The 60,663-nt window shown below is 44.8% G+C and overlaps 2 protein-coding genes across 2 annotated transcripts in view; both read right to left on the reverse strand.

Annotated features, from left to right (window-relative positions):
• SYT6 (synaptotagmin VI) overlaps nt 1–12,865 on the reverse strand; it is a gene marked incomplete at its 3' end in the record, with an annotated part of 29,239 nt that extends 16,374 nt beyond the window's left edge. Inside the window, exon 1 of the mRNA XM_010014238.1 lies at nt 12,712–12,865. Within this exon, the coding sequence (XP_010012540.1) occupies nt 12,712–12,865 (154 nt within the window). The remainder of the gene's footprint in view (nt 1–12,711) is intronic.
• Nucleotides 12,866–28,457: 15,592 nt separating this feature from the next.
• TRIM33 (tripartite motif containing 33) lies at nt 28,458–50,474 on the reverse strand (the record flags this gene model as incomplete). The annotated part of the gene is made up of 19 exons (XM_010014239.1): nt 28,458–29,121; nt 29,204–29,254; nt 31,004–31,156; nt 31,913–31,987; nt 32,704–32,827; nt 33,325–33,671; nt 34,067–34,226; nt 34,514–34,577; nt 35,610–35,742; nt 37,160–37,360; nt 38,170–38,334; nt 38,577–38,821; nt 39,842–39,959; nt 40,508–40,654; nt 41,734–41,848; nt 44,625–44,741; nt 47,662–47,794; nt 50,107–50,254; nt 50,356–50,474. Coding segments are annotated over 19 exons (2,828 nt in total), but the record flags the coding sequence as incomplete, so codon positions are not given.
• Nucleotides 50,475–60,663: the final 10,189 nt, after the last annotated feature.

Below are 60,663 nucleotides of genomic sequence, written 5' to 3' on the forward strand. Positions count from 1 at the left end.
GCAACCTGCTCTAGTGGAAGGTGTCCCTGCCCGTGGCAGGGGTTGGAGCTGGATGAGCTTTAAGGTCCCTTCCATATAAACCATTCCATGATTCTGTGATCCTACCAAGAGCAAATGAGCATCTTCCCTGTGAGAGGTGCTTACTGGTGAGTTTCCCAGTGGCCAATGGAAATCTCAGCTTCAGGGAGAACTCGGGGTTTGTTCCCACCAGGTTTCTTTCAGCTGAAAAAGCAGCTCCCACTATTCTGAGCTATGACTTGGAGCTTGTCATTTCTTGCCACAGCAAATGCTCGTGGAAGAGCAGTGACAGGAGATGGCAGAGCCCAGAGGCAGGAGTGGCAGAGGCGTACCTTAACTCCCTGGCACTGGCTGCGCAACTGGTTTTCCGGTGTGTGCATCAACCCTTGCTCATGCCACATCAGGGGACATTTCCAGGCTTCTCTGCCCAGTTTTTGCTACATTTTCCTATTGCAACAGTGCTTGTGAGAACGTTGTTCTATTTCTGTAGGTCTTTGTAGAGAGCATGCATTCAAATGATGGATTACTGCAAGAGTTGTTGCTGGAGCATAAGACGGGCAGCTCTGGGGCTACAAAAGACCACGTGAGACACCCACTAACTGCTGATCTAATTTTCTCCCGGTTGAGGAACATCAGCAATGGAAGCCTGATTAGCTGATGGCTGCAAATTGGCCATGAGAAACTGTGGTGGATCTCAGCTGCCTGAGGCAGGGGCAGAGGCGAGCGCAGGACAACAGCAGGGGGAAAGGAAGAGGTTCCCATTAAACCCTGGCTTTATTTAGCAGCATCATTCCGTGCTGAAGCTTTCCAGAGGAAGGAGCAGGGATTAGACGGAGCAGAAACCGAATGTTAAACCAATGCAGCAGCACCACCACTAGAACACGAACCACAGCAAAGCAAGGGGTCTGCCCCTTTGGGAACGCAGCTTGGAACAAGCTCTGCAAGGCACCACGGAGCAGCAGCAAACACAGCACCTTGCAACAGCAATTCTGAGCAGGAAATCTGCTGTCTGATCCACCGTGAAGGGCTGCACTGGATGCGAGGTGAGCTGCAGTGCAGCAGCGTGCAGGGCTCAGCCAGCTCCTTCTCCTCTCCCCGGGCGTGCCACGGCCATGGGAATGGTGACAGAGCAAATCACAGCACCGAGTCACAGACTGGTTTGGGCTGGGAAGGACCTTAAGATCATCCAGTTCCAACCTCCTGCCATGGAACAGGGACACCTTCCACTAGACCACCTTGCCCAGGGCTCTGTTCAACCTGGCCTCGAACACTGCCAGGGATGGGGCAGCCACAGCTCCTCTGGGCACCCTGTGCCAGCACCTCAGCACCCTCACAGGGAAGAGCTTCTGCCTCAGAGCTCATCTCAGTCTCCCCTCTGGCAGGTTCAATCCCTCCCCCCCCCCCAACCCTGGGGCACTTTACAGTATCTCTAGGTGGAGGCAAGCAGTGTTTCCAGCTGCTTTTTGCTGCGGGGCATGCCCAAATCTTGTTTTGTTACTCTAAGTAATTCCACAGAAGACAGAGCAATGCCAGTGAACGGAAAACAACGTGGAAGCAGGAAGAGTTTGCACCGATTGCTTTACACTGTCTCACTCGCTTCATCACAGGTAGCTCAAAGGCAAACTCCCCTCTCACACCAGCAGAGGGGTGGGAATCCTCGGGAGACGAAAGCTGCAGATGTCCTGAGAGGGGACAGAGTCTCTGAAATATCCCTGTGGAATCTCTGCCAACTCAGCCTTCCCCTTGCACAAAGCTAAAAGGAGATTTACCCCAGTCCCACACTTCCTCCATGCTTGGACACAGAGTCTTGTACTATCAGCTCCCACCAGCTTCCTCCTGGCAGCGTGGGCTCTGCAGGAACCCAGACAGAGCCTCCTCATCTCCTGTGCACAGCCAGCTATGCGATGGGTGATAGGCATGGAGAGACAGGGACGCTCACGCTGGTTATGCCAAAGTTTCAGTTAGCATAAAACTTCTTAAACATTAATTTGCTGCTACCACGGGGTTCCTGCCATGCAGGAGCTCATTGGAATGCAAACTATAAGCTTCAAAGGAAAGGATGAATCAGAAGCTATTTTGAGAGTAATTATATAAGATGATAAAATTCAAACCATCTCATTATTGCACGTTAAGGATGAAGACAACCTGCTTCACGAGGACACCTTGCAGGGATCCTCCTATGTTTCGAGCATCTATGAGCTATGGACCAAGCACAAGCAGCAACCTCACAATTTCCATCCAGACGAAACTTCCTGCGTAAGCAATGCGAGAGCTTTCTTCACTAGTCACTGTAATTCTTTAGGGAATGAGATTCTTACACCTGGGAGAATAAATAGAACATAAGACATGGAACACTTGGTGGGAAGTTTTGTACCTTTAGCAGTTTTGTCACTTGCTGTCCTGGAATCCCTGTGCAAAGTCCACTTCAAATTATAAATAAGGAGAAAACATATGAATAATAAATTTGCACATGGAATAAAGTGACTGTTGCAGCAACTCCAGCCAGAGCCACAAGGAGCAGCTTGGGTGTGGGTGCAGCAGGAAACCTCAGTTTCCCCATGGTGCGATGGAGACTGTGGCAGCTCATTGCTGCAGGACAGGGCCATGGGACAGGCCCCCGCACTGTGCCCTGCCTGCAAGCAGCACAGGGAGTGGGTTTTATTCCTGCCTACGTATCCAGGCTGCAGCTGAAGCTCCTGCTGTGTCCTGGCTCGGAGGAAGCGGGCGCAGGCGGGAGGGCTGCGAGCTGCGTGCTCCCACGGGGAGGGCACTGTCCTTGCTGCACCTCAGCCCCTCGGTAGGGACCCTCACACCTGATGGGCTGGGAGAGCTGGTGAGACAAATACATTAAACAGGGAGGAGGTGGGGAAATCGAGGCTATCATCCCCTTTGCTGCCCGGCCGTTTCAGCTTGGTGCTTCCACCACCCAGGGAACAGACAGTAACTGCACTCAGACACACAGAGGGAGATGCACCAGTTCTGCAGGCTGAGGTTAGAAGAGCAGAAGAAAAGCTGAACAGAGTAAGTCAGAGGGAAACATTAAAGGTGATTTTCAAGTGCGGAGCCAGCAATGAGGTGATTGACACACGGGTACTTATAGATCATTGAAAAGCTAGATGCATACACATGGAAATGCGCAGTACACCGAACAAAGGAATGCAGTGGAAGAGGAGACCTCAGGAACCTGGAACTACTTGTGCTTTGCTCACTGGAACAGAATGGAGAAAGCAAAAGTAAAACCAAAATCAAAGGATCATGAAGACCTGACAAGCAAAAGACTTCTGCATGGAGGAGAAGCCCCCACGCTATCAGGTGCTGGACAGCCAAAACGCAATACCGTGAGACCTTACCAAAAGCTCAGCAAAATCTCTGCTAAGCAATAATAGCAAATAGGTGTGAGAGAGGGATTGCTGCAGGAACTGCTGAATTCCCGTGGGAAGACAGGCTCACTTCTTTGCACATTTAGACATTTGACAATCACAATGTGAAGCAGGTTGGAAAAGTCTTTAGTCCGCAGCCAGCTGCAGCTCAGAGCATGGTGCCAGGTAGAACGGGCTGTACATCGCGCACACTGGACGTGCAGAGTGCAGGGCTATGGATGGCTCACTGACCACCACAAGTCAGACACTCCTGTGCTGACATCCTTTTCCTCGTCTATGTAGTTAGAGACAGGCCAAACAAGAGTTCTGTCCAGCCACAGGGCTTTACGCATTTAGAGCCGTCTTGAACAGAGGAAAGAAAACCAGACTTTTGAGCTTAGAAAACAACAGCCTGTTCCTTTCCCTTAGTCACCTTCCTTCAGACTGAAGGTGATGGGTTAGCTCAGTGAAAGCCCACATAAGCTGAATGTCTTTAAAACCCAGATCAAACCGTGGCTGAAAAGGATTAGAATCAGAAAAGAAATCTCAAATCTGGGTGGGAAGATCCAGCCAGAAGGTATTAAAACACCAAGGTCAGTGCTGGAGACATTTAACTTGCCACCTACCACCTTGGCTGTGGGGCCTTTAGGATAACGACAGGCCCCAGTCACACTTGCTGTGCAGAGCAAGTCACTGTAACATCTGGAAGAGCTCTTTGCAAAGGGGTGTCAGCACAGCTGGCAGAGCCCCTCTGCCTCCTCCTCGTGTCTCTGCATGGCAAGGGACCCAAGCCCAGCGCGGCTGCGGAGGATGCCCAGGGACAAAAGGCAGAGGAGGTCCCCAATGCCATGAGTCCCTGGGGCTGAGGTGCTGCCGATGGACAATCCTTAGCCCATCCTCAGCCTGGGACTTGGAGAGGAAACTCCCTTCTTCCACTATTGCCTTGCTCACGAGTGACTACAGGCTTCGTATACAACACTGCGAGACCTGTACCAATATCCAGAGAAAATAATACACATTGCACTGGCCATGCCCCAGTAGAAGAGCTCGAATGGAGGATTCTGATGGAAGGCTTCTGAAGACCAAATGTGCCGGTATTCAGTGGTTATCGACCCTCCAGGCTGCATCAGGCACATTTTGTTACCCAGACTCTTGCAGGCAGAAGGGAACTGGGAGCTGTCAGCAATGCAGCATTTCTGTTATCAAAAGTGGCAAAAAACCAAAGAAAAAGACAATGTTCCAAAGCAAAGGAAATATTCCCCAGGGATATGGGTCACTTTGTGTCTTAATCAGCTGCTCTCTAGAGTGTTATAAATGAGCTAGTAAGAGCTGTCATTGCTTTATGCCTAACTGATGGCAACCTAATGAACTATTATAAGCCACACTACATACAATTATAGTACATAGCTGTGTGCTAATCCCATGACATTTTAGCACAATATGCTGGAGCAACATCTGTAAACGACTCGGCAGCCATTGAACGCACACAGTGTCCCTGGGCTGAGGCTAAACTGAGCATCATCTTCCTGCCATGATGTGACCACAAACACGCAGGAGCTGAGCCGAGCCCTGAGGATGTGCCATGGAAGCCTGCATGGGGGGGAAGTCTCTATCCAGAGCTGCTGACGCTGAGCAGAGCTGGACAGAAAGCACAGCACCAGGACACATCTGGGAAGCAGAAATACAGCTGTGGCTCACGATGCGATGCAAACAAAACAAGCCAAAGCTTTTGGCTGTGACTCTGTTTCCCTTAAGTGACCACAGAGCCTGGACCTTAAAACTTCCCTTCAAAACCTCGGCCAAAGCTGTGAGCGCTGTGAGGCCCCAGAGCCCAGGGGCAGCAGCAGCACTTCAGCGGTGGCTGCGCCGTTGCTGCCGCTCTCTGCCCTTCACTTCCCACAGTGAGGTTCAGTTCTGGGGAGCAGCTTCACTGTGACTCTCTCCTTGACTCCACCTTGGTTCCAAACCCACCCTCAGATAAGGTTGCCCTGAAGAGATCTCATGATAAACGAAGCCTGGGCGGGAGCAGAGTGAGGGTCTCTGCCCATCCCCACCTGCAGCCACTGACCCTCATTCCAGCACAGGCACTGGGCAGCCTCCAGCCCCGTAGCCCGAAAAGGCTCAGCCTGGGGAGGGCAGAAGGCCCCACGTGTGGGACAAGGTGGCTCAGAAAGCTTTCCACAGGGTTTCCTTCGGCTGAGTGACCCCTGCCCATGGACACGGCGCCTCTCCAGTGCAAGGGGGCTCCTCGGCCATAGCAAACCATGCCGGAGGAGCTCTACTGCCCTGAAGAAACTCATCCAGACCCAGTACGACCACATAAGCCCATGTCATGCCCTGTTTCTCTCCCTCGCTTGCCATGCTGAGACTACCTGGCACACAAAGGACAGTCTGATCTGCACGGCAAAACAGCGCTGGCTTGTTTGAAGCAGGATACAGAGCAGCTGAGAAGGATCCTCAGCCACCAACCAACCTGCATGGGGCCAGCTGCTTGGTGCAGAGACCCCGCACTAAAATGCAGCAGTTATGGAAAGAGCATTTCTTTGTTCAAGTCCTGCTGAATGATCAGGGAACTTCCTCCCTGAATGGCTCTGCTCCTGTCATTAGCTGCTGATGCTGCTTCCATTACCTTCTAACAAAGAGAGATCTTTAACCCCTGAAATGTACTACTCAGCAGCCACGCAGGAGGCTGGAGTGCCTGATCCTACAGATCAATTCAATAGATTCCAGTACATTCCAGGATCCTTTCTCCCTTTCCCAATGACCCTTATCACTCCGTACTGTGCAGCTCAGAATCCTTTTAGCGTGAACAGCTGAACCAGAGACCAGATCCAGAACTGAGCTCAAATAACTTGGAGCAAATGCTCACAGATGTCCAAGAGATGAAGTACTGCACACGGGAAGAACCTATTTAAGGAGGTGCTCGCTGTACTCACCTAACACTGATTTCTTACACGAGCACATGCAGCAGTTACAAACATGCATAGAAAAACAGAGTAATAAATTACCAAAGACACTGATGTGCTAGAATTATTATTCCATGGAAGCAAATAGTCTAGGGCTGTCTGGCTTAATGATGGTTCTGAAAGGGCTTGTATGAACTGAGCTTCTGACATCCTGCCTTTAGTCTTTACTGCACAGTTTGTCAAACACTAACCTGCTACAGCATAACCGGCTGAACTAAACATAAAGACAGCCTCAATCAGTATCTGCAGGTTCACTGTGGACTGGTTCACCTGCAGGATAACTTTCTTGCTTTCCCACTGGCATGGAAAACACACAGTTAATGTATAGTGACTCCAAAGATCCCTTCTCTGTCCCTCCAGGATGCCATTTTGCAGTATATAAGTATAATTAAAGGCAATGCGTGGCAGAGGTACAAATCACATCTCTCGCAAACAACTGCCAACGTGTCTGTTGTGTTAGTGAGTCCACTGGCTTGAAACAACAAGGGCTGTTACAGACAAGCTTCCTGATTTCACAATATACAGAGAGGAAGGAAGAAGATATATTAGCATCTTTGACAAAGAAATAACAAACATTAAAGCTAGAAAAAGCTGCCTAACCAACAAGAGATGGAAACCTGGGGTCCTAAGGAATGAATATGCGATTGCACCTAGAAATGAGAACAGTAAGAAGCAAACCAGGCAAGATAAACAAGGATAGCTGAAACTCCAGTTAAATGAATACATGTATCAGACATGAGACCCAGTTCTAGTTCTGCTTTTCTCTCTGAGCAATGACTGCACACATGTGAGGCTCTATGACTGTCAGTGGATGCCTGGTACGTGCAGCAGGCAGCACTTCAGCAAGCAAAGATGTCAAGCAACAAACACCTGCAAACACAAAACGCCAGCTTCTTAGAGTCATCCCACAAAATAACGGGGAAGATCAGAGTCAGGCTGTGCCCTGGTTTGAACCAGCTCCAAGCACATGCTGCCTTTCAGTGAAACGCAGGGAGAATACTAAAAGCAGAAGAAAATGTTTCACCGGCAAAGCCCGAAACCGCTGAAGCCAAATGTTTGTGGAGGAAAAGAGGCTCTGAATGATGAAAAAAAGGCAAAAAACGAGCAAAGTAACTCCAGACTTACCCCCGAGGTGTCTGCTCCTCAGCTCGGTCCCTGGTCACTGTCCTCAGCCTGCTCACATACTCAATTAACACCAGCAGCAATCTGGCTGCCTGTTTCTATGGAGTTTTAGATGCTGATCCCTGACTATGCATGAGGCTACTGCAGCTGCAATGGAACAGGCTTCGAGGTCCGCAAAAATCCCTCCAAACATCATCAGCCTCCCTGTTCTACTTCAGGAATGAATCAACCAACAGCAATTAGGCAGATGCAGACCTGAATCTATGCAGAGAGGTCCTCACAGAGCTCCTAAACACACACAGCTCCAGAGGTGCGTTTTATTTACCAGGACCATCACAGTGCATAGCCAGAGGCAGCTGTAGAGTCACAGATCCACACACAGTACATAAGCAGAGACACATGCTCACAGGCAGCCTATAAAATCCATTTTCCCTTCATTTACACTGCTGGTTTTAACCTTATTTTAATACAGTTTTGCAAACCTTCCTCTGGTAGCAAGGTTTGAACCTGACACCTTCAGGATCAGAGCCCAGACCTGCTTTACTCGAGCTAAAGAGCCACTCTTCTGTGCACAGCTCTGGCTGCCTCTTCCCTGCTGCTGGACCAGACCCTTGCAGAGAAAAGCAAGATCCATTTTGCAAGTGCATCACTCCGTGATAAGGAACATCTTTGCCCCAGGGTGCTTACCCCTGACGTGCCTGGCCTCTGGAAACACAAGTTTCAGTGCTAAATAGCTTTCCCCAGGTGGCTTTAAACACGTTTACTGTTGTATCAGATTAAAATACACTTGCTTCAGCAAAGTGTGTTCTCACAGCTGGGTAAGTAAATGCAGGGTTTGCCCGTATTTCACAGTAGTGACTCTAGGCATCCCACATGAGTGAATGGGCACGGCATCAGGTTCCCATTAAACTATCTATCAAGGGATGAGTTTTACCCAAGAAAACTGCTCCAGAAGCAATTTCACCATAGAAAGGTGATCTTTCTGCAGCAACATTCCCCCAGTGACTAAACCCCTCTATTGCAGTACGAATTCACCCCTCTTTCTGCCTGCAGCAAGAGCACTCACGTACTTGTGGGTTTACCATTTAGCCGTGTTTCCGAAGCGCCGGGAGGGCGCTCAGCGCGGTACGAGATGTACTCCCTGCATCACAGAGTTTAAAAAGAACAGTTCACACAAAGGGCAAAACACTAAATATGCTCAGAACTACGGCAAGATTCGAGCTGACACAGGGTGGTTGGAAACAGGCACCAGCGAAAGGTCTCTTCTGCTTTTGCTGTCCTTTTTTGTGCTCTCGCTTCAGCTTTTTTAACCTGCACTAGGAAAGCACTAGAGCATCTTGCCGGGGTGAAGCAGCGCATGAGGAAGGGTTTGGGGAGGGTACACAAACTGTGCTGAGACCAACAGGGATTGCTGTGCACACAGTCCTGTGCTGGGTAAAAACTGCGACGCTGCTGCACAGCATCCATTGTATCCTATGCTTACGCTATGGGGCAGTGAAGCTTTTAGCGCATGGATACACTGAGGCAAGAAACCCCAATTTATGTCATAAAGTCACAGCACAGTAGAACTCAAACCGAGGGGGTTGCTCCTGGATGTGCTCTGATCCTGGTGTAAATTCCCTCCTGTGCTGATGCAGCATCCTTTAAATCAGCAAGCAGCACAAGCCACAGGCTCCAGTCACACTCCACCAGCTCTGCATGTTCAGACTGATCATTTAGTCTTTAAATCTCCCTGTGGACTCAAGCTCCCATCTCTGTACCATCCCCTGCTTGGCACGACCTACCAGGACTGGCTGGCAGCCTCTGTCCACAGCCAGATCCACAGGGAGTAGGACCTGGCTCAGGCCGACACTGGAATGAGTCGGTAACACAGTTCAGACCAAACCGAGTGACAACGTGAGCGTGCAGAGAAGCACACAGCACACTTTGTGATGGCGAGAGCTGCAGCTGGTACCCAAGGATGCTGGAGGATGGAGCTGAGCTGCCTGCAGCAAGGACCCTGGGCAAGAGCAGTCAGGGGAGAGCTCGCTCCACCACAGGAGCTCGTACTGAGCTCATGGGAGCAGCATTTGGCTCCCTGTTTCCCAAAGATCCTGGAACCTGTTGGTCTCCAACAAGCAGCTCCGCTCCCATGGGCAGAGGGACGGGGTAGCAGGGGGGCTGGCTGTGCCCAGTGCAGTGACCCCGTGGGAGCCCGCCATGGGGTCCCCTCCATGGGGTCCCCTCCATTGGCAGCCAAGTACTTTGCACTTCAGTGGGGCTTGTCCGCAGTCTCTCTCAGCTGTACCCCAGAGCACCCCCTGCACCTCCAGGGCAGAGCAGGGATGTATCCATTTACTCAAGGCACATCTCCACAGTGGTAACTGCTGTCCCTATGTTACAGGCGTTTTCACTGTCTACAGCTTATTCCTGTGTACTAAGTCACTCTCAGAGCATCGCTGCACAACAGCTGAGGACTGGCAGGGAAGAGAGCTATCAGATGGAGGGAGCTACGGGGGAGGATTTCAGATAGGCACAACAAAAGGATGCTGCATCTTGCTCGATCTCAGGGCCCACAGCCAAGAGATCAGTTCTATTCCTGGCACCGCCACGGGCCAAACTGCAGGCAAAGCTCACCCTTGCATCCCCCTGACGCAGCGAGACCAAAACCTTCCTTATCCCAACACCTGATTGTTCTGACATACTTCGCTCCCGGATTACCCGCCGGCAGCAGCCTGCAGTGCTCCTTTGTGGATGTACAGAAACGTATGGCTTACTGGAGGAATGCTGCAGCTCTATTTCTCTTGTTGACTTTAACTAGGAGAATCATCTATTGCATAACCCGAAGCACAGAGAGTCGAGGAGCAGCCGCTTTATACACGGCAGCACTTTCCACATTCAGCCCAAGATGGTTTTAAGAGAAACAATCACTCCGTAAAACAAAACTCTGACATATTCTGATTTAAACTGCTCAGTAACATTTTTATATTCACAGATTTTTTCCACTTTCAGGTGCAGTTCAAGGCTAATGATACCTGGTTCGCTTCTTCCCTCTCCACAGCATCCCCAGAACATATTGTTCTCCATTAATACATGAAATAACAGAAAAAACCAAACTACCTCAGAGGGTCTAACAGCAAGCAGAGCTGGGCAGAGGCAGCCCTGGCTCCCAGCTTTGGCAGCACTAGAGTGCTTCTGTCTGCCTGCTCACAGACGACGTGAACTTCATTGGGATACTCGACAAGCCAAGCTGATTCAGCCATTAGCTAATAGGAGGAGGTAACAAACTGAGAGGAGCCATTGACTTCACATGAGGATGATGACAAATAGGGCCAATTCTACTCCAGCTTTGGTTGCCAAGGCTGTGCTGTCCAGCACGGGCACCAGGACTCGTGCTGGTATCATACCCTGTCTCAAAGCTGTATCACTGCTCATCTCCACACCGCCTCACTTTTTATTTGCACATCTTCATGAGGACGGACTTGCTGGATCTGAACATAGGACTTCACCAACCGACTTGCTTAACACAAGTCTTCAATGTAAAATGGACAAAGCACGACTGGCAGATAATGAAGTAAACCTCCAGACACTGGTGGAAAAGGTCTCTGGGCACCGTAACTGTTACATCAGTTAACTCTTACTGCAAACGGATTTGTTTCCCTTGCTGCAGCAGGTTTATACCCAGGCATTTGAGAAGTATTAGTACCCATCGAGCCCAAGCGGAGTCCTCAGTGCTGTCTAGACATAAGAATGGGCCCAGTCACGCAGAGCAGAGACAACAGTAATAGCTGATAACGCACGTGGTGCAGGCAGCCAGCCCAGCATGACTTGCCCAGGGTGCTGGGCAAGAGGCTGACACCTAAGCCAAGAGACAAAGGTTTGAGATGTTAAAGGCAGATGATGATGTGATCACAACCTGAAAATGAGGTCCTGAGCAGGCTGCAGGGATAAAGACAAACCCGTCAGAGCAGAGCAGGCAGAACAAGAGCAGTACAGTCAGAACAGGTTCAGTTTGGTACCGAAGTACAAATTGACAAAGCAATGCAGTGAGTTATTTGCAATAAGCAGCTGCATTGGATGCAGTGCAGAAGGACGGTACCAGCAGTGGTAAGAGGCCTTTAGGACAAGCAGGAGTAAAGCAAAGTCATTGTAAATTGACAATGAAGTCACAAGCAGAGTGGGATGCAAAAGGAAGGTGTTCAGCTGTTCACACTGGCAAAACAGTGCTGGAAGCACCACCGCAAGCAAAGAGATGGCAGCAGCCCAGCAAAAGCAGAGAGGTGCCGGTGTGCTCTGGGTGCCACTCACACCCCGGAGTGAGACATGGGCAGAGAGGGGCAGGAGAAACGAAAGCAAGATGCCACGGAAAGCCTTGGGCAGAGATTGATGGGCTCCTGTGCTGCCCCAGGGCTCTGCACAGGGCTCCTCGGAAGGAGGGAAGAAAAGCGATGTTGTGAAATCAGGCTGGGTTGGTGGATCACTACCTACAGAAACCTTAAGTAAAGCCCTCGATGAAGATGTTCCAGTGCACAAACAACTTACATGTCACCAGTAACACTAAAAAACATGGGCTTTTGCTCTTTGCTCCTCAGCCCTGGGCTGTGAGCTCCCCACCAACGTCTTCTGAAGTTACAGCAGGAGACAACCTCTCTGGAACAACAAGCTGAGAGCAGGAGTGTACAGAACATGAACTGCTTCACAATAGGGAAATGCCCCTTTGCTCTCAGAGTCACCTCTGACGTGCCAGCGTGTCTCCCTGGCTCTACAGGCTGACGATGAACAACCTCAGGCAGTTCTTAGGGCAAGTCAAACAAACACATGAAAGTACATTAAGATCCTTTACCGGTGAACAAAAATCACTGCAAGTCCCTCCTTTTCTCAAACTGGGACAATCAGTTGCTGTCCTCTCAGTTACTTAAATAGGCTTTTTACTACTTTTTGGCTTATGCAGGACAGGAGTGTCTGGGTTTTACACATAAGGAGCTTTCACAGCAACTTATCACACGAACCACCTCCTCAGCAGCACCTCACGCCCCTCTGTGCACCATCCCCATTCAGCGACCCCATCAGCCATCCCCACCAGGCTCCACTGCTCCTCATCAACAGGTGAGGCAGCTCTTGCACCCCAAACTTCACATGGAACATGTGTAAAGGTAACAACCCCCCAGGCCTTGCGAACATCCCCCTCCCCTTGCAGGGTCCTCCTGCCTTCCTCCAGCTGGCAGCAGCCGCAGCGCAGCTCGAGCCCAAGGACCAGTGTACTGTACCTGGCTCGGAGATGATCAGGCTCTGGTCGGAAGGCAGCAGGAGGAATTCCCTGCAAGTGTCCAGGTCCAAGCTAGGCAGGCTTTTCTTCTGGCACAGCTCGGTGACAATGCGGATCGCCTTCTGACAGCGGCTGTCATCCTTGGTGCCACTCATCTCCCCACCGCATCCTCCGCTCTCTCCCTCTGCTGTCCAAGAAAGTCGAACTAGGTGAAGAGGGGTTTATTTGTACTGACACACACGATTCACACCGGCTCCAGCCTCTGGCTTGGCAGCACCCTGAGGGACACCCAGTGCCAGGCAGCGCTCCAGCTCCACCAGCCTCCTCAGCATTCAGCCCAGGGATGTCTGCTCAGCCTCCACACACCACCGCTCACTGCGGTCCTGCCAGTGCTCCTGATGCCTTATTGCCTCTGAGATCAGATCTGGTTACTGCCAAGGCGTGTTCCAGGCAGAGAACCTCCTACCACATCCACTCGGTGCCCTCCGAACTACGGTGTTAAAGCTGCAGCCCAGACAAATCTAGTTTAACCCTTTCGCTGCTGCCCCGTGTCTGTTCCTCAGGTGCAGTCTCACAGCCCAGCCCCGGAGCAGTTTTGCAAGCACGGTGAAAGCTGCAGTCTCCCGGTTGAGCACAGCACATCATCAGACAAGAGAGACAAGATGCTCCCACCAACACTGCGCAAACTACTTACAACTGCCAAAGGCAACAGAAGAAAAGCAGCAGGTTTTATCGACTTGTTTGTACTGGTCCTAACACAAGAGGCTACAGATGCAGCAGAGATTGAGAACACCATCGAATTTCGTAATTACACACCTTTTAGTGTCATTTCCTGCAGTATTTGTTAATTCCTGTTGCAATTTAGCAGACTGGTCATGGCACACGACAGAGCTGTGGTTCGGAACAGAGGATCTGGATGACAGGCATGGGAGAAGCAGCAATTGTGTAACAGGCAATTAAAGCCATGTACAGCACAATGACTTCTTGCAGCTCTTGGAGCACAGAAGCCAGCACAGATACAATGAGCAGACTGGAGAGCCAGGGCTAAAGCTCCACAGGTCCCTCGTCCCCTCATTCCAACTGAGCGTGTTCGGATTCGCACCACTGTGGTTGCTTTGGCTTCATTACTTGCTGAAGCACTTGGAGCTACTCCACGGGTCCCAGGAGCGACACAAGCACCCAGAGCAGCACAAGGCTCCCCTGGAGCACAGGTCCTCTCACAACCCTCCAGCGCAGCCACACAGGCTCCTGCGAGGAGCAAACCCCGCAGGGGCTCTGGGTGTGAATTCCCAGACTGGGAACTCCAGGATCCGTCCCCAAGTGACTCTCGTGCTGCACCTCCTGCTCACCTGGCCGGAGTAACAGCACATCAGTTCGTGCACAGACTGAATGGAGAACAAGAGACTACACAGGTAAAGTTACAATCACCTTGTGCTGGGGCTGTTTATTCCCTATTAAAGTCCTTCTCAGGGTGCCTGCATCCCGAACATCTGATTTCTCTATTAGTGCTCTGCTGCCCACTGCTTGGAAGCAGCACTGATGGCAGCAGCTCCAGAAGCAGATTAGCATATGCAGAAGTGATTAGAGGCAGATTAGCAAAATAGCTCCCAACCTTCCAGTACAACATTACCCTCCTCTGGGAAAATACCGATTCACCGAGGCCAGGAGGCTGCTGCAGGGCAGAAAACAAGCACCAGCAGCTGATTTGCGGTGCTGGGGATGACTGTGCCGCAAGCGCGGGTGCAAACCACACTGAACTTTACAGCACTGCAAATCCAGCCTTCCTAGAGCTTCTGTAGCCCCATGAAACACCATATATCCTAAAGCCTTTAATTAAAGGTACAGGAAACACCTACAGGGCACCAGACCATCCCAAATGAAGCTTCTATCTAGTTTCTAGCCAAGTGCTGAAGGGTCCCCAAGTAGTAGTAATCACGTTTACATGATTTCACCCAATTTACTTGGTCAAAGCAGGTAAACAAGTAGCTGTGGTTGCACAAACCATGTCCCAGCAGCTCTGTGAGGGTCCTTTACACCAGGATTTAGTGCTAAACTCCTATACTGAGTGACCACCTACAGTTCATAAGCAGCTGAGAGTCCCAGGCTTGGGAACCAGCTTCAACATAGGAGCTAATGACCTGGTCATGGCCAGAAAGAGGAGATGACCAGTACCAGCACCTTCTAAAACCCAAGTGCAGTGAGACCCGAGGGGATGCAAGTGAGCATCACTACATCTCCCCAGCACAGAAACAGTTTTTGCCTGAGCCATCGAAACTGGCACAAAAAGAAGAATTCCTGAAATACACCAGTCAAGTGTCACATCTGGAATCTGAATTTACCTTAAAGAGATTTTGACAGACAAAAAATCCCTGAACCAAAGCCTTAGAAAAAGGTTAATGCCTAATTGAGGGCTTGAAACACAGAAATCAATAATAAAATCCAATTAGTTGGGGGAAAAGCTGATTTCATTTCAAAGGTAATACCGAGAACCTTTTACTTTTAAATCTAAAGTCACCTTGGGTCAATTACTCACCTTCGTTTCACATCCGAGGGCTCCAGGCTTGCTGGGCAGCAATAGCAGAGGTGCCAGCGTTAGCGTCCACGCTCACACCGAACATTCGTTTCCTCGGAACACAAACCCTGACTTTCTCTCGCACTTTCTAACTGAGGTTGTGTCACCTGCACTGTTCCTTGTCCCACACGGGAGGGTGGAACCAGCCAGGGGGCAGCTGCCAGCTCTGAAGCTCCAAACCCTGCTTTTCCCAAGCAGTGCAATGCTGACTTCTCCGCTGCACACGTACGTGTAGCTACTGAGAGACAAGATTCCGCCTCCCACCTCCCACTGGGAAGCTCCCACTTTGCCACATGGAGCCGCAGAGGGAAAGCTCCAGAGGAGCCAGGCCCCTGCCCTCCATCTCTGCAGCTCCCACCACCCTCCAGCCGTGTCCCCCCGGCCCGACCACACTGCAACGGATGCGGAGCCCAGCTCCAGGCTGCTGCAGAGCATCCTCTTTGCAGCCTGCCTTCGACTCCGCTCTGCTCCTTCCAGTCTGAACAGCAGAGCCAAGTGCCTCCGACCCCGGGCAGAGCTGGCGATCTCCGACAGGGTCCGGCAGCTTTGTCTCACCCAGATCCACCCTGGCGCCTCGAGCTTCCCGTGTCTGGCAAGTGTTTGCCTGCAGCTGCAGTCACGAGGCGTTTCGGGATCCTCTCACGTCGGAACATTTGTGTTCTCCTGCGCCGTGGCCCGATGGTACATTTAGAGAGGCAGAACTAACAGCTAAATAGATCAAGCTGCGCCTGTAGCTAGTCCAGGAAAGCTTAGAGTTGGATAAATGTCGGGGGGAAATGGCTCCACAAAGTTGGGTTACACAGAGAAATAAATACATTATATGCAACAACAGAGCTCTTGAGTTACCTTTGAAATAGTCACTTCAGACAAGACCACAGAATGAATCCAAAGACTGGCTTTGGTTTGCAGGAGTCAGAGGCTGCACCCACTGCTCATGACTGAGACTGAAATCGGTGTCATCGTCATCATCTGAGCGTGAGCAGATGGAGAAAGGACGGACATTTCCCTTCAGTAAAGCAGAAGACAAGCACCAAAGACAATACAACCACAAACATCTGAGGAACTGGGAAGGTTTGTAGCACACTGCAGTTGGTTTCATTCATAGAATCACAGGCTGCTTTGGGTTGGAAAGGACCTTAAGATCATCCCGTTCCAACCCCCTGCCATAGGCAGGGACACCTCACACTAGACCATGTCACCCAAGACTCCATCCAACCTGGCCTGGATTAATAAGAGTGTGTTCAATATGTGCCTCATTGTGGGCTATTTATGTCTGGAGTCTGAAAATGCAGACTTTGTACCCATGTTTTTCTGTTCAGTATATACCTGCTCACATCTACGACAATGTGGCTACTAAGGTGGAACCATAAATAAATTGTTCGGCTGGGATAGAATATGCTCTTCAACTTTGATGAGGATCTATTTGAAGCTGATGATTTATTCTTTTTTAAATAATAATCAAGTCTGGAGAGGGAGCAGCAGCATCTATTTATGCCAGTTCTAACTGATGGTCTGATACTGTTTACTCTCCCAGTTAATACGATAATTGGAAACAGCTCAGAAATGATTCAGAGCTTCTTGCCAGGAAAACTGAGGTTGATCTGAATCCTTTGGCAACATCAATGTGCCATCTGTGCATCAACGTACATGCACTGCCGTGCACCTTCACACGCCGCTTTGATGTGTGGATCTGTGGCTACTGACGCTGTGAGCAGCGAGCAAAACCAACATCCTCCCCTCATCTCTGTGTGCACAGAGAGGGGGACATTGCCCTGCTCACCAGAATAGGGACAGAGCTTTAAGAACTGGTTTAAAACCAATGGTAAGAGCAAGAATTGAGCTCAAACTAACTTTAGACAAAGACTTTCAGACAAGCTCTGCCCTATTAAATCCGTACCTGGCTGTGCAGCAGAGGGGCCGGGCAGCAGCCTCCTGCACTGCCCCTGGAGCAGCCGGAGCTCTGGAGCTCTGCTGTGACCGTGCAGCAGGGAAAAGCAGCACCTCCCTTGGCGGAGGAGCTCGGGCAGAGCCGTTGTCCCCAAGGAGCACTGATTCACACCTTCGTGCACAAAAAGCGCAGATCGTTCCTCTGCTCATCTCCAGCACAAGCAGTCGCCATTGCAAAGGTCTCCAAGACCCCGGTTCCTCACACTCCTCACACTTAGCAACAAACCTTGCCCAGGGTTCACTTATTGCACAAAGCAATGGTAGAAACAGGTAAGAAGTGCTGCTTCCCCACTGGTGTGGACGCAGCCTCTCCCGGCTGCTCATTCCCTCTAGAAGCCTTCTAGGGAGCAATTACTCGGTTCTGGACATACTTCTCCTTCACCAACCCGGCAACACAAGGAGGAAGGCAAAAACAATCCTGCATTTGTGATGGTCCCGGCCTGCGCAGGCAGCAGCACCAGAGGTGGGAAGTTTAGAGGTAATTCATTCACTTCCTCAGCACACGATGAGCCTGCAGAGCACAAAGGCCACCGCGGCAAGGGGTGAGCAGTAGCTGCTGCTGGCTCCTATCCTGAGCTGTCTGCAGGGTATCGCTGTGTTGTGTTGGCTCCATTGCTTTCATGGCAAGAAAGGTGGCCTGGTGTCCTGGGAAAGCACTGACTCCGAGAAGCATCACAGCTCATTGCACAGAGAAACGAACAGACCTCTTCGAGGCTGAATGCACCCAAACAAGAAGCTTTCCAGGGGCAGGACTATCATCAAACATTGCTTTCTGGTGATGGGACTTCCGAAATACATGTTATTGGCCTCAAGGTGAACAGTCACAGCATGATCTGGCAGGGCTGGGAGCTCTAAAAAGCCGTTTCTGCTCCAGCAGCATCAGATGGCAGAGAGACATCAGATGAGATGGTATCAAAGAGACGTGGCTGTATTGCAGCTATCAGCCATGCCCAGAGCCATTAGCTAAATAGCTTGTGGAACTCTGACCTTCCATTCCCCAAGCATCTGCATTTAACACAAGGCACAATCTCAATAAAACTAATGAAGTAAGAGCCCCAGGCCCACACTGAGGTAGCTGCCAAGGACTTGGCCCCATGGGTGCACCCAAGCCAAGGCAGACATGCGAGGCACGAGCCTTGTGCACACAGCCCTGGGTCAGTCTGATAAGTCAGGCTTATTCAGGACCTCAGTTACAGAGAGCTTATGGCAGCAAATCCTGTTATGCAGACAAGGACTGACAGGAACGAGTGTGAGGCTGGATTAGACCCATTTCACTTCCTCAACCTGATTTATGAAGTTAGTCACTATGTCCCCCCAGGTCAAAACCATGTTCCTGCGATGCTGCCAATACCTTGTCTGTGCCTGTTGGCTGGTACACGGCTATTAGAAGGATTAAGCTGCCTTTGTATAAATGTTAACAACAGATTTAACACATCTTCCTTTGAGAACAAATGAAAACCAGCTGCTTTCAGGGTCTCATTTCAATCCCCTGTGCCTGGACACTCTTACCGCTGTCAGGGTGTGATTTCTATTAGAAAGACTGCACTTTCCTCAAAGGCCAATAAAATGCTGGTGTCAGAACAGAGAACAGATTCAGATTTGTCTTCAGGTCTAAAGTGTCAAAGATTCCTGGGAAGCCGCTGCTCTCGTGCTCCTCAGCCACTGTAATCATAGAAATTATATCATTTATATGTTCATAGAAAAATGAAAGTGGACGGAGGCCCTTTTAAGCATAACTGCACTCACCTCATGGCATTGAGTGTTTCCAGAGCAGAACATGAGTTTGGTCAGTGACTTCAGGGACTTTGGACAAGGGATGGAGGGACAGGCCAAGGGGAATGGCTTTAACCTGCCAGAGGGGAGATTGAGATGAGCTCTGAGGCAGAAGCTCTTCCCTGTGAGGGTGCTGAGGCGCTGGCACAGGGTGCCCAGAGAAGCTGTGGCTGCCCCATCCCTGGCAGTGTTCAAGGGCAGGTTGGACACAGGGGCTTGGAGCAACCTGCTCTAGTGGAAGGTGTCCCTGCCCGGGGCAGGGGTTGGAGCTGGAGGAGCTTCAAGGTCCCTTCAACCCAAACCAGGCTGTGAGTCTTCTGCCACTGCCAGTTCACTGATGCTTCCAAGCTGACGCCTGCACATGGACCCAGCAGCCATGAGGTGGGTGGTGTTTAGATGTGAAGCAGCCCTGGAGCACATCACGTACGGCTTTATCTCAGCCCAGTTCCCATCAGGGAAGAAGATGGCGAGACACAGAGAGTGGGATAAAAGGCTCTGGATAACTCCCATGCGTCTGCACAGCAGAGGCTGAACACATCCATCCGCAGCCGCCTTTCCCCGCACCGTGGGCAGTAACACCTTGCAGAGCGCGCGGGAGGTCACAATCCTGACCCTCCTTGGAACAAGCACAGGCTCTAAACCACGATTGTTTTCACGGAAGCGGAAAAGCAAAGCAGAACACACTTAATCTTCTGGAAGAAACAAGCGCAGTCGTTATCTGCAGTGGAAAATGAGCAGTTATAAACTTGGGTTTGCCTCCAGTGCACTTACAAAATATTTGCCTTATTCCAGTTATTTTTATCCCTCCCAGTGGAAATACAAGTAACAAAAATAGCAGATTTTCTGTAACAGAGAAAACAAACCCAGTGGTGCCCAATTGTGCCTCAGAGAGAAAACGCTGCCGTGGTTTTATGTCAGGAGAAAATTAACATGTGGAAAGAAACCCGAGAGCTCTTTGATTAAGCTGCTCCATCAGCCCCCAGAGAGCCACAGGTCTGCAGGACCTGCTGCCTTTGCCAATGCTTCCCACGAGGGGTCTGCTCCCCAGACAGGTCAGCTCCTGCATCCCATCGCCCCGACACCATCTGGCTTTGGCCATTGAGTCTTGTTCCCTCCTTTTCTCTCCTTCTCCCCCCAGGCACCTCCGTGCCCTCAGGGACACTGGGGCTGGGTGTTGGTGGGGGTCCTGCTGCTGCAGCACAGGTAATCCCAGCACACTCTGGGCTGTGATGCCAAACCTCTTCCACAGGATCCACAGACCTCGATCCAAGTGACTTTTTAGCTCGTGACATACAAACCTGCATCAAAGGTCTCACAGGCAGCTTGTCCTCAGAGCATCCTCTGCAAGGAGCTCTCCTGTGAGCCCAAAGTAGCATTTGCAATACTACTATTAGTAAAGAAGGAAAGAAGAACCCCCTTTGCCAATCATTTCACTGCTTGATAACCTCCTTCCACAGGTGACAGTGGACAGAAAAGTTAATCCTCAGTGACAGATGAGTTGGCAACAGGCTCTGTTCCTGAGGATCCTCGGAGGAACTATGGGCTAAAGGTGTCCTTGCCAGCTGCCCATAGAAGAGCCACACGACCGAAGAAAAGCAAGAGGCTGCTCTCCTCAGCACAAGGGTTCATAACCCAGCACCAGCACCCAAGGGGTGGGACACTGGGGAAAGAGGATGGTGTCTGCCTCATAGCAGGGCTTTGCTGCTGCCGCCGCCAGCATCAACCCTTTGGGCCAAAAGATTTTGTTGGTTTGGTTTGTTTCTGGTTTTAAATCTGTTTATTCACTGATAAGGTTATTTCCCAAGGCTCTAAGTGAGGCAGGACACAGCCATGAGCACCGGCGGAAAGGTGTTTGCTCAGTAGGTCTGCTTAGATAAGGGTCAAACACCCTCCCCACCACTGCCCGCAGGCAGTGAAGTGCCCTCCACGGCCACAGCAGAGCACCCAAAGGCGCTGACACCAGCCACGGGCAGCCCAGGCACAGGACGCCGGCAGCACCCTGTCCCCGTGGGGTACCTGACCCAGGATGCCGGTGGCCGGAGCCTCTTGTCCAGACCCTCACAACTGCCCTGTCAGAGCACTCGGTCATCTCCGGGCGTGAGAACTCAGGAGCAAACAAGGAAGAACATTGCTTAGTTTAAAGGAAGAAGTACCTGAGGGGTTAGGCTGTCTGCTGGCTCTGCAGGAGCTGTGTTAAGAGCACCATCTGGTGACACATCCCACAGAAGAGATTTTAAAGCATTAACAGCGAGTTTAACAAATTCTGAGCAGAACGATGGGTAACTCACAGCTCATGGCCTCTGCTTTCGTGCAGGATGTGTGGCTGGTGGCAGAAGGCTGATCATTCACACATCGCTCTGTGCTTCTTAATGGAGTTAGAGCAGCTCTCTGACTTACACACACCTTCCCTGTGGTGTTGAGCTGATTAAAGCTCTGATCAGCAGATAATCTGCCTCCATCCGGAAAGCAGAATCCATCTCTGGGCATGGTCTGGGCAGGACACTGTCAAGAAAGACCTGTCGCTGCAACATCTCCTTCCTCTGAAAACACATGAGGGCCAATGGAGCGGGTGAATGACATAGGTTTGGGATTGCCTGGAGACACAGATTTCAGCTGGGTGCTTTGCATCTTGTCCTGACGTGAACTGCAAACCTGCTGTTGAGACCCATAGCACAGACCCTGCACTGCACCCAGCAGCAGCTGCAGAACTGCACTGAACGTATCTCCAACCCCATTTCAGGTGAGTGGGGACTCCAGCATCAAACCCACAGCTTCAGCACACCCTAATGGCGTATTCCAGCCCCGTATTCCCTGCAGTGGTGGAAAGATGTGATTTCTAAACACTTCCAGTTGCCAGAACCATGGCAGACAGGATCACTTGTCACCTACCTGCTACCTCATGTTTGCTGAGTAACTCTTCCACCATGGAACTCCTGCAGGATGACCCGTGGATAGACTGGAAGAGGAGGCGAACAAGAACCGTATGAAGTTCAGTGAGGACAAGTGTAAGGTCTTGCACCTGGGAAAACACAAGCCAGGAGTGCAGCACAGGCTGGGATGTGCCCAGGTAGGGAGCAGCTCTGTGGGAAGGGACCTGGGTGAGCAGGGCGCTGCTGCGGCAAAGCAGCAACAGGGTCCTGGGGAACATCAACAAGAGCATCACCAGCAGAAATAAGATGTCCTCAACCCACCCTGCTCTTGTCAGGCCACCCCTGGAATATGGGTTCGGTTTTGGTCCCTGCTATACAAAAATGATGGGGAGGGTGCCAGAGAAGATCCACAAAGATGATCCAAGGACTGGGAAGCCATAGGAGGAAAGGCTGAGAGCTGGGTTTGTTCAGCCACTGCTCTGGAGATACGGGTTGATAACCTCGACCCTCAGAGAAAGATTGCAATAATCCCAATCACACACTTGTCTACAGAGCTGCAGATGTGAGTTCTCCAACGGCAGCAAGTGGTGAAACAGTTCAGTGACGGTTTCTGACTCTTGGTAGAGTTTCAGGATGGGAAGATTTCCCAAGGCAGGAACATTGGCAAGCGAAGCGCAGCACTCGGATGTGCTGGAGCAAGCCAGGAGACGTTTAGGGCACAGAGGGAAGGAACCAAGCAAGCCTAGAGCGGAACGTAGGGGGTTGATCAAGTCAAACAGAGGTGCTGAAGACGACAGATCGTGGTCCAGCCACAAAGGCAGCCGAGGTGGATGCCACAGGAAGAGATGGAGCAGATGAGCCTTCAGAAGGGGGAGCAGATGGGCTGGCAGGGCCGAGCTCGCCCGGGACACTGCGAGGCAACGCTGCGGTGCCCGGCGAAGAGACATGGAGCATCCGCCCCGAGAGCTCTCACTGCTCCTCTGCCAGCAGCTGCAGAGGGCACGGGTGAGCAGCACCCGGCCCCGCGCCCGAGCGGAGCACACGCAGAGCCAGCATCACCTCACACGGGCAGCGCCTGGTCCAGCAGCAAAACCCACCTGAAGCGCAGAGGTTGAGGTTCAAGCCGTCTGTTCCTCTGCTGCAGGGTGCAAAGGACGAGCAGGGACGTTGAAGTGCTCACTGCAAATGCAGGTGGCCTCAGTCCAAGCAGCAATAACTGTGCGTTAGTAAAGGTAACCAGACTGTTTCTAGAAGACAGCTCTCTCATGTGGTAAGAGATGTGATGTTAAGCGACCACAAGCACTTAAAGAATAAATGGTAAGAGAAAAATCCAACTTCTTTACAAGCTACAGCCCCAGGTCAGGGCTCTGGTATTATAACAGACATTCTGGGATCAGAGCCTTTGCCAACTGCAAAGGTTATGAAAGTACAAACATACCTTCGAGGTGGTTGGCATCCCAGGATACAAAACCTCTCTCATTGCTTGCAGAAAGATTATTCAGAGGTCATTTTAGCTTCTGTGCATGCTCCCTTCACTTGCTTCTTGCAGCTCTGGTCAGCTTGAGTCCAATTGAGATCGATGCCTGGAAGGACCTGCCAGGGTCCCGACTCCTGTTAAAACAAACCAGACTACTTCCTACTTTGAATTGTACAGCCGTAGGAACAAGGCCATACCCTAGGGTATGTAAGCTCGATTCTGCCTTTACTTTGGATTTGGTAAGTCATGAGACTGCTCCAGTAGCACAAAAAAATGGATAGATCAGTTGAAGGGAGCAGCTCAAGGCACTAAACTGCAGTTCAAGGGTAAGTAACGGAACAGCATTGCTTGTGCACAGCCTTTTGCTGCATGCAAAACACTGAGGATGCAGAAGCCTCCTCCTACTCCTCCTCCTCACAACGACTGCCAGTCTCAGGCCCGAGATCCCAGTGCTCTTGGATCCCCCAGAGGAGGACCGGCCAGCGCCAGCCTGTCCCGCTGGCACCGCTCCCTGTGGCAACTCACACCTTGCACCACGGACTAGGCGTAGACAAAGGCCATTCCATGGATAAGTGAGCACCAAGTGGTGAAATCCCAGCATCTCCAACACACCTTTGAATCGAGTTTCAGTGTTTTCCATCTCGGAACATTACGCAGCTTCAGGTGGTCACACTTGAAGCGCTGCCCTTGATTTCATCATGGTACTTCCACGCTGTTGAGTACCAGAAAAGCCTTTTACCAGGCATGAACCAGTATCTAATGACCTACCACAGATATGCAAAGAAGAAACTCAAATTGAAAGAGTCATTTCTCTAATTTAATAGAAATAACCAAAACAAAATAGTTTTCAAACAATGCTTTAAACTCATCTAATACAACTTCTACAGCACATTCCAGAGCACTTAACAGGAAGTATTTACAGGCAGATAATGTATTAAATAACCAGGTAAAGAAAAACTTTTTATTACACACCAGCAAAAACACAGGAACAGAACAATTAGAAACAGTAACTTGGTTTAAAAAAAAAAGTTCCATATGATTATTCAGATAATACAATACCACAGAAACAGCACTTTTGTTTGAAGAATTGTATTAAAAGATGACAGAAGTTTACTATGTGCAAAAAAGAACCAGTTCAATTACCGGAAGCAAGAAAGAATCCAAGAATGGCATGAATTTAACCCTTCCATGAGCATGTTAACATGTAAAACAGGCTTTCAACTGCACAAGTCTTTATAGGCTTATATACATGTTTGACGGTGTTCTGAACCGAAGGAATACCCCGTTTGAAGGCCGTTAGCAGACATGCACCTCCTTTTCTGACATGTAGCTTACTCTAGAGTGGATGCTGCAACAAGTCGAACTTATAAAATGCTTTAGCACCTCTCCTTGTAGAAAGTCCAGAAACGCTAAAGAAAGCAGCCTTGAGCTAGATCTCTCAGTAGAAAAGGCCAGAATCGCATTGCACACATTGAACAGTTCATCGGTAACACAGATGGAAGTCACTGCACACACACTTGGACAAACAGGAAACCTCCCTGTCTGAGGATACAGTGCTCAAGCTGAAATACGTCTGTGTAAACTGTGGCAGAGAAATTGGTTTCTTACAAAAGTACCTCCATTACTTTACCCAAACGCCTCCTTTATAGAAAAATATGGAACTTTCCCCAGTTTTTAAGATAAAATGCCACACTCTCGTCATGAACTCCTGCACACTTGTGGTTTTAGAAGCTAGGCTTGGTGGTACGCATACAAACCTCTAGGCAAAGGGAAGGACGCCTGGCATGCTAATAGGCAACAGACAAAGCAGGTTTATTGCTTTTTCCAAGGAAGAGAGTAAGAAAAACAAGTCCACCAGAGCTTCAAAATGCTGTTGCCATTCCCTAAACTTTTCAAGGTCAGCCAAGAAACTCGGTCATACAGAACACTCCATTTGGGTGAATTTTAAGGACTAAATTTAAGCACTTGTGAAAGAGAAGCCCTTAAAATCCCCCCAAATCTGCAGAAATGTCCATGAAACATTCCAGTGGCCCAGCACTCGGTGTGCAGACACAGTCGGATGTCACGAGTACGAGCAACGGTGACATCCCCCACAAAACCCAACCCAAGCTCTCAACATTTAACAGAGCATTGCCATTTTCAAACAGTTAGGAACATCTCTTGGATAGTAACTCTGCCTTATGTGCTACAGGACACTTCAGTCCAGGGCACAGCTTACTACAAGACCTGAACCTATTGAGCTGGTTAAATCATCACTACTCACTAGTAATTACATGGCAGGATACCTGCTGAGGTAATCGAGAAACCCACAAGTAGCATACTGTACACATCTCACTCTTCTTTCAAAAGCAAGTTCTCTTTTACTTCTTTGGATTAACTTAAACATCAGGGTCATTTACAACAGACAATTGAGACACAAATGGGCTTTTAAACAACTGTCTTAAATGAGAGCGTATAGTTACAGCACGTGCCAGACTATCTTCTTGTGATCAGGTTAGAAGATTGCAACCACGAGGACACAGGAGATGGGACACAGAGTGCACCCACCACACCTTTGATCTGGAGAAGTTTTATCAGTGTAAGCCATGCTCTAATTCCCAGGGTAAAACACAGTCACCTGCACATATTGCACACACACCAGCTGGCACAGAGAAGATGCTGACTATCAGCAGCCTAAACCCCGGTAATCTGCTCCTGAACGGGTTGTATACGGTGTGACACCAAAACCTTGGTTTGAGCAAACCCTTACCAGCTCTGTGATGAACACTTAGAGACTACAGGATCAGGAAATGGATTAGCAGAGCTTGTCAATCCTTTCAAACATTAACAGAACTTTGCTAGTTGCAAAACCACCATTGAATTGTACTGGGAGCAAAATATGAAGGGGCAGGAAGAATGAAAGAGAGTGTTGGTTTCCTTTATTAGAAAGAAACACTGTTTCTTGCACACAAATCCCAATTCCACCTCCTGAGCACTGAGGAGCTGAATGGAAGGACCAGTTCTGAAGTTCAGTGGGTTATGTGCAAGAGCAGGGCTTGAACCTTCATCAAGGTCAAAGCTCAGCATCACTTGTGGCCTGCAAGTGAGCTAGTGGGACACAGGCAAGTGGTGGGTGAGCCTCTTCTACCTTGTAGGGAGTGAGCCCATCAGAGGCTCTCTCACAACAGCCAGACATCAGCTCTGGGGTCTGGTAGCTGGAGTCTGGGTGGCAAACAACGGTACCTGCAGGAGCCAGGGAGCATGTGCCACCCCTGAACTGCAGCTCTGTGGCCCAGCCGAGGGTGCCACCACACTTGTCCTATGCTCCGGTGTCTGCAGTACTTGAATCCATGACTGGTGCCTTACAAAGTGAACAGTTAAAAGGTTGAAGCCTGAAGGTACAGAACCTGCTTAAGTGCCATAAAAATAGTAACCCCCATTGAAGAGAATTCACAAAATCTTATTTTCATGATAATTTTAATATTCTTCCTTTGCAAAATGAAGCTGAGGAACTAGAAATGCATAAATAGGCAATACACAGAGCCATTAAATGATCCCTTGTTAATATTAGTGTCCTATTCACACACACCATCCTTTCTATGGGCAAAGGTTTTGCTCTTTGTCAATTTAAGTAGAATTACTTATCCTTTCACATACAAACTGGTAAAAACTCAGTTTAACCTGGCACTATGTTACTATCTGAGAACTGAAAACAAAATCCCACCAGTTTGAGTTTTAAGTGTAACATTTCTGTAAGCTAAAGAAGTGAGCTTGAAGGTACAAATACCTTCAGCTCCTTCATTTGTTATGAGGTACAGTCACAATGTACATATACTTTGTTCTTATAAAAGAAATGAAATTTTAAGTGATTTGCACAAAAATTGCTGAGACCATATCTCAATCTGATACACTGTGCTACAATATTTACCTTTACCATTATGGTAACGCTTATACAACGTCACAGGAATTGCTCACACCGAGTATACCCAAACCCCTGTGATTTACCACAGAACTGCTGCAGTCACACAAAACCTTATGGCAAATTTATAGACTGTCAACTTGAGCTCATCTGATTACATGATTTCTTCAGCTTCCTTTACCTAGATCTATGTGAAGGCCAGAAATTACAGTTCTTATTTCTAGGATGTCTGTCAGTAAAGGAAACGACTGTCCAAACTACAGTTACTTTGTGATGACCTAATTTGAACCAGAAACACCGGTGTGAAGGCAGTTTGCAATGGGAAGGCACTGCAGAGATGCCTGCCACAGGGTTTAGGGAAATGGTTCTGGTTTCAGTATTTGACCAGAAACCCCTCCAAGCCAAATCCTGGTCTGTGCAAGTTCTTTGTTCAATGGATGGACAAATAACCCAATCAACAGATTCATTCCAATTCTTTCGAGACATTTCGCTCCTAAGCTGCTTCTGAAGAAAATTCTGAGTAGTACTCTAATAAAAATAAGACAGAACCTCAAAATGAATGCAATGTTAGAAATAGCATATATTACAAATCTTTTCTTGATAGGAACAATTAATAAGAATACATATTAGCTTAAAAACAGGTCAGCAAATGTTGCTGATCTGCAAGAAATCTCAATTCACTATTTACAAATAAGACAAAGTGAATACAGGAAATTTTACACATTTGGTAGTTACTAGGTTATTGTCTGCCAAGTGGTCTATTTGAAACTGATATTTAGGAAGACTGGAAAAAACACCCCAACCAGTTATTACCACTTCAGTCTATATCTGAAGTACAGAAAAGGAGCTGATGAATACTGGAGACAACATTCTGCCTCATGAGGGGGAGCAGGGACAGATGACACGACACCAAGACTTCTGCCATTAAAGTGTTCTGCGTACAGGACTCATCATAAATATACCTACCCCTACTGAAAAGGGACCCTTGCCACCAGTTTAGTCTTTCATCTGTCAAGAACTCACACTCCTGCACTTGCCAATTCAGAACAGTTTAATGATACTGGTTTTTTCCTTTCGCTATACATAAAATGTAGTAAAGAAAGTCAAATTTAGGTAACTGGATCAACACAGAAGATCAGTTTTTCACAATACCGCCTAAATGAGATGAAAAAAAGCAATGACCAACACACACTGAAGTTCATACAAAGAGGGGATTTCAGGAACACTGCTTACAGTTTACACTGCAGTCCAGGATGAACGCGAGACACCAACTGTGTTGTTCAAGTGCTGTGGAACATTTTACTATGGAGTCTTATCTGTACATGGAACATCTCTTGTCAAATCTGCTTCTCTTCTACATTCACCCACCTCTACCTGTGAGACCAGGATGAGCGTGTCCCCTCCATCAGGAAAAGAAAGGATACAGCAAATAATCAAGGAAAAAACAAACCCAAACAAAAAAAGAAATAAACCACCAAGAATTTACAATACAATTTTTCCCCCTTTTGATGAGAATGCTTTTCTGTACAAGTGGGTTTTTTTGTCATCTAATACTGCTTAAAAAGCTATCAGCTTCTTCAAGGTGGCCACTGTTGGCATGATAATATTCCAGGAACACTTAAATAAGTTTTTACAATAAATTTTAGGTCCATATAATTAGATTACTTTATATGCACTGGTCTGTCATCTGATTTTAGGCGTTTTCTACGTGGCTGTATAAAATCTTCATCGGAGTCCTCAGTTATTTCACCATCATCCTCTTCCTGCTCAAATTCAGGCAAAGGCTGGAAGGTCCTGTCTGGGTAGATCTCTGGAAGTTTATCTTCAAAGTATAATGCAACTGCCTTCCCTGCCTGTGCTACTTCTGAATCAGCCTGTAAATAAAAGAAGACAGGAATATTCACCTGTTGGAAATGCACATCCCTTCACCAAGTGTGCATGGTCTGAAACGCTTACCTTCAAATTAATCTCTTGTGTTTCTGCATAAACTTGAACAACTTTCATCATCTAAAAAGGATACCAGAGTCAAAAAAAATGAAATTATAATCCTTCCTAAAATTATGAGATTGCATAGGATTGGATGACTAAAGTCAGCCATAACAACAGAACAGTTTGTTATGGACTACACCTCTTTAGTTCTCGAACTTAGCAGAAGCAGGTTTAAAATAGTCTTAGGAGGGGGACATGAAGTAAATAAACCTTCAACAAAACACAACGTTGGTACAAATAAGTGTCTCCCAGCCATTTCAGAACTGTGCTCTACTCCTGACTGCTTTCGCCAGTACAGATCTCAGTTGTCTGGACATGATTGTGGAGGAGTCTCACTTCAGAGAGAAACGCTCCATGAGACTTTCTTGGGGATCTCACCCCACTTTGATTTCTGGTTTTTAAAAGCATATGGCTTAGAGACACTCGACATGATAAGAGGTCAGGGTGACCCATCTTGTGCCATGAGCCAGCATTTCAAACAGTGAGACAAGTCCAAAACACCTTTTGTTTTTAAAAAACCAACAAAACCAAAAACACATCCATCAGTCCTTGCTCCCTTGTTTTACTCTTGTCCCTAAGAGCTGCAGCATGTTTTCCTCTACAGCAGATGCTTCATTAATTCCCTTGATTGAGAAGTTCACATAATTGCAACTTCTTCCACAGTGCTCATTAACCTCCACCTAATACAGAGACATAAGGGAGTCGGAGGTGTCAAAGTCCCGAATGCTTGTGAGCATTTACAGCATTACATCATTAACCTTGATTTTTACCAGTGCACTTGTGAACCAGTTGAGATTTTAATTGCAGGTTTGTGTAATTCCTTCCATTTACTTCTTCACCCAGCCAGAAATGCAGCCCAAACACTGCAAACTCAGATTCCATCTTACAGAAAAATATTGGCTGGTTTATGCATTTCTAAGGTCTGGAGGAAGCCATTCTTTCTAACACATTGCTTTAAGGCACCTCAGAAATGAGGATACCCTCTGATCTCAGCTCCCCCTCTCTGTTTCAGCACAATACCACCATTTTTGCTTTCTATTCAGAGTATTACCCCCATTGCTTCACCTGTTAATAACAGTCAGGTAATTCCTCCTGAAGTCATGTTTCACATTAAGTGCAAATATGTCATTATCAGGTGGGTTCACTGCAAAATAAGTCAGCTTCCCACATTCATCAGAAATAGGGCTCCATACAAAGGTTATCGTCTTCTGAGAACTGGTTTTTGTGAGAGCCCAACTACCCATGACTAAAGCACTAAGCTTAACAGCAGCCACGATGAACACTGCTTCTCTAGATTCAGGTACTAGAACCAGCAGAATACTCTTCAGAAAAGCACTTTTCCTCGGTAGAGGAAGCTTCCTCAGTAAAGGTCTCCCATGTTTCATGAGTGTAGGAGCAGTTATCTGTATAGCCTGAGACAGTTCTAAGGATTGCTTAATTATCTTTATTACCACACTTCCTAAGCACTTCTACAGTCTATGTGATGTACAGAAACAAGGCCACCCTGCTCCTCAATCATATATATCTATACTAGTGAATGCACTTAAAAAGCACCCTCTGTTAAAGCCTGATCTCCCCAGTTAGCTAAAACCGAGAAGTAGTTTTCTAACTGCATTTGTTTCATTTGGGTTTAAGTGTCTGATTCAGCATCTGCTCCATAAGCAGAAGTTATAACTGGAAGCAGAGCCTTTAACTGGAGAAGCTGCACAACCACATTAAAACAGGTCTTCATGTAAAAAGCCATGTACAGATTGGAAGTTAACATACTTCATTAAACCTTTCACAGTTCTTGAAGATCAACCGGACATCTGCCACAAAATCCTCAGGAGTCTGGTAGTGTTGGGAATGCTTCTTTTGCAGTTTCTTTTTCACTGTAGATAAATCCATTGGTTTCTTTATGATTTTATAGTAGTTTGGTATCTGCAAAACACACAGTGATTTATCACTACGATGACTGAACAGTTCAGAGAAGCAGTTGAATTTCTTCACTTATCAGAATAACAATCAGCACTGTATGTTCCATGAGTGACAACAACTGCCTTTCCTCAAACTGTTTAAGAAGATCTTTCTAACCTTCAGCGTCTATCTGAGCACAACAGTGCTATTCAATACAGTTACTGCTTTTACAGCTGAAAACAGAAGCAGTTTCTTTCCTTTTTAATTTAAAGGATTGTCCAAAACATCCTAAAGCATTTTTAATTTCATGGGTATCCCAAGACATTGTCTTCCAATTCAACAACTGCTCACTGGAAGTATTTAGCTATCTGGGTTTGAGACTCGGAGTAGAACCTCTGCATGGAGAAGCTACAGAATTAGCTCCTGTGTCTCTCAATCAGGAAATACTGGATGATCACCAGAACTTCTAGGTTGATCAAGGGGGACATGCTTTGAGTAAAAGCTGCCAGTTCTTGTCTGAACTCAATTCTAGACTTTGAGGGATGTTATGCCAATTGTCTGGGTTATGAATCCCAGACTGGTTTGGGTTGGAAGGGACCTTAAAGACCATCGGGTTCCACCCCTCTGCCATGGACAGGGACACCTTCCACTAGAGCAGGTTGCTCCAAGCCGCTGTGTCCAACCTGGCCTTGAACAGTGCCAGGGATGGGGCACTAACTATCGCAAACTAATCTTACCTAAACTATCACTAAATCGCCAACTACTTTTCAGAAGACTCACCGAGGCTGGGACTGGCTCTTGAAATTCAATGCTCAGCTCATGACAATACAGGTAAAGCAGGAGACGTTCACATTTCTTAAAAAGAAATAAACAGCTTCACATTAATAACCTTAATTTATCCTCAGCCCAGAAGTTCCCATCTCCCTATTTTAAGTAGGTTTGTACTTTATCAGCTTAGTACTAGAAAACTGAAATGCAACCCCCACAAGCCTCATTACAAAATGTAAATGTTTCTATGAATTCCCTGGTGAAATATTTTTCTATCCATTGCTTTTAATTCCTTTGGAGGAATTTGATTTCATTATGCACAGACTGATGGACAAAGCTCAGAACAATTCTGGCCATCAAGGTCACTACACCTTCTACGAGAATGCACCTGAATATTGCTAGCACCTCTCTCAGCACGAACCTGATGCACCAAACTCACATAGCTATTTCTGAAGGTTATATCAATGTTAAATGCAAAGAACTTCTAATTAAGAACACTGAAGACACTAATTCATGTTAATGGATGCATTTAAATACAGAATATGTGTTTACATGAAGTTTAAGCAATGAGGTGATTACAGTGCCAATGTGATGGAGCACTCCCACATCGTCACCAACACCTGGGTATGTGGTGACAGCAGGAAAAGCCTCATTGCTCATTTCAGGGCTTTTTTTGCTAAAGCCTCAACTATATTTAATTTCCTGCAGACACAGCAAAAACATCTTCAAGAAACAGTGTGGGGAGAGCTAATGTGAGAAGACACATTTGTTTAGGCAAAGATTCCCACAGATTTGAGACATACCCTTTGGTCCACAGGACTCAGGCCTTGTGCTGTTTTCCCTTTCTTGCTGTGTTGTGAATTGTCACAATCATATTCTACTTCTGGTTTGCTCAAATCTCTGCAGAACGTACATATCCATTCTCCACTAAACAGAAACAAACACAATTATTCCAGACATCCAGGAACAAAGTCTCTTGAGTGATGACTACAAAGATTTTTTTCATTAGGTCTTACAGACTCACATCTCACTGTAGTAAAGACTTGGGATACGCAAAGATAAGAAATAACCCATAATGCTCAAGGTAATGCTCATGGGCATTTTTCCCGCCCTCATACTTCTCTCCCAAGTATGTTCTAATACTTTACAATACCTTCTTACAACAACTTTAAAACTGACTTTAAGTAACAGAATCTTACTTTGAGAGACCATGTGTTTATATCTAATAAACACTGACCAGTTACATGCAAAATTCAGCAATTCAGGCAGGCCTTTGAAATGTCAGATTGTTTATTACTGACAAGAAGTTATCCAGAACTAGCTGATGTTGAGGATGAAACACCAATTTTGGCACTGTGTTGAAATCTACCATATGAATGAGAGCACAGAGCTGTTCTCAGGAACCATTACGCTCTTTGTGGTACCTTGGAAAGCTGAGGAGTGTCGGTACGTGACAAGTCAGGTGAAACACCTTTGGGCACTTTTCACAACATAAGAGATCCCCTCCGTTTTGGCATACAGCACACCAGTCTTCATTTGGATCATCATCTTTGTTATTGCCTTCTCCTCCAATTCTTGCTGCTCTATGCATTAAACTCCGCACTGGGGATTTGCCATTTACAAGGCTATGTCCAGACTGTTTGCAGCTTTCACTTAAATCTGCTGGTTCAGTTTTTACGTGATTTTCAAGACTTCCTAATGCTTCTAATTCACTTTCCAGATGCAAGTTAGTGGATAGTGGTGGTGTTAAGCTGCTCTCAGGACTGCTAAGCTGAAATGAAAGTAGCACATGAAAATCAGAGTCAGTTTTACAGGGGCATCTTTCTTCATATGTTGAAAGTCAAAAGCATTCCCTCCATTTAAAGGTACTATATTCACTTCCCACAATACATGGCAAATCATGAAGACATGAGTTGCATACAGTATTGAATACTACTTGTTCACAAGTCCATCCTTTCCAAGAACAAATTCATTTCTACTGATAAATAACATGATCAACAAACTTCCAAGACAAACACACCAAGAAACGGTTAAAAACAGACTTTCACTGTCACCAGGAAAAATCCTCAAATCCATCACCCTGCTCCCAGTACATAAATCATATTAAATCACAGAGTATGATGCTTAAGGCAAAGCATTACATACTGTTGCACAAACTAACTTTACCATGCAAGCACTTCTTCGGCCATCCTCTGTTTTCTCCTGTTTAACTGCTCCTGAGAAACTGCATATCTCTTCCTCGGTCCCTGGCTCTTGCTTAACTTTCACTTGGTCAGACTTGAAGTTAATGCTCGTTTTCTCTGCAGTTCTGCCCGAGGAGCCACAGCTAGAAAGATACCAGCATGTAAATAAGAGGAAAACTCATCACAGCAAAGGAAATGACTGTTTCCTGTACAATTTCAAAGTCAAAGCCTGTCAGAACATTCACAAGATAAATCAAGTTTACAAGAGAGCAGAGAACCATAGTGAAAGGGGTGAGGGAGACAAATCATCATCATGCAAGCGTTCTTCCATTACTGGGTCACAGTTCTGTCAAAGCCATACTGTCCCACTGCCAATTCATTATTTGAATTCACGTCTGATTTTTCAGCCTGGCAGTGTTAACATACTCACCTTCCTCTGCTCCCTGTGCTGGAGGTACTAGGTGGCCTCACAGGAGTGTGGGAGTTGGATAAACCTGCAAAGAAGCAGCATACAAGTTGAATTGGTACAAATCTATTTCACCTAATCCAAACAGTGCTGTAGCCTTCAGCCCTTTAAGTCCTCAAACTTTGTCCACTGACATTCAGCAATAAAGTCAAGAAAAGCAGACTGGTTTGCATGCAAGTTCCAGCGATGCGACCATTCATTCACAGAGTTTTACAATAATCTTAAGAGGGAGAAGACTAAGAGAAACACATTATCAACTGGCTGAAATCAGCTTCTTACTAATAGAAACGGACATTTTAAATATTTAAATAACTCCACATTAGGTACTGGTGACTTAATTTAACATCCATAACAGAAGTTCTGTCATCCATTTGCTATTATTAGTGTGACTTTGCTCAAATGATTGTTGGGTGTAAGTTTTTCTGTGACTAAGAATCATAGAACCACAGAATGGTTTGGGTTGGAAGGGATCTTAAAGCTCCTCCAGCTCCAACCCCCTGCCATGGGTAGGGATACCTCCCACTTGACCAGGTTGCTCCAAGCCCTCCTTCCACTAGAGCAGGTTGCTCCAAGCCCCTGTGTCCAACCTGGCCTTGAACACTGCCAGGGATGGGGCAGCCACAGCTTCTCTGGGCACCCTGTGCCAGCGCCTCAGCACCCTCACAGGGAAGTTCTTCTTTATATCCAACCTAGATCTCCCCTGTTTGAACCTACTACCCTTACCCTATTGCTACACTCCCTGATGAAGAGTCCCTCTCTGGCATCGTAAGCTATTCTATAAACTTACTTCCCAAACCCCAGCGTGGTCTAGCCAGTCATCATGGTAACGTGATAAACCAACATAGTCTCTACTTGTATCTGGAATACTGCATTCATGTGCTGGCAGCTTCTTACAATAATGGTATTTCTGAAGGAGGGGAAAATTGAAATTTCCAGAAGAATAAATTCTAAACTAACAGAACTCCCCTGGTGGCAGGAAATGGGAGGTAACCGTTTTCAACTTGAATGCCAGAAATACCCACTGCTTTCTAGAACCATGAGAAATCCCCATCACACCTACCTGATGACCCTGGCGATAGAGCCGAAGGTCCTGGGGAGGGATTCATGGTACTTGTCGGTTGTGGGGGTAGGTGGCTGCCTGTGATGTATCTACTCAGAAGGTTATCTAAGTTACTTGAACCAGCATCTTCAAGCTAAGAAGCAAAAACAGAAGTCTGAATCAGTGAGGCCTACGTAAAGATTCTTAATAGTTCCACATCTTCAAACTGTGATCAGTATCTTTACCAGAACTGTTCACTCTGCCCACAAGGTTTCAGGACATCAGCAAACATTCTATAAGTTTCATACAGAGATAAGTCTTTCAAAACAGAAACCCACAGTCAGAAACTTAAAGTGAGATTTCTCAATAGCTCCCAAATATCTGAGTTCTTCCAGTAAGGTCATGGGCTACACTTACTCTAGGTCATTCCAAACTTTTTGGTTCCCAGATGCTCAATGTGTTAGTCATACAGACAGTGTTAAGTCACATGAACTTCCAGATTACTAATGTGACAAGAATTATACCACAGTTAAGATACTAAGGGAAACCATGAACTAGTTTTTCCTTTTGCTCCCTCCCACTCACTTTTACAAAGATTTTAGTACATTTGAAACAAGGACACAGGTACCCTATTACTTATTACCTCCTTAAAACTACTAACTGCAAGACAGCATAATTGCAGATGATGTGTATGAAATCCATGACAGTTATAAACAGGTATAGAAAAGGAGTATCTGAACCAAATTCTGCTTCTTCAGTGTACCCAGCAGCTGCATGTTTATATTTTATACATGCCACTACCAACTGTTTCTAACTGGGTGTATCAAACTTTAGACACATACAGGTGACTCAGTCATAACCAGTTATACTTGTGGTTTGTTCTAGTGACTAAACGAAGCTTCAGCACTGCAGATCAACCACATTCAGAGATGTGATCCTTTTTTCCCCCCTCCACTATGCTTAGGTTAGCAAATTACCTGCAGCCCTGTGACAAAACATGAACTCTTGACATGACTCTAAGAGTTAAACAAGTTGCTATGGTATTACAGCAGACCATCTACTTGGATGTAAATGATGGCTTCTTGCATACAAGGAAATTATTAGAGCCACTCTACTGGGGTACTGAGTAAACTGTGAGGATAGAGACAAGTAAGGCAGCGGGACACCTTTTCTCAGTACTTCCTACATTTGATTGTTATATTTAGGAACATCACAGAGAAGTGCCAGGTAAATCTCCATTCAGGGCATTCAACATATGTAACTATTCAACTCTTTCAGTGGTATCTTCCCATACAATAGTCTTGTGGAAGAAAGGAAGCAAACACAGTAGACGGGATTAACTAATCCAAGTATCAATTTCACTATAGGACAGCCATTAAATAGTGATCAATCTAAAGAGTAACACAGGTCAAGCAGGTCAGCTCTGTACAGTGAAATAAGTTGATGTTAATTCTTCAACTTTAAATGGTAATTTATACCATTCCACAGACAAGTACCAGTAGCCAAATAAAAAAGATAGAGAAAGGAAAGCAGATCATTAGTTCACCCACAGCCTGATCTTCTCCACTGACCTGGATGGGTGGGATATCTGGCAGGGAAGGTAAGTTCTCTGGATTTGTAACAGAAGGAATGAGCTCGATTGCAGTAACAGATGGACTCGTTGGACCACGGTTTGCACTTGCCATTGTTGCTGTAGTGGGACTGGTTGGATTAATAGTGGTGTTGTGCACAGAAACAACTGGAAAAGGCCCCGCATGCCCAGGGTTAGAATGCTGTAGGAAAAGAGAAGAGACCATGACTGCACTACAGACAAATCACAGGCACTGCATGTAAAACACGTGCATCATAGCATAGTCCTCAACAAAAAATTAGGGGGGAATATATAAACTTACATTTCTATCAACATAACCTGATAGCACCAAATGCAAAGCAACTGCTGTTTTCATTTACTTGGAAAGAGAAAGCACTTTATGCGGCTAGATATTTAAATACACAGCACATTCCACCAAATCATCTTCATATATAGTTCTATTTTCTTAAAGTAATTATTTCCTCCAAAGACAACTTCAGAATCCACATGTCTATCTACAAACTTAACGAGTAACTGTTTCAAGTATCATAAAGTCAGTTTTGGTTTTCCAATCACATTAACATTCATTGTCAAGAACTTTCCCTCTAAATGCTATGCAGAGCTCTGCATCATGCTTCAGGTTTAAATTTAAACACACTTTTCAATTTGGTTTCATTAGAAACCCTCAACTACATCACTTTGAACTTCGCTGCTATTTGACTATTCTCTAGGAAACGTAAAAGCTGAATGTCACTGAAAAGTGAAAAAGGAAATGTTTTGTTTCCCAGAACTAAAATGAAACACAAACATCAGAATTCATTTTCACTGTTATGGTTTGGATTTTTCTGATGTTCAGCAAAAATGTCACAGTACAATACGCAACATGAAAAGGCACATGTATGTAGCTGCGAGTTCTACACGCTACATACACACGTTTACAGCTGGAGGTATCATCTATTGTAATGACAGATTGGCACAATGGCACAAATGAAGCGTGTACACAGGATATACTTGTCTTTGAAGGTGAGGCTGCATCATGGAGTACTGTGGTCCATTGTGGCGTGGTATTCCTGGTATACGAGCAGCATTCTGAGCCATTCTCATCTGATGTGCTTGGAAAGCCCCACAGTTCATGTTACCCCTCTGCATGGTCTGCATGCTGATCAACCTGGGAGGCTGCAAGGGTTTTTGGTTTTTAAAATTGGTGCTTTGAACATGTTAAAAAGAAGCCAATCTCTTTCCACAGTAGGTTTATTAGTTACAAACATCAAGAAAAGCCAATAGCTGTCACATTTCAAGTATGGCAAATTTCAAGATTGTCATGTTCATAAACCGCTCTGTACGTTAATATTTGATAGGGCAATTTTAACTCTCAGTGCTATTGTAAAACCTGAAATAACAACGTTCAAGACACTTACCTGCTGCTGTATAACTTGTGGACTCGTCTGCCTGGGAACTGACCCAGTTGGCTGCGCCATCCTCATCTGCTGCATTTGCTGATGCTTTTGTGCATACACCTGCTGCTGCATGTGCTGAAGGCGAAGCTGCGCGAGATTGATTTGTCCTGGAGCCTTGTTGACATGGTTTGTTCCTGGAGGAGTTTGTCCAACCACTACATTAGGAGTGTAACTAGGAGTTGGTTTATTTTCAATTACAAGGTTACCTAAAGAAAGCCAAAAGAAGAACACTTAAATCTCCATCATCATCCAAAGGTTGATAAATGCAGAATATTCAGATGTTTCTAACTCAGTTTCCTCAGGCATAGTAACAAAGCAATTCAAGTCTGAAATTTTGTTTTTAAGCCTCCATAACCATACATGAGAGAAGCAAAAAGAAAACTCAGACCACAAGAAGAAATTGAAAAGCTAAAAAGCATGACCTGAGAGGAAAGAATGGAAGAATGAGAACTGCACAGCCTAAAAGACAAGACAGAGATGACTTGTCCGTGTTCACAGCAAATGGACAAGAGGAGAAATAAAATAGGGGGAAAAAACCCATGTTGAGTGTAAAGTTTTTATACCTAAGGAAGCAAAGCCTGGGAAAAGATACCTGGGGGACAATGGAGAGTGACTGAGAACAGGTCATACAAGCATGAGAAAACATTACTACAAGTGAGTCCTGCCTTGATACAACACAATGGACCACACCATCTCTAGCTATCTCCAGTCCCGTTATAAATGTGTCAGACATTTTATAATACAAAACTAATTAAACATTTCTTTTTAATTCACTTACCTTCCCAGCCATCACATGGACTGGCTCATATCAACTGTTCTCCTAATTATGCTTGTTCATGCAACTTCCAACACATTAAGGCATCTAGTATTACTCTACATGCAGCTAAATAGGAAGTTCAGGTAGGCAAGACTGATTCTATTTACTTGCCAAAAAAAGCACCCATTTAGCACTAGATACTATAACCATCAGAACCACCTCAAGAGAGGAAAAAGGGCTATTCCTAGAACCGCTCCCATTGGAAACAAAAACTCGTGGAGAGAGTTTTGCTAATAGAAAGAACAGAGCAGATACAGAGAGTAACCAGGGCTGGATGGGTTATGTCGAGAGTTTTGGTCTTCTGCATTAAGAGATGCGTTGCATTCCAACTCGCTCATGTTGGATGAACACCCCCAACTCAATCTAGTTTTTCCAAGTAACCCAGAGTACATAGACACAATTTTCTCACCTAAATTGACGACGTTCTTGGCCCAGAACGTAGGGTCACAATGGAAGCGGATTGCTCCATTGGCAGCCGGGACGGGATCACAACGCGCCTTTAAAATATGCCGTAACTGGAATGTTATCTGATGGGAATCAAAAACAAGACTGATGATGACAACGAAATAAAGAATGAGAACATTCAGAAGTGTGCATTTGCCCAGCTAGATTAAACTGCTGGATCACCAACAAGGAATGTCAACTGCAAGTTTAGTTCCTAGTCTGGAAATTCTCAATTCACCAGGAAAAACATCCACTGTACAATTAGTTTTTTACTCAACTCAGAGGATTACAGAGAAGTACTGTTACACAATACTACTAGAATGACTCAAGTAAAACACTGAGGTGCCTTTACAGAGCTTGACCCCATTCTTTCTATGATCCTACTGTTAAGGCCTTACTTTACAAATGAAAAGTGGCATGCAATTTAGGAAATTCACTCCATTATTACAGCGGGGGGGGGGGGGGGGGGTTGGGGGGGGGGGTGTGGGGTGGTGTTTTGTTTTAAATGAAGCATGAATAACTTACTGTCTCTTCCATGGATATAATCTAGTGAAGCTACAGGATACTTAGAACACTTTTCTGACTGAACATTCTCTGTACTGCACAGACGAGTTTAAGGATGTTTCCTTACCAGCCGTTTACTGTATAGCAAAGCAGTGCTGCTCCCACTTGCAATAGCCCAATTAGTAAAGTTCATCACATGCTTCACTTGTCTGGAAAGACCAGTGATGTCATTCTGTTGTTGTATTAACTTCATCTGTCTCTCCTTTGTTACATTCTACAAAGAAACAAAAACTTTATTACAATGGAGGCTTCAGACTTAGGAGGAAAATGTAAACTGCTATCACAGGTCTTAGAGCAAAAGAAAACTGTGACAAGCAAAACAGCTTATGCTAATGCTCATATTTAGAGTGGCTAGAACCAGCAAGTAATAATTCACTATTATTCCACTCTACCATTCTTTACAGAGGTATCAAAATGAAGGGAAAACAGCAAGCTCAATCTTCAGGATCGGGTGACTGTTAAAACCTCACAAAAAAAAGGGAACTTTCCAAGAGAATGTGTCAACAGGAAAAGCTAAAATTCAGTTACTCATTTAATTTTAAATCCTGTATTTCAGTCCTGATCAAATACTCTTTTCTTCCAGCAGTACTTGATGTCATTGCCAAATAGCTGTTCCTTCACCAGCAGAAATCTACTGTAATTGCTTTTTTCAGTCACACCATGGCAGACTGGCAGCATGCTCTGCACTAACGTCTTTTGATGGATTTCCTCTCTTCAGATAAAAATTTAAACAATAAGCTAAGTTTTCACAGATTTGAATAAAAGTGAATATAACTGTTAATCAGAATATGCTGGAAAGTATGCTTAGAGTCATTGCCTCCTTTACAATGACAATCTGTAGAACTTAAAACACCAGCATTACACCTTTACATACAAACACGTATGACTACCACGTCTTTGAACACTTAGGTGTACTTAAAGGGTCAGGATTTGTTAGTAGTCAACACCAGTTGTGAGAATTACTAAGGAAACAAATGCTAACAAGTGCCATTAGGACACTAGGAGTGAAAATGAGTATCTGTCACTTCCCTGCCCTTTTCCTCTACTGCCACCACCCTACGCAAGCAAAAGGAGGGAATCTGATTTTAACAACAACCAAGAGAGGAAATCATGATGTAAAGTTACATCAAACACATGGCATCAATTTGTTATCTGCTCAAGACATATTACAGACCTGTCTCTGGGAGTTTACACTGTGAAGAGTAACTTTAAACATGGAAGGTAAGTTCTCAATAGGGAACTGTTTTTCTCTTAAGTGTTTTTCTCTTAACACAGTTCTTCTCTTAACTGTACCTCAAGGTGCTGTAAGAGGGATTTTCCCTTTTTATTGATCTCATTGATGAGGGTGAATATAGCCACTTTGATCTCCTGTTCTACTCGCTTGTTTGTTTCATTTACTTCTTTTATCCTGTAAAAGAGAAATGTATTGTCAGGCAGACAATACGCAACACCACAGACATTTTCCCACCCTTGGAAAGCAAGGAGCAACTTTTGTATTGAAGGAGTTCTGATACATGCAAAATTTATAGCTTGATTTCTAACAGAAATCATCACTAATCAGCTTTATCAAAGAAGCCTTCTAAAATTTCAGATGTGGAATAAAATGGTATAGTCTGAGATCAAGATGGGATCTCAATTAACAACTTGGGTTTTACTTAAAATTGTATGAAACAGTCCTTGTTGTTTATACACTTTATACAGAGACATACCCAGCCAGAACCACATGTGTGTATGTACATGTATATATTTATCTCTATATCATGTCTCTTTCACTGTGAAGAATTTACCTATGACGTCTTAAACTTTTATGCTATTGTATATTAACCAGAAAGGAAGCGAATCACGAGTTTCAGATTGACTCCTCCACCTGCCCCAGAAAATCTTGTAATGAAAACGTTACTACATGCCTGTAAGGTATTACATGCCAGTACACAATAAGGACAAATATTTCACTAACAATTTGCTTGACATTAGGCTATGTTATTCTCTTGTGCTTTATTACTACAGCCCTGCCCTTCTACCTCTTCATTGCCATCACTGTCATTCTTCCTCAGTTTTAGCATCTTCACTATTCTCAACTTCAGTCTCAAGCAAATCATCTTGAGCTCTGTCCACGGAATTTGAAATACAATATTCCTTAAGCCTCATTGCAAATTCTGGATTTACTTGATGATGCCTTAATCTAACGACAACATAGTGTTGCAGCAGGATTCTTTGCTTCACTTGTAGGAGTCAGAGCACACCACCTTGCAGGAGCCAGTCTGAGCGTAAAGACTTCAGTTGTCCTTTTGTGAAGGGCTTCTTGACTACTAGATCAAGCATCTGAACCCGCAATGTCATTCATCCTGATACGATCACAAGACCAATACTCATTTGTCTGACATCTTCACTGTTGGTATTAAATGCCCTTTAAGGCACCTTGGACACAGGTTGTGCTTCTTCGTGACAGCACAACCTGGTCTTTTACTCCAACAAGCATCCAACCAACCCCGCATTAAGTCAGCAGACATCCATCCTTGGCCTTGGCACCTACCAATTATTCCAGACAGTTATTCTTTCTACACTGTTTTATGCTTCACAATCACATAGGGTGGCAATTTCATACCATCTGCTAACACTGACAACATTATTGTAATATACACTTTTTTCATTCCCTGAAGATTTATGATAATGGATTTTGTGCCCTCCACTTCAGCAATGAAGAGAATGTCAAAGTAACCTACCATCTTGCTTGCAGTACCCATTTGGCTCAGCACATAATCATGATCTTTACACAGCCCAACCACATGCTGCAGAAATTCACTGAATATTCAGTGAAGCCAGAAAGTCTTAGGCAAAACGCACCATCACAATGTGTAACTCATATGGGCACCAGCCATTGTTGGCCTTGAATTCTTATCACAGAACATTTTGTGAAGCTCTTCCCTGTGAGGGTGCTGAGGCCCTGGCACAGGCTGCCCAAGGAAGCTGTAAATGCTCCATCCCTGGCAGTGGTCAAGGCCAGGCTGGACAGTCTTGGGTGACAAGGTCTGGTGTGAGGTGTCCCTGCCCATGGCAGGGGGTTGGAACTGGATGACCTTAAGGTCCTTTCAAACCAAACCATTCCGTGATTCTATGATTTCTTGACCTTTCAGTTTAATTATTTCCCATTTAACTGAGTTTCTGTCTCTTCTTCAAGCATGTAACAATGTTGCAGCTTGTCATCCTCCTTCATGATGCTGTTTGCTTTTGGGTCCCTTCAAAGTGTTTCATGCTGAATCAACAAGAAGAATCCCATCTTCATTGCTTCCATCTTCACACACTTGCCTCTGCAATGTTCTTTCCCTTGCAAGTCTTTTTGGGTTTTTTTTAAATGTACACGTTACCACTGGGAGTTAAAGATCTGCACCAGAACTTCCCCTTCTATCTTTGGGACACTTCCTTCTGCCTTGTACTTCCCATCTCCACATGATGTGTCATATTGCAAGTGACCTAAAAGTTGCAGAAGGCTCACAAAACCACTGAGAATCACAGTGGAATTCCCTGACCTCCAGCACACCACATCACCACGAGAGGGTGAAAAGAATCAGTTATACTGTGCTCTCTCTGTCTCTATATTCACTGTTCTACGTGACACTGAATTTAAACTCATCCTGGAATTCTTAAGTTACCTAAGGAAAAGCTTGTCTTCTTCCCAGGTAACTGTACTAAGTTTTGCCTGCCTGCTTCAAACCAAACCAAAATAAACCAAACCAACCACAATTCCCTATTCAATTTCAAAACAACTTTTTAGTACACAGTTATCAAAGAGGCATTTACAAAAAGCAAAAATATTGCTAGAAAAATCAGTTTATAGCCAACAGTGTCACCTGCAGCCCAACTTAGCAGAAACCAGAAGATGGGTTTGCTTTGGCTTTTTTATTCTTTCTTTCTTCCCCTCCCCAAGTGTAATACATGTGTCACAGCTTTGGTTCTAACTCTAAGCTGCCATAAAAGACATCATCTATGACATTTGTTTCTTTTAACAACCACAACAGATGGACAGTATTGTAGGGAAGAAAGCAGCAGGAAAATAATTAAGTCCAATATGACTTAAGATGCAGAATCAACTTAAATGTGAAGTATTTTTCGAGTCCCATCATTCATCTTACTGCAGTGCATTAAAAAGAATGTAATAGTAACAATTCATCATTTTGGGTACTCACCTATTCTGAACTTGGGCAGCTGCAAAATTTACATAGTTCTTCTTCTCAAGAAGTTTGGCCAATAAGTTCTCAATTGCACCCTTCTGGTTCTGAAAAGCTTCTTCCAGAAACTGATACCTTTTCAACATGCAAAAGATAGCAATTACCAAGGGCTGAAACTAAGGGTTCCCAATTTAGATGTAAAGCTTTTGGAAAAATGTGACAAAATACATACAAAAATCAAACTGTGTGTACACCAGTGTATAAGATGCTTCAGTGATAAAATCCTTTGTAAGTGTCCAGAAGACTGAACCTCTATGGGTCACATTAATTCCAACTACCCAGGGAGACGATGGGCTGCATTGTTTCACCGGACAGCAAGCAAGAGAGCCCCAGCCAAAGCAGACAGCAGAAGTTTCAAAGCTTGACAAATCATTTTGCTGGTGTTAGATGAGGAAAATGCACTAATAGCTTAAACATACATTAGATTATACAAAAAACCCCTATCACAGAAAAACATTTTTTCAGCTGCTATTATACTGCTCATATTTGACCAAATTAGCTTAATCTGAAAGAAAACAGTCCTACTATTTAAATCAAAACTTAAACTTTCTTTGGTACTTCCATGTGAAGAATATATCATTTCCTTCCAAGTCCTTCAACCAAACAGCTCCTGTACCAAAGGCACCTTCCATTACTTCATCCAAAGATTGCAAGTAACTACATCAAAGGAAGCTACTGAAATTAGTTTCATTTTCCTAACATACAAGAGCAATTAACAGTGCTGCAGAAGCAGAACACCTATGTTGGAAATGACAAGGGGAATTAAGTAGCTCCAAGCGTTTTCATCTTCTCTGGTTCTTCTCAACTACCCAGAGATTCCCCCCAAGCCCCAGGATTCCTGTTGGTCACTTGCCACTTCTTGTCTTTAGTAAGTAAACTTCATGCTTCTGAAATAGAATTTGTCAACAAGAGGGACAGTTTGGTTTCCTGGAGGGTCTTCCCTTCTTCACTACACTAAACCTTAACATTCAAACTGGCAGAAAACTCCTACAATTGAAGCGAAGCACCTTATAAACTACATTAGAAGTAACCTACACTATCCCCAACCACAATTGAAAAGGAAAACAGCGTTGTCTTTGGTCAAATTTGAGGAGAACATTGCAATTTAACCTAACAGGAAAAGTCTGTTTGGATAAATGATCAAATTTACAGCAACACTGTTTCTTGACTTGAATTACTCAGTTATGGTAACAGAGACTTGGGCAAAGAGAACACTATACCCAACAGAAACCCTCCTCTCCTCCTTCTTCAGTCTGTACCAGCAACAGACAAGTTTCAATGACAAGAGTTTAGATTCCTCAGTCTTAATATGTTGCTTTTTCTAAGAACAGTCCAGAGTTCTTGCAGACAAACAGCACAGTTTTAGGTATTATAATGCAAAAAGCAGCATTACTATAACCTAAAGGCCACAAGATGTGAAGTGTTTGGAGATCTGCAGATTTTCTGTTCTACTTTCATCAAGTGAAACTCAGATTTCCTCTTCAGGGAGAAAAAGATAAATCTCCACTTAACCTGGTACTGCTAAAACTTTGCTGTAGCTCCTGTTACAGCCAAAATACTTTTATATTGTATTGTACTTCCAGCTTGCAAAGTGTGTGGACTGAAACTACCTAAAATAGGCGAACAGCACACCATTAGGCTGCTAGAAGAACATCAGCTTTCTACAAAAGTACCAGTAATTCTTTCACTTGAAATTCTGCACTGAGCACTGGACCACGTTGCTACTAAAGTGGTGAGTCATCCTCCTTTGGTGCCAACTATTAGGATTTCAGGTAAGAAGTAAACAGGAGATTAAAACTAATCTTCATTTCCACTTGAGTTAGTGACCTTCATAAGGATCTCAGTTGTACTTCATGGCAGATGAAGCAGTTGCCCTAATCATCTGTAATTCACATCTGCAGGCAGAACTGATTTTAAAGCATATTCTGCAAAGCAGCATGTTAATAGCAAAGTATTCTCTTACTGTAAGAGAACAGGTCAGTAGAACAAGATACATCTGTTAGTTAGCATCATGCACAAAACAGATGCAAAGAAACCAACTAGAACAAGTTAGTTAACGTATCCTAGGAGACCACGCTGGTTTGGACACATCTTTCAGGGTACTTATGATCCAGCCCATGGAGGAACAGGTCGTTAATATTATAATAGCACTCATTTCAAAGGTAAAAGCTCTCCCTTCAGCTGCTGTAGCAGTCTGTGAGAGCAAACACTAGTCTGGAAAACAAACACTAAATTCAATATTGCAACATACCGACAAGCCCCTTGACAGAGAAGTGCTCCTTGCAGACTGACTTGGAAAAGCAGTGCTGCACTGGCTGACAAATACATATTTATCCCCAGATTCTCCATTATAACACTGCAAACTGCTTTTTCAAACATTCAAACAACTCTACAACAGAGCTGCTAAACAGCAGGAAGTTTTAACGGATCTTAAGAAGTTCCAACTTTTTTCTAGCAGCTGAGACAAAAGCCAGCATTTCTTTTTACTTGGAGTGAGGCAACGTTCAACAAACTAAAATCATACAATTTTTCCCCTCTGTACCAGAAAAACATATTCATCTACAAGACAAAATTTATACCCTTCTTTAAAAAAATACCCTAAATTGAACAGTTGTTGCATAATAAAATATGCCCTTTCAAAAAACTGGCTTGTCCATGACTCACTATTTCACCTTCTGCTTCTTTAGAGCACCAGGTATTCAGGGCTGTAGCAATTTCTACTCAAGTCCTGCCAGCACTGGTAAGTGCCAGGCAAGCTAACAAGTTCATCACACCAAATCACCTCAGCCCATGTTGGTTTGAATCTGCTCTTAAGATACTCACAAAGCTCGACCAACTGATGGCTTTAAGTTTTCAGCACTCCACACAGATTCTCCTTTGCAAGGGATCGTTTCAGCCCAACAAAGAGTACACACAACAGTATTCAGGACACAAAATGCCATTTTATCCTCTGAGCAAGCGCACCACAGGAATTAAGACATGGTAATATTTGTACCTGTGTTCTTTGTGTTCCAGTAACTGACAGTCTCTGCATGTCAGCCTGTCACATGTTTCACAGAAAAGTTTTAACTGCTCTTGTTTGTGGACAGGACAGAAAACAGGACGTTGACCAGATGCTCCCACGGCCTCTGTTTTTAAAAATAAACCAGTTTTGCATTTTAAAAGCAAATTTAGACAATCTGAAGAGCAAAACTTCCAAGCTCAGTAACAACCAAGAATGTGGACAGAGACAACTACGGACCTGTTCTCACGCTAAAGTTCACATGAATAGGTTCTCATTGAAATACTTACAGCGCCAGTGGTGTAAAACTGTTTCTGCTTTACTGTATTGAAAGAGAAAGAGAAATTCCTCTCCTGTCACAGCCACTCAAGACACTGGCACCTGTAAGAGTGCACAGCCTGTACACACCACCAGGATCGTGGACGCATGTTAACAAACTGTGCAATTTCACCCAACACACTGAAGGACAGATCAAACTTCACAAGCTTTTATACTGTCACCAACACCCCAAGGTTTTCTGAATTGTCACTTCCAACCCTTTATAAAGCTCATTAAGTCATATGCAACTGAAGTGGTAAACGCAAAGCAAACATTGCCCATGTTAAGAGTTACTCAAACCCCAGCTGAACTCCTTCCCTTTTCCACTTAAGTAAATAAGAGATAATGCCAAAAAGTAGTTCTGAGCTTACAAAGAAATGCTGCACGGTCTTCTAAGGATATTTTGAGCTTAGCACAGAGGAAAGCAGCCTTCGCAAGATACAGCAGGTAAGGTTTAAAATATGAATGTCTTAAATGTCTTAAACATTAATGTCTCCAACATTTCTGAAGCTTGTTACATCATGCAAGTTATCGAAAAGAGAGCTCATGAATCTACAGCTGACACTCAGTAATAGAAATCTGAAGTCTCCAGGGCGTATCTTTGAGTACTAAAAGAAAGAGGGTGTCGTGGTTTAAGCTGAACCCAGGACAGAGGGAACAAGCTCCTCCAAGAAAATAATGAATTGCCATTCCCCACAATCAGGAGAGTTGTAAGGATCACTATGTCAGGTCAAAGGAAGGCTACATTCTTGCCACATGCTAACATACCAACTCCACCTTGGCTTCCCTCTTCCTAAAAACACCAACCTACACTTCTGACATAAAGTTTATTTTATTGGAACAGCCAATTTTTGGCACTTCCCCCTCGGGTTTAGTGAAGGGGAAGCAGAGCTATAGTATCACCTGGACAGTCACAATATAGCACTCCTAATGAGGAACATCAGCAACTCTTTGTAGGGCCCTGTACTTTGATTTCACCTTAAGTGTTTCTCATCTAGTATGATTAATATGTTTAAACTTAACTAGATAATATTTCTTACTGAACAACACCCAATCAGACATACAGAGAAAACTCTCCAGAAATGAAGTGTTTTTACAGAGCAAGTGAAATAAGATCATTGCCTAAAAGAACTAAGCTTAATAGTAAACTTTAACTATTAATCTGATTTTGACGAGAGTTGGCAGAAAGCAAAGCAGTGTGACTCCTTTGAAATGGCACAATGAATCCATCATGAAGATCTTAATTCTAAATGGAGAGAGAGAGCAGAATGTGAAGATGTCTCTTCCTCAATACAATCAGTCTTCACATACATCCAGATCGTGTAGAACCTACGGGCCTTTAAATCTGAATCCCATTTACAAATAACATCTTCTAAGCTAAAACCCAGTTTCCTTTCACCTGTTTTGGGAATGTTTCCCACGTTACTTCAGCAGGTTACAAACAATACACAGTCAAATAACAGCTTAAGAATTTAGTTCTTATAAAGCTGCACATCTAACCAAACCGTATATACACTTCACACATTAAATTTTGCTAACTGAAAGAGATATTAAACCTAAAATACATTTGAACTCCACATTTACTCAGCAATATCAATACAACAGTAACATAATATTGAATATGGCTCCGCACTTATCTGAGTATACTTCTCTACTGGGAGAACTATAATTGCTCTGTATAAATCATACATTTTGCTGTAGCTGGTTAATTTCCTTGGTCAATGGGTAAGAATATGTCAGTACTCTCCAGATTTAAACCCTCCATTTAGTTTTTCTGCTAAAGTAAAGGAATATTAAGAATGGATCTAAATTCTTTCCAAAGACTGCACTCTCATTCTCTTTCCTCTGTACTTATGATACTTCTTTTCTTTGGACACCAAACGGTACAAAGTACGAGTAAACAACTCACTTGAGTTCAGAATTTAATTTTTCCTCTATTTTTAGAGCTAAAACTTCTGCAGCTTTTTACTAAGCTTTTCCCAGATCTTTGGAGAAAGCCATACATACAGTTGGTATAACTATGCATACATACATACATACATACCCAAATAACCCTCCCTATCTCTTTTTATACATGCCAAAGAGAAAAGGATTTTACCACAGTGATATCCACACACTCACCTGAAGAAACATCCTCTTTTTTTCTGATCATATGATCTTTAGTGAATTTTACTCGCTGATGAGCTTCTATGCAAGTCTTGCACAACCATTCCCCACACTCTACACAAAACCCAACAGCACTAGCATTATCTTCACAGCTCGTACACACCTGCAAAGGGAAACAGGCAGTTACCATCATTTCCCTGGAAAGAATTAACATGCATAGACAAACCCAGCAAGCGAATTCCAGCAAGCAGGAAAGTGCCATACCTGTTCTGACTTCTCATCGGAGCTGCTTGGTGCTTCTGACGTGTCTTTTACAAAGTAGTTATCCACCAGATCTATCTGTCTGCATTCTTGGCGGCATATGGGACATCTGATTACACCAACTGCAAAGCAGAAAACGTTTCCCAATTTTCAGATAAAGAACAGGAAAACCAACACTCCCAGAATGAAAAGATCACAGGAATGAACACAAAACCCTCCGACTGCTCATTTCACTTGGCTAAATTGGAACAGGCTGCCCAGGGAAGCAGTGGAATCACTAATCCCGAAGCGTTCGGAAACCATGCAGCCGAGGCCCTCAGTGCCATGGGTTAGTGGTGGCCTTGGCAGTGCCGGGGAACAGCTGGACTGGATGATCTTGCAGGTCTTTTCCAACCTGGTTGATTCTACGATTAATGAACAGATTGCACTGACACTACCCTTAAAACCAGTCATTACCTATAGGTAACAGTTTCCCATAAAATGCTCCCAACAACAACAAACCATGACCAAGAAAACCCCCACAAACCACATGCACCTCTCTTCAGAAGAGGCTCCGTTTCCTAAGAGGAAGGTGTGATAATTTCTACATCATACTCAGTTTTTACTACTGATTTCTTCCCCCAAATATATGCATACAATATGTATTTTTAGCCCAGTGATGTGTTCTCCCCAAGCAAATATCCCCATTTCCCCTCATTTTACTTTGTTAAACTCAAGACACATGTTAATTACTTTTTATAACCATCTCTTGCGCAGCCTGTCTCAAGGCAAGCTTTAGGAGAGGGATGCAGATGAGTAAGACCAACTATCTGAAGGTTACGGGGTTTTTTCCAAGTAGTGTTTTGCAGGGAAGGCTAATAGCAAAAGCCACAATTTGACAGCAAAAAATCCTCTAATGCCAACTGCACCGACCTTTCTGCAGCACGTACAACACTTTGCACATGCAGATGTAAATGCATACACACATGGCTTTAACACTGGATATAATAAGACTAATTCCTTTCCAATATCTGGCTTTGTTATCCTCTGTAATTGCTAAATTAGAGCTTTAAGTCCTCAGCAGAGCCGCAAAGAAGCTGCTATGTGATCCAAATTGACATTTAAAGATGTTTTGTGAACAACAAAGACATTAAGAGTTTGAAAACTTAAGTCACCTCTGAGGTAGTGGTTAACACCTAGTCTTAAACCAAGTTCCTATACAACTTTATTGTGATCATCATTTTCAAGGAGAAGCTTTCAAAGCAATCGGGTATTTTTATACACAGGGACTCCTGAAACAGCTTTGGAAAGTAAATGTACTTAAATGACGCTCAACTCCTTTGTGGATATTCAGTTAGAACAGCAGGACTTATTTCAGGGAGATTAATTACATTAGTAGTAAATTAGTTAATTTCTCAAGTGCTAAAATTAACAATGGCTTCAGGACACACAAGTTTCACTGCAGAGCAACAAGAACAACTAAAAATCCACTGTATCATCAAACCAAACATGCTTCAAGAGCAGGACGTGAAAAATAGCCAGTATTTTGGTACCTACAAGAGCTTTCACATATACAATGAAGCTTCCCCAGATGCAGAGCCTTGAGATTTTCTTACTACTGAGTATTCTTTGAGGAATACTATAATGAAAGCCACCTATCAGCTCACATGTATATACTTACAGACCAAAATTTTCTAACCATCAAAACCACTCCATCTAAAACAAGACCACAGCTAAACCTGATTTTTAGGGGTCTTGGGCTAATCACACAAAAATCCTGCAGGAAGCGCTAAAGCATCCAAGATCTATAACCTTTACACAAAGCAAAGTCATGCTCCACGGAGGCAGAGCGCTTCCTGTAAGGCAGGTTTGAATTTCTTTTTTAAACCAGACAAATCACTGAAAGCTTGAATAAATTCAAGCCTTTTAATGCCAAAAGAGCAATACACCTGGCAGCCCGTGGGCTGGATTCAGACCACGGGTAATCCTAACTTGCCCATCACTTCTCTCTGCAAGAACACAGGGAATGGGGCGTCCACAAACACTGCTCTGACACTCAAACACCCACATTTTGCACCTCCATATTCAAACACACTTTGCACAGCAGTTACCCACTGGTGTTCTGCACATACCTCAATAGATCACTACCCTAAGACAAGGCCTTGCAATTCTAATTCAGCATATACACTTCATTTTTACATCTCAATGCCCTCAATTATTTCCAAAGTAGCTTTCCAATATTATATAAGCAACTCATACTCATGTCCTGATCTCTGAATCTAATATAAACCAAATTAATGCAGCACCATTTGTACTAGAAACCAGATGGAAAATACAGAGATGTGGCTGATTTTGTGAGCAGAGAGGGAGAAGTACATAAAGATCACATTGAAATAACATTTACATAGAAGAAAACCAGAAAGAAATCCTCACCTGACAAAACCTGAGGTCATTTGCCATCTAATGAAGTTTATGGGAAGGATTTCATGAGAATGCATTTTTGGACAAGCTATGGCTCAAATGTTTATATAACCTACTAGAAAAACAAGGTTTCGTTGCCAGTTTGAGTACAAAATACTTCTTATGTAAGAAAATTGAAATGAAGCACGAATACCATCCTGCAGCAGAACTTACTACACTGGATTTCTGCATCAATTTAAATTAGAAGCTTAATACCTTTAAAAGCAAAACAAAACCCAACCAACCAACCACCCCAACACACATGCATTTAGCCCTAGTACACACATTTCCTCTGTAACTCTGCTTTCAGAAAAGGCACATAGCTACATCCAAAGAACGCAGCTGATGCACACAGCAAAAAACAACACCCCATCTTTTTCTTAAAAGATCAGAGTTGAATTAGAATTAGACACAGTCATGGAAATTAAGCTGGTTTATGAGCTCCCCCAGTCCAAATGATTACCATAAAGACTTCCTACACCCTCAAAGACGGCTTCATATTGTTTCGAAGCCATACATCGACACTCAAGAGGTTAACAGCAGCACTGAAGAGTTGAGAATCAGGAAGTTTCTTTCAGACTCTGCATTTCCAATCCCACCCAACCCAGTTTTACTTAACCATGAAACAGAAATGTTTCTTCCCTGGCAAAAATATTACAAGAAATAGTAAGTATTGACCACATCCCATGAAACTCGGAGGGCCTGTTTTGAATGACAGTTCCAGATTTACAGTACACGGGCACCAAAATACCATCACCAGCATTAACTACAGGAACAGAGTTATACTTCAGGTGCCAAAAAAAAAAAAAACCAAAAAAAAACAGAGAAGCCCCCCAGACCTCACCACCCACAGATGCTCCTGTGAAGATTAGTACTTTCACAAAGAAATTCAAGGACAATCGGCGAGGACCTGTTTTACACGAGCTGCGGGTAAGGAGAGGGCTTCCAGCTTCTCACACCGCCTTGACGAGGACTGACATCACCGGGTTTTCTACTTGTTTATCACAAACCTCCTAATAAGACCTGTAACAACCATGAGCACAAACACTTACCACCACACACAACTGGATGTACCACATTTTCCCTTCCCTGCTATTTCCAGTCACACTGTGAATTACATCCTATTCCCAGACAACTGTGCAGTTCAGATCAGATTCTACTCTTTGTCACACACTTCTCCAGACTTATCCAGAACAGCAAAATCATTCTCCGTCATGTTTACTGCCCCTCATCTGTTGCATGCAGCCTAACTCAAGTTTTGTTTCTCTCCTTTTACCCTACGTGACGCTGATTTCAGTAAGAGCAGGAATAATTTCTTACCTGGAGATTTGGTTTGAGCATCACCAATCCAGCAGGTAGGAAAAGCCTGCCTTGCATTGCTAACCCTGCTCAAAGAGAAGTAGGTTTCACTTGCCATCTTCTCACATTATGATCCATTCCTCCCTACCAGTTTCCAAAGTCTGCAACAGAGAGACAAAAGAAACTCCCAATTCCTTGTGACACGCTCCTAAGGAGTCTCCTGATACGGTCAGAAAGAGCAATTTGCCTAATTCACTACTCGGAGCTGAAGCAAACCAGAGAAGAACCAAGAGCAGCACGTCCCTGCAAGAATGCAGTCAGGGACAGGCCTGCAAGAACTGCAGCAGTAATCAGCCCTGGGGAGCTGCTCGAGCTGCTCTGCAGCCCAGCTCCCTCCCGCACACTGACGGGACACAGGGCAGAGCTTTCAGTGGTGGAAATGGGAATACCGGCCACAGTCCAGGAATGGTCACTGCCCTGGGAAGAGCTGCCCCTGCCCTGCACGGGAGCCCATGTCTCTGCAAATCAGGCTGTAGATCATGACTCTGAAACCAAGGAAAAGCCCTACCATGAGCACGTTTTGGTACAGCTCCAGCTCTCTCGGCAACTCCAGCCGAGATTATGACCTACACTTCTAAGCAAAGCAGAGCACAGAACAGCCTAGGTGAAGGGTTTTATCTGAGCAAAGCAAGGCAAGCAGCACAAGTTTTATCACACATGTTGAACCATTAGTTATACAACAACTAGAAGTCACCTCTTCCTTACACTGCACATTAGATGTTCTTATTTGTCAGTCAAAGACTTTATTAAGAACACTAACGAGAGTGGCATCTATGTAATCCTTTTAACTGCTTATGATTGAGATAAAGCACACTGAACTAGACCACAGACATCAAAGGATGCCAGAAAGGACAAAGCTGAAATAAGTTTAGAACAAAAAGTAATCTTCTTTTCATAAAAACAGAGAGAACACTAGAAAATCTGCAACATAGTCCAGCAGCAAGTCAATGGAATGGGCCAAAGAACTTGACATATCAAATAGAAAATGCTTTTAATCTGCCACTGCCAACTAAAGCTTCAACAGAATTATTTTTCTTAATTGTAACTCTGAACTATGAGAATACTTCATATACATTTAAGGTTTCCCAAGGGTAACATTTCTCAGATGGTTAATTGCATGTATCTCAAAACAAGCAATTTTTTCAACAGGTTAATCTAACTGTGAGAGTCTTCAACTTGAACTAGTTTCAGATTTATTCAAGACCTGCTTAAAATCCATTTCTTCAGTCTGACATCTTGATCCTGACAACACTAAAACACTTTCCAAAGTCTTAAAAAAATCACAGAATGGTTTGGGGTGGAAAGGACCTTTAGATCATTCAGTTCCACCTTCCTGCCATGGACAGGGACAGCTCACACCAGTCGCCCAAGGCTCTGTCCAACCCAGCCTTGAACACTGCCAGGGATGGGGCATTAAACGCTCCTAGGGGGGAAAAGCCTGATTCTCTGCACCTCCAGCCTTGTAGGATCAAACCAGGGCAAGCTTACGTCAAGTCTTAGGCTACTGTACCCACTCGAGCTTGATAGTAAGGAATTCAAACTCTTGGCGCTTTTAAGAGAAGCTGGAATCAACTGATCAGTCCCCAGTACGTCTTTGCTAAGCAAGACGCGTTCTGCCCAGTAAGACTGTGTGTGTTCAACTCGTACTTCTGCACGAGGAGAACTGGAATTCTCTCCTTCATTCTCCCCAGCTACGCTTCTAGAAATTACCTTCTGGAGTTTTCATCAGGTGTTCAGAGCCCATCTGCAGGAGAGCGAGGCCTCCCAAGCCAGAATTAACCCGTTTCCTACCCAAACCTGCACAACTACCATCCTCTCCATCTGGTTTTCTTAAAACTTAGCTTTTTTTAATGCCATTTGAGAAGCTGCCTGGGAGCCTCCAGCACCACAGCCCTGAGGTTAGAGAAAGGGAAGTGGGGAGGAAGAAAATGGGGCACACAACTAGCCATGGAAACTTACCTACTCTTTACAAACACTACACAAGCTAAAGCAAAAGAGCTAACACAGAAGCTTCCATACTAAAGGATCTATCCATTCACTCCTTGGCTTCATGTCCAAGTTGACTTCAGTCAACTTAAAATGAACACTTCGCAGCCTATCCAAACACTTCCTAAACCTTACAGAGACCAAAAAGCAATAATGGAAAGTAAAGTCACTGAAGTTCTCACTCCAAAACAGCTTTTGCCAACAAAATAAAGGGTATTGCTGAAGGAAGGGAGATCATTAATCTGAATGGGGAAGAATGTGTTCATGGATGAACACAACGTATGAGATGAAGGGATAAGAAGTTACAAAAAGCACTTTGTACTCCAGCAGCACCATTCAGCACTGGATCCCTGCCTCACTGGGCTAATGCAGGCAGCCTTTCCAGTGGTCCAAAATTCTAAATTCAAAGTATCTCTCAAAGTTTATTCAAATATTGAACCCAAACGTGCGCATTCCTAAACATCCTTCCTTACATACTGAAATTCCTCTTTGCACAGGCTCCAACTCCTTCAAAATAAGCTCTGAAATACAAACATTACTTATCAAGTCCCCGCCTACAAAAACCTTCACTCTGAAGAAATGGCTTAGGTTTTCTTTGGCTACTTGCAAGCCATCAGTTAGCACTAGCCTAAAACATCACCCGCTGACAGTCAACTCAACCTTCTACAACTGTTAAGTGAAAAGCATCATTTTAGACATCTGGGTTTGGGTTGAAACGTGTCAGGCTGATTCCCAAAACAAAAGTACGAAGTGAATCTAAGACAACTCCAAATCCTTGCAGATGTTTACACGATTCTGGTGATAAAGCTTCCCAGTGCAGGAAACATTTGCAAGCACTCAGGCGATTTAAGAGCTCAAACTTCCTTCAGAAGTTCAGACTTGGCACGTCTGCAGTCCTCCGAGGAATGAATCTCTGCCAGGTTTCATTTATTGGTTGAGAGCACCAGTAGTAGTTACTACACGTGCATAGTATTTACTTCTCGCAGACACATAAGGCTCCAAACACTTTTCTGTATAGCCATACATCAAAAACCTTGTTCTAGTGTCAGTGGTTAGACCTTGAAATAAACCCTCCCAGGTCAAGTCAGTGACACAATCCCACTGAAATCTATCAGAATATATATACACTTGGAAGAAAAATAACTGCTTTCAAGGCCCACTCCTAACTCAGCTTTTGCTTTTGACAAACAACCCTTGCTTATATCACAACTGTCATGCATTGACCTGACAACACGTAATATTTAGTGAGGAAAACCAATTTAGAGCAGTCACAGACATCTATTTTTATAAAAATGGCACATGCTTAGAATGTTACCAGACAAAAGTGTTCTTTTAGAATACACTATTCATTTAGACTGAGGTTTCAGTTTCAGACCAAGATTGTGACAAGTTCACAAGATGAACCGAACATTTCTCAGGACTCTGCCTTTCCTGGGCTCCAGCAGATATAAATCCATGACCCTCATTCATCAACACAGGAGGAAGCCAAAGGATCAAGAGAATTCAGGTGATGTATACTAACAATTCCTGAACCTAAGATGAGCTGCACTGACACAGCTTAAGCAGTCTATTTGATGCAGGAGTTTCTAGACTGAAAATACAGTAACCACAACTGAATTCAGTTTAAGTGGTATGTCACATTCTCCTAGACATCATACTGGTTTTACGTCCCCCTCCCAAAGCAAATTAAAACGACTTCCTGCATAATTTAAGGTGTGATTTTATACATGGTTTCTAAATACACAAACACTGGGAACAGGAGTTGAATTCAGCCATCAAAGTAATTTACGATACTACGTAGTAGAGCACTCGGCAGTAAATGGATTGTTCCTCAAATTATACATACGTGCACATTAAGTTGTGTAGGTTTCCCTTAGCCTCCCCGAAAGCATCCTGCAGCTCTTTTTTAGCCTAATGAAGATTGTGCCATTCTCAAGGAGCTGGGAGAGCCACATGTTCTCTCTGTTGAGATAACCTTCTTAAGAGAGATTGTAAATATCTCAGTGAGGCAGTGAAACCTCCAAACAAGTCTCTTCCCAGGAGCAGATGCAGCGGTGGGTGCAGAAAGAGCTGGTCTGCAGGGTCTGTAACAGGCTGAAATCTCTAACTTCAAACACAGTGTTTTTCAGAACACTGTGATACAAATAGAAGGTGGCATTTTCTTGTAACCTCTTCAGTGTGCAAGGAAGAGCGCAGCTGCACAGCTGAAACACCAGGCGTTAAGCAATCAGCTACCACCAAATAAACACACAGTTCAACAACCTAGGAAGTCATTAAACTGCATACGAGATGCTACTTTTTGTGTTAAGCAAATGGCATGAAGTTATGTATGTTTTCAATGCACCAAAACACTTCTCGTTCTTCCCCCCCAAAATAAACAGCCACCAAAATAATCTCTCACTAGTGCAATAGGTACGAACCTACCAGTGACTTCTCTATAATAAAGCCAACCACAGCTTTAGGTTGTTCTTTCAAACTTCAGTCAGAGTTTCTTAAACTTTTGGGAATTAAGACCATTCTTCTGCCTTCATCAGCAGTGTCTCTCAAGGGAGTGGCAATACTTGAGAAGCAAGATGCCGATGCAGACCACAAACTCCTGCCTCAAGCATCCTTCTGCCACCCTGAGAGCAGCAGCACGTTTTCACCAGGACAGGACACAGAACTGTTCTGTAGGTCCTGAAGTTGCACTCACCTCCTGGTAAGTGGCTTCCACAGTTATTACCCAATAAATACACGTATGTTTTACTTTTAAGCACTTACAACTCTTACAGACCAAAATCTGAAGCTAATCAAGAAAGAAACCAGGAAAATACTGAAAGGAACTCCTGTTCTTTTCCACAGAACTTGCAATTACATTACCTAGGTGTAGAGACAGTAAAAATAGCAGGTGAATTTAAATGTATATAAAATAGAAGAGCAAATAAACAAGAAGCAAGAGCCTGCAGTTAAGTTCCAGGTATAGGGACAGGTACCATTTCTCATTAATTCTTCCTTCATAAAAAAATACCTGCTCGTGGTTAAGGTGAAGAGAGAAGCAGTGGAAGTGGAAGTAACCACAACGACCATCAAAACTCATGCCAACAGGGAAGGAACCTGCAGGATTAAGCAATGTGGTACTTTTCTGGATGCTGAGAATGCCCATTTTGGACCCGAGTGACTGGTAGCACTTCACGTGCCATTCAACCAATTCCATTTACAGCAAGTAGCAAGCACCCTCCACAAACCTGCATCTTCTGGCTGGTCAATGCCTCGTTCTTAAGTGACCTGCTGGGCTAATACATTTGCTCATGCAGCCTTGTGTACCATGACGGATCACACACATCTCCACCAGTATAGTCTTCTGGAGCCAACATGCACATGTTGCTCACATCATCCAGAAGTGTTTGATGCAGCAATCCTGAGGTGAATTCTTACTTCGAAGAACAGAATAAAGCATTCTTAAGATATGTGTAACAAGAAGTGATACTCCAGTTTACACACACTTCAGAACCTAAGGCTTTGTGTTGTTCCTACACTCGTATCCTAACAGACACAGCAAGATTCAGATAATCCTGCTGACTGCCATAGAATCAACTTAGCTTAAAGTTCTGTATCTTTCATTTGTACCTATAATTCAAAATACAGAATCTGGAATTTAACAAGAGGGATCACAAGACCACCCAAGTGCTTTAGTTAGTGCATTTCTGAGCTATATTGAATGCATCAGCTCTTTAAAAGCAATGGACTTTCAAAGACCACATACTAGATGAACTGCTTCTGAACACTTGGGATGAAAGCACCACTTCCAAGCCAGGTTAATTCCCTCACTGTGCAACACAGGAAAGGCTCGAGTCCTTGCTAAAACCAGAAAGATGTCACCAAACAAGGTCTCGCTGACCACAGAGCACAATTAAGACTGGCAAAACCACTTACCAGGGCCCTAATTTGGTTTGTAGACCACAGCATGTGAGTCACTCTATGAAGAGCTCCAGAGACTCTTCAATTCTATCTCTGAACATTCAAAATTAAAAGAAAAAAAAGAACAATCAAGCTGCGAGTTCAATACACAAACCTGGAAGGAGCAGTTTACACTTGTTCCACGGCACAGGAGTTACACACGTGTAGAGTACACAGGCTCTACACGTCAGTAGAGTGCAGAGTGACAGCAAGTCAAGTGACAAACAGCACTGCAGTGGCTTCACTCGGACCACAGGAAACACGAAACTGAAAGCAGGTGTACTCCACGCACCACTGCCAACCGAGCACATAATGCTGTAACAACAGCGAGTTACATCTCAATCAGACGATGTTTTTCCTCGAGTACTGACGAGCTGATCGCTCCCTCACAGACACGCCTCTCCTGGAGCACCCCGGAACAATACGTACAAGGCAATTCACGCTATAATTCCCAGAGCTTCCAAGTTACAGCCATCGCTTACAAACACGGAGCAAACTGCTGATGGGCGTGGTAAGAGAGACCCCGGAGGATGAGGGCAGCAGCAACACCGGCGCTCACGGACGCCGGCTCTGCCGGTAGAGCTGTCAAAC

Source organism: Nestor notabilis, unplaced genomic scaffold (assembly GCF_000696875.1).
Source record: "Nestor notabilis isolate BGI_N333 unplaced genomic scaffold, ASM69687v1 scaffold6675, whole genome shotgun sequence".
In the NCBI taxonomy this organism is placed as follows: Eukaryota; Metazoa; Chordata; class Aves; order Psittaciformes; family Psittacidae; genus Nestor; species Nestor notabilis.